Source organism: Bos indicus x Bos taurus, chromosome 9 (genome assembly GCF_003369695.1).
Source record: "Bos indicus x Bos taurus breed Angus x Brahman F1 hybrid chromosome 9, Bos_hybrid_MaternalHap_v2.0, whole genome shotgun sequence".
NCBI classification, from domain to species: Eukaryota; Metazoa; Chordata; class Mammalia; order Artiodactyla; family Bovidae; genus Bos; species Bos indicus x Bos taurus.
Window position 1 is genome coordinate 78708772 of NC_040084.1, and position 72089 is coordinate 78780860.

The following is a 72089-nucleotide window of genomic DNA, read 5'->3' on the forward strand; positions in this document are numbered from 1 at the left end:
AAATTGATTTTAGAAAAGGCAGAGGAACCAGAGATCAAATTGCCAACATCTGTTGGATCATCGAAAAAATAAGAGTGTTCCAGAAAAACATCTACTTTTGCTTTATTGACTATGCCAAATCCTTTGACTGTGTGGGTCACAATAAACTGTGGAAAATTCTTCAAGAGAAAGGAATACCATACACCTCACTTACCTCCTGAAAAATTTGTATGCAGGTTAAGAAGCACTTTCCTGCTGGCTCAGATGGTAAAGCGTCTGCCTACAATGCGAGAGATCTGGGTTCAATCCCTGGGTCGGGAATATCTCCTCGAGAAGGAAATGACAACCCACTCCAGTATTCTTGCCTGGAAAATCCCATGGACAGAGAACGCTGGTAGGCTGCAGTCCATGGGGTCACAAAGAGTTGGACACAGCTGAGCGGCTTCACTCACTAAGAAGCAACAGCTAAAACTGGACATGGAATAACAGAATGCTTTCAAATTGGGAAAGGAGAATGTCAAGGCTGTGTATTATCACCCTGTTTATTTAACTTACATGCAGTGTATATCATATGAAATGCCAGGATGGATGAAGCACATGCTGGAATCAAGATTCCTGGGAAAAATATCAATAACCTCAGATATGTAGATGACACCTCCCTTTGGCAGAAGGCGAAAACTAAAGATCCTCTTGATGAAATTTATAGAGGAGAGTGAAAAGGTCAGCTTAACTCAACATTCAGAAAACTAAGATCACAGCAGCCGGTCCCATCAGTTCATGGCAAATAGATGGGGAAACAATGGAAACAGTGACACACTTTATTTTCTTGGTCTCCAAAATCATTGTAGATGTTGATTGCATCCATGAAATTAAAAGACGCTTGCTCCTTGGAAGAAAAGCTATGACCAACCTAGACAGAATACTAAAAAGCAGAGGCATCACTTTGCCAACAAAGGTTTTTCTAGTCAAAGCTATGGTTTTTACAGTAGTCATGTATGGATGTGAGAGTTGGAGTATAAAGAAAGCTGAGCACCGAAGAATTAATGATTTGAACTGTGGTGTTGGAGAAGACTCATGAGAATCCCTTGGACTGCAAGGAAATCCAAACAGTCAATCCTAAAGAAAATCAATCCTGAATATTCATTGGAAGGACTGATGCTGAAGCTGAAACTCCAGTACATTGGCCATCTGATGTGAAGGACTGACTCATTGGAAAAGATCCTGATATTGAGAAAGATTGAAAGCAGGAAAAGAAGGGGACGACAGAGGATGAGATAGTTGAATGGCATCACCGATTTGATGGACATGAGCTTGAGTAATCTCTGGAAGATGGTAATGGACAGGAAAGCCTGATATCCTGCAGTCCATGGGGTCGCACATGACTGAGTGACTAAACTGAACTGATATAAGATGGTGGTGCACTTCTTTACATACTTTCTTGTTTGTTATTTCAAAAATTTAATCATACATCTAGTCATGCACCTACATAACTCAATATGATAATCTGAAAAAATGTTCAATTAATCTTGTGTGTGGGCTGGAAGAAGCACAAGCTGGAATCAAGATTGCTGGGGGAAATATCAATAACCTCAGATATGCAGATGACACCACCCTTATGGCAGAAAGTGAAGAGGAACTCAAAAGCTTCTTGATGAGAGTGAAAGAGGAGAGTGAAAAAGTTGACTTAAAACTCAACATTCGGAAAATGAAGATCATGGCATCTGGTCCCATCACTTCATGGGAAATAGATGGGAAAACAGTGGAAACAGTGGCAGACTTTATTTTTCTGGGCTCAAAAATCACTGCAGATGGTGATTGCAGTCATGAAATTAAAAGACGCTTACTCCTTGGAAGGAAAGTTATGACCAACCTAGATAGCATATTCAAAAGCAGAGACATTACTTTGCCAACAAAGGTCCATCTGGTCAAGGCTATGGTTTTTCCTGTGGTCATGTATGTGACACATGTGAGATGTGATAGGTGGACTGTGAAGAAGGCTGAGTGCAGAAGAATTGATGATTTGAACTGTGGTGTTGGAGAAGACTCTTGAGAGTCCGTTGGACTGCAAGGAGATCCAACCAGTCCATTCTAAAGGAGATCAGAGTTGTGTGTTATTTGGAAGGACTGATGCTAAAGCTGAAACTCCAGTACTTTGGCCGCCTCACGTGAATAGTTGACTCATTGGAAAAGACTCTGATGCTGGGAAGGACTGAGGGCAGGAGGAGAAGGGGACGCCAGAGGATGAGATGGCTGGATGGCATCACCGACTCGATGGACATGAGTTTGAGTGAACCCCGGGAGTTGGTGATGGACAGGGAGGCCTGGCATGCTGCAATTCATGGGGTCCCAAAGAGTCGGACACGACTGAGTGACTGAACTGAACTGAAATGAATCGTGTGTGTGTTTGTGTGTATATTTGTGTTCAATCATTTCTGACTCTATGAACCCATGGACTGTAGCCTGCCAGACTCCTCCGTCCATGGATTTTCCAGGCAAGAAGACTAGAGTGGGTTGCAGTTTCCTTCTCCAAATTAATCTTATAGTTCTCATTAAATACGTCTTAATCATGAAGTTATATAAAACTTAAATTTTAGTATATTAAGAATGTAATGTAAACTGTGTTAAACTGTGGTATTTATTGGCAAATTTAATTGAAAACAAATGTATCTGTTTCTAAATGATGAATTTCTCAGAACTATGAATAATTTTTAGAACATGATTTCCTTCATCTTGTCCCTTCTTTAATGGTAGAAACATTCCTGTCTTTCATTATGAAATATGATCCATTCATACACACATGGAATAAATTTCAATACACTGCCCTAATGATAAGGGAGAAATATAAGGAGTGTCAAAAAGCAGATCTAAAGCAAACACAATCAGTTAAAGGATTTTTGTAAGCCACCATATTGTCAGTCAATGAGCCACAGACTAATATATGATTCAAATGAGTACACAGATGCAAAAGCTATTTTGGCCTTACTTACATCAGTATGAGATTAAAAATCTTGAATTATTATCCTTGTTTTTTTTTTTTTTTTCCCTTGAAGTCTTTACTGCAGGAATCAAATAAAGTTATAAAACCACTTGATAAATTTCAGGACACTACATTTCACAATCAGTATGTCTACAATTACTGTTAGAACAATGATAAAAAAGAAGCAAACAAAACAAAAAGCAAAGTAGCACACAAGGTCACAGATATTAGCAGAGATACCAGAGATCAAAACAAAAGCAAAACAAAGTCATCATGGATTTAGAGGATATGTTGTTTTTTTGTTTTTTTTTTTTTTCCCCTTGGGAGGTCAGAACATTGTTCTCGGGAAAAAAAAAAAAAACACACACATTTGATTTCTACATAAATATACAACAATGACCTTTGTATAAAAAAATAAAAATCAAAGTTCAGTTAAAAAGGAAGAATAATACTGCCAAAAAAGAGAATGAAAGAGACAGAAAACCCTGCCATTGTTAATAGTTAAATCCCATGCTTAGCACGCTGAATATTACTTTGTATGGTTCTATTTTCAGATTTTCTAAACTCCCTGGGTTAATACACTAATATCTTGAAACAACATAATAACTTACCATACTTTATAATGCTTCTAGCAAAGATCTGTTACCAAAGCACTGGCTTTTATTTTCCTTCGCCATGGTAACATCTCACTGTCTCTATTCAGAAGAAAGGGGAAAAACTTTTGAGTATTGGTTTCCAAATGCAGCCAGGGAAGATCCAGACAGGTTTTTTAGGACTGCATGTTGAATTGTATTCAGCCAAGTTTGGGACAGTTGAAAATATATATCCTGCCACATCTCACTGCTTAACTAATCCCTTTTCTTTGGCTGCCACTGCTCAAAGCTTTCTATGCCAACAAGTCTCAAAACGGCTCAGTCTCTATGGAGGGAAAAAAAGCGTGGCCAGCATACGATAATGATGATCATGGACTAGGTTCTTTACATCCAGATTTCAATGGAATCACCCTTGATTGCCCCTGGAGGAAGATATACTCAGCCCTACTTTAAGCAAAATATGAAATATCATTCCCAAATTTACACAGCTATTAGGTGACTGAGCTAGAACTCAAAGCACAATCAGCCCAACACTAAAGCCAAAACCATGTCACTACACAGATTGCTTTTCCACAGGTGTTGCTATCTCTCTGCTACATAATGACTATTTAAACCAGAAGTTAGCAAACTTCCCTTTTTGTTCCAAAGGACTGGATATTAAGAAGTTTAGGATTTGCAGACTACTTATGACTGTAATATATTCTTATTCTTTTTGTTTTATATAAGTCTTTCAGAATGACTATTATAAAAAAAGATAAAAGAGAACAAGTGTCAGCAAGGATATAGAGAAAAGGGAACTCTTGAACACCATTGGTGTGAATGCAAATTGATAATGGCCATTATGGGAAACAGAATGGAACTTCCTGAAAAAGTAGAACTACTATGATTCAGCAATCCCATGCTCATTGCCACATTATTCCCACTAGCCAAGATACAGAGACAATCTAGACATAAAATATACATAATGAGATACTATTCAGTTCTGAAAAAGAATATCCTGTCACTTTTGACAACATGGATAAACCTGGAGGATCAAATGCTACATGAGATAAGTCATACAGAAAGAAAAATTTTTCAAATTTTGTATTTTATGCTTTATATTTTATAAATTTCACTGATATGTAGAATCTAAAAAAGTCTAACATATAGAAACAGTAAAACAGTGGGTTCCAGGGTGGGAATATTGGTCTAAGTTTCTAAAATTACATTTGTGTAGAATGAATAAGTCTAGAGACTGAATGTAACATATAATGATTATAAACTATACAGTATACTGGAAATTTTCCTGAAAGAGTAGATTTCAGGTGTTCTCACCTGAAACAGGAAAAAAAAAGCTTAAAAACATTCAGTTTTAAGGCCATATAAAAGCAACCTCCCAATCAAACTTGGTGAAACAAATTACAGTTTGCCAACCTAAGATCTAGAACGTGTACACACAAAATGGCTCTCTTGGAACTGCACTCTGCCTAGTACATGCTTAAGAAATATGTATTAAAAATAATTATAGAAGCAGTGCTTCTCACTCTGCATTTTAACTTTAAGCTTTTTAGACACAGTACGTACATGTGCACCCATACATCTCACACAATTTCAAAAATGTTCATTGCTTAATTGTGTCCAGTTCTTTGCAACCCCATGGACTGTAGACTTCCAGGCTCCTCTGTCCATGGAATTCTCTAGACAGGAATACTGGAGTGGGTTGCCACAATCTCAAAAGCCACCTTCAAATAATGTTACTCTATTTTTCGGATTTGCACTTTTCTTCTTTGAATCTATGGATGCATTACGTAATTCATGGGGACCAGTACAAAGTGACTTCGAGACTCTCCAGTTCAAAATTTAAGAATTTCAAGATGACAGCAGAATTTAAGTCAAGTACAAAATTCTTTTGAGTTAGAGCTCTGTCATATGCAACTGCATAGGTCACACGCCCAGGAAGTGGGCCTTGGTGTTGGTAACATATTATATCACAGTCCCAACGTATGAAAGGCCCAGTTGCTCCATAAACTTGTCACCATTTGGTAATGTTGATCTCTTTAATTTTGACCATTGTAGTGGTGGGGTAGCACTGTCTAAATTTGGAATTATTTCCATTTTGCTGATGAATAGAGTTGTCAATAGTCATTTATCAGTTATTTGCATGCACACTCTTACAAAGTAACTGCTCTGATCTCTTACATAGTTTTGAGATTTGTCTCTCTGTATTGTTGCAATAGTTATATTATCTGGACACAGGTCTTGTGAGATGTATTGAAAATAGTCTCAGCAAACGTATCTTTCATTTTCTGTGTGTGATTTCTCAAAAAGAAGAGTTGTTTGCTTGTTTTGTTTTAACAATGAAATCCAACTTATTGCTATTTTTTTTTATGTAGTGAATATTTTTAAGAATTTTTTTGCCTGCTTCAAAATCATGGACATTGTCTTTTATATTTTCTTCCAGAATCTTTATAAATATTAATACACAATTTTTCTATCTTTTATTTAAATCTGCATATTTTCAATTTTTACAACGTGTTATTTTCTGCCATACAATATTGCTAGTCAGCCATAATTATAGATACATCCCCTCCATCCCTATCTTCCCTCCTCTCCCTCTACTCCTCCCTCCAGGTCATCACAGAGCATCAAACTGGACTCCCTGCCCTACACAGCAACTTCTCACCAGCTATCCATTTTACATCTGATAGTGTATACATGTTGATACTTTCTCCATTCTTCCCATTCCCTCCCCCACTGTGTCCACAAGTTGATTCTCTACATCTGTGTCCCCATTCCTTCTCTGCAAATAGGTTGATCAATATAATTTTTAGATTCCATATATGTGTCAATATATTTGTTTTTCTCTTTCAGACTTACTTCGTTCTGTATAACAGGCTCTAGTTTTATCCATCTCACTAGAACTGACTCAAATTTGTTCTTTTTTTATGGCTAATATTCCATTATATATATGTACCACATCTTTATCTATTCATCTGTTGATGGGCTTCTAGGTTATTTCCATGTCCTGCCTATTTTAAACAGTGCTGCTATGAACATTGGGGTACATGTGTCTTTTTCGATTATGGTTTTCTCTGCTATATGCCCAGTAGTGGACTTCCTGTGTAGCTCAGTCAGGAAAACATCTGCCTGCAATGTGGGAGACCTGGGTTTGATTCCTAGGTCGGGAAGATTCCCTGGAGAAGTAAATGGCAGTTGCTGGGTCATATGGTAGACTTACTGTTAGTTTTTTAAGGATTCTCCATGTTTTACTACCTAATAGCTGTATCAGTTTACATTTCCCCAAGTAGTGTAGGAGGATTCCCTTTTTTCCACATCCTCTCCGGCATTTATTGTTTGTAGATTTTTTGATGATGGCCATTTTGACTGATGTGAGATGATACCTCATTGTAGTTTTAATTTGTGTTTCTGTAATAATTAGTGATCTTGAGCATCTTCTCATGTGTTTATTGGACATTTGTATGCCTTCTTTGGAGAAATGTCTGTTTTGGTCCTCTGCTTACTTTTTGATCAAGCCGTTTGTTTTTCTGATATTGAGCTGTATGAATTGTTTATATTTATGAGATTAATCTTTTGTCAGTTGTTTCATTTATAATTATTTTCTCCCATTCAGGGGTTTATCTTTTAATTTTGTTTATTGTTTTCTTTTCTGTACAAAAGATTTTAAGTTTAATTAGGTTCAATTTTTTTATTTTGTTTTTATATCCATTATGCTAGGAGGTGGGTCACAGAGGATCTTGCTGTGATTTATGTCAAGGAGTATACTGCCTATGTTTTCCTCTAGGAGTTTTATAGTTTCTTACCTTACATTTGAATCTTTAATTCATTTCAAGTTTATTTTTGTCTATAGTTTAAGGAAGTGTTCTAGTTTCATACTTTTGCATGTAGATGTCCAGTTTTCCCAGCATCACTTGTTGAAAAGGCTGTCTTTTCTCCATTATATATTCTTGCCTCCTTTGTCAAAGATAAGGTGTCAATTGGTGTGTAAGTTTTTCTATGGGCTTTCTGTCTTGTTCCATTTGTGTGTATTTCTGTTTTTGTGCCAGTACCATACTGTTTTGATGACTGTAGTTTTGTAGTATAAAGTCAGGTGGAAATTTTTAAAAATCAAATTCATTTTTGGTATGGTGTGATATGAGTTGAAACTCATCTTTTTTATGTTTCATATACATAACACAGCCTTTGACTGTGTGGATCACAATAAACTGTGGAAAATTCTGAAAGAAATGGGAATACCAGACCACCTGACCTGCCTCTTGAGAAATCTGTATGCAGGTCAGGAAGCAACAGTTAGAACTGGACATGGAAAAACAGACTGGTTCCAAATAGGAAAAGGAGTACGTCAAGGCTGTATATTGTCACCCTGCTTATTTAACTTCTATGCAGAGTACATCATGAGAAATGCTGGACTGGAAGAAACGCAAGCTGGAATCAAGATTGCCGGGAGAAATATCAATAACCTCAGATATGCAGATGACACCACCCTTATGGCAGAAAGTGAAGAGGAACTAAAAAGCCTCTTGATGAAAGTGAAAGTGGAGAGTGAAAAAGTTGGCTTAAAGCTCAACATTCAGAAAACGAAGATCATGGCATCCAGTCCCACCACTTCATGGGAAATAGATGGGGAAACAGTGGAAACAGTGCCAGACTTTATTTTTCTGGGCTCCAAAATCACTGCAGATGGTGTCTGCAGCCATGAAATTAAAAGATGCTTACTCCTTGGAAGGAAAGTTATGACCAACCTACACAGCACATTCAAAAGCAGAGACATTACCTTGCCAACAAAGGTCTGTCTAGTCAAGGCTATGGTTTTTCCTGTGGTCATGTATGGATGTGAGAGGTGGACTGTGAAGAAGGCTGAGTGCCAAAGAATTGATGCTTTTGAACTGTGATGTTGGAGAAGCCTCTTGAGAGTCCCTTGGACTGCAAGAAGATCCAACCAGTCCATTCTGAAGGTCAGCCCTGGGATTTCTTTGGAAGGAATGATGCTAAAGCTGAAACTCCAGTACTTTGACCACCTCATGTGAAGAGTTGACTCATTGGAAAAGACTCTGTTGCTGGGAGGGATTCAGGGCAGGAGGAGAAACGGACGACAGAGGATGAGATGGCTGGATGGCATCACTGACTTGATGGACGTGAGTATGAGTGAACTCCGGGAGTTGGTGATGGACAGGGAGGCCTGGCGTGCTGTGATTCATGGGGTAGCAAAGAGTCAGAAACGACTGAACGACTGAACTGAACTGATACATAACACATTTTTGCAGAAACACTGAAAAACATGTTCTTTATTTACACATTATCTGGGCACCGATTTTCAAAACAATTGACAATATATGTATAAGCCTATTTTTAGACTCCATTGTTTTCTTTATTCTGTTTATTTTTATAGAATATCACTGTTGAGATTATATATATTTTTTTTAATTTTTCTTTTATTTTGCCAATTGTTTTTAAGCCATTCTCCCCATCACAACTATACTGTCAGTTGAAGATTATTCCTTTTTGCAAATAGCTTTAGAATCAGCTTGCCAATTTCTATAAAATGCCTGACAAAATTCTGAATGGGATCTACTGTTGAATCTATAGCCTGCAAATCATTGGATTTTCCAATACACAAATATTTTATTGCTGAGATTTTTAATATTTTAAGAAAATAATTTATTAATACAAAAATTAAATATGTAATAAGCATGTGTTCCCTAACACGTATAGGGGATTAAAAACTCATTAACAATAGGAATCAGTGACCTGAGTGAGTATCAAACTCACAGGTAAGTGGAGAAACACACAGATATCTGTTTTAAAAGCTATGTGGTTTTTTTTTTAATTAATTAATTTATTTTAATTGGTGGCTAATTACTTTACAATATTGTAGTGGTTTTTGCCATACTTATAGTGCATCTTCTTCAGGCAAAGGATCTACAAGGTTAAATGCAAGATCCTCTATCATGGACCAGTCAGAGACTCAATAGTTCTGAAACTGTATGAGCCTTTGTATCTTCTATATTCCAAACCCTAGTTCAATGTTTCATTTCACTTTAAAGCTTGGGTTAAAATAAAATTAACTAGATAGTGTATCTGTCTTGTTATCCACTCTTCAAACTCCCATCCATAGATTTCCCCATCCTCATGGATCCTTATCTACCAGTAGTAAATCCCATAAATAAATGTCTGAAGAAACTGCAGGAGTGATTTTTCAACCTCCCTGCTGATTAGGCAGAAATCAGCCTATTTCTTAAACTGTTCTTATCAAAATGAGAAAGGTCATGCAAAAACACTCAGCTTAAAAGTCTTGAGTCAGAAACTAGAATGAAGGCTACACTCTCAAAAATGTGTAGTTTCCAAACAGCTGTGTAGATTTAAATAAATTGTGTTGAATATAAATCTGACAAACTACTTAATGGTATTTTTAAATATTTTATTCTCTTCATGAATGGCCCTGGTCATAGAGCTTCTAATCACCAGAAGGCTAATAGTGTACCTTCAAACAGATATCTGTTTCAGCCTTTGAACTGGTCACTCAGGAAATCAACTATCCGTTTCCCTCTCTGCTTTTATTCAGCCAATGAGTTAAAGGGGATCTGAGCCCAACATTCCTTTTTCAAGATGTATTCAGCTGCACTATGCCTGCATTTTGCCTACTCAAATGTATTGCCTTTCACCAAGAAACTGAACTATAATATATAAGCTACAGGTTTGAACCTATGGCCTGCCTGATTATCATTTATTTCAATGCCTTTGTCTTCTCAATATCCCTCACAAGCATAAAAAAATGCACATGTCTAGACTAATGCATTGGGCGTCCCAGCTGGCACTAGTAGAAAAGAACCCTCCTGCCAGTGTAGGAGACATAAGAAACACGAGTTCAATCCTCGAGTCTGGAAGATCTCCTGAAAAAGGGCATGGCAACCCACGCCAGTGTTCTTGCCTGGAGAATCCCATGGACACAGGGCCTAATGGGCTACAGTCCATAGGTCACAAAGAGTTCTACATGAGTGAAACTACTTAGCATGCAGGCAAGCAGCTGCTGCTGCTGCTGCTGCTAAGTTGCTTCAGTCGTGTCCGGCTCTGTGTGACCCCATAGACGGCAGCCCACCAGGCTCCCCCGTCCCTGGGATTCTCCAGGCAAGAACACTGGAGTGGGTTGCCATTTCCTTCTCCAATGCGTGAAAGTGAAAAGTGAAAGTAAAGTCCCTCAGTCGTGTCCGACTCTTCATGACCCCATGGACTGCAGCCTTCCAGGCTCCTCCGTCCATGGGATTTTCCAGGCAAGAGTACTGGAGTGGGGTGCCATTGCCTTCTCCTGCAGGCAAGCAGACTAATGCATAAACGGAGCAGTACTGACCATGTCTGTTTAGGATGTGGTAATTATTTTAATATGTGACTGTTTTGTAGTCATTGGGTTAACACGGCTGCCTTAAATTCTGGTGCAAACTGTGGTGTATCTTTTTCACAGCTATAGAGTGCTCAAGAAAAAGCAAAATGTATGTAGGACTTGAGTTAATGAAAGCAGATCCACAAAATGTTCATAGCAAATTAATTTGTGAGGAGCAGCAGTTCTTTATCTTATTCTAGTCTTTAAATTTCAATAATCTGGGAGAAGAAGGCAGCAGTGAGAAGGTACATAACCACATTGCCAGTAGGACAGAACATAATTTAGGTCTTTCTGAATGCTACTGTGTATATCTCCCATTTCTATTTGTAATGCCAAATTGATTCTCCTTAAGAGAATCCCAACTTGGAACCATATAATTAAATAAGAATAGAACAACTGCCAGTTAACAGTGAATATTATGTGGTAATACAGAAAGGCAAATGCTAAAGTTAAATTTATAATCCCTCAAAATTCCTATGAGTTAAATGGAAAACAGGTAGCTATAGGTGGTATGTGGAATTGTATAAATAGGGATATAATTGTGATGACATAAGAACAATACTGGAGAGAAGAGGAGAGAAGAGAAAAGCGTTAAAATGCCACAGTAATTTATTAACATATGAGGGAGAATTTGTCTGAGCTATTAAGTGCCAATAGCAGTAAATTCCAAGGACAGTGAATCTTCAATTAGTTTTCCTCTTAGAGCCTTTGGAGGGCCTCCAGGCTTATTCAGATCATTAGAATTGCTTTACAGGCCCTAAACAAGAACACTATTTGCTGTTAATCAAAGAGAAAGCTTTCAGCTGGGAGACTATAATGACCACATTCCTGTACAATTTCAGAGGAATTTTTTTTTTTTCCTTAAAATTAGTAACTGTCTCCAAATTTTAAACATTAAAGAAAACATATTCCCTGGTACAGATATTAGACTATTTTTCTTCAAACAAGTCAACAAAATCCACTACTTAATTCAAAATGCCATGTTTTCCTGTTTTATTTACTTTTCATTCAGCAGGAAGGCCAGCAGTAAGTCATAAATGATTACAACAGATTATTTTTTTAAAGTGTTTATAATTTCTCGAGAAGTTGGCATCCAAGCTTCCACAAAATACAATTGAATGGATTTCCCCTCACATCCCTTCTCTCTCCCAGGGTGACCCTATAGGCCTCCTCCTTTTTTCATCTCTGAAGTAAAGCTCCTTTGCCAAGGGCTCGAGGCCCTTCCCAAACTTTTATCCTTGATATGCCTCCTCCTACCTTTTTTTTTTTTTTTTTTTAAGACATTATCAATTTTGTCTTAGTTTGATAACATTTCTCTATGTTAAATATCTCCATTCTTCCTGAAAATATTCTTAGGGCTCACCTCCAAAAAGCAACCCTCCTTTATCTTTACAAAGTCCTTGATACATTCATCCTATTCCCATCATTCTTCTGTCAAAGTCACTGACCAAAAACACTAGACTTGTCTCCTCTAAATCAATATTTTGTTATAATTATCCCTCAACACTTTGAAAGCTGGTTCACATAAACCATCCTGGCTCATCTTCCACTGTATAAAATATAGTTATGATTATCCTACTGAAGTATTCATAAACATGTCTCTTGGAGTTATGTCAAGCCATTGACTAAGTAAAAATGATAATTGTATTAGAGCATTAAATTTATGTAACATATTTTTAGGAGAAAACTGAGTTTAATTAAGCAGTGATAATGGTTTTAATAATATCTAGTATTTTTGCCTGGAGAATTCCATAGATACAGAAACCTGGCAGGTCCATGGGGTTGGAAAGAGTTGGACATAAATGAATGACTAACACTTTTGCTTTTCACTCTTCAATGGGTTTAATAATACCTTTCAAAATCCTTATCTACCTTATTTGGGATTTAAGCCTTTGTAGATACAACATGGGGAAACAATGGAAATAGTGACAGACTTTATTTTCTTAGGCTTCAAAATCACTGAAGATGGTAACTGCAGCCATGAAATTAAAAGACGTTGCTCCTTGGAAGAAAAGCTATGAGCAACCTAAAAAGTATATTAAAAGCAGAGACATTACTTAGCTGACAAAGGTCCATCTAGAGAAAACTATGGTTTTTCAAGTAGTCATGTACTGATGTGAGAGCTGGACCATAAAGAAAGCTGAGCACCAAAGAACTGATGCTTTTGAACTGTGGTGTTGGAGAAGACTCTTGAGAGTCCTTGGACTGCAAGGAGATCCAACCAGTCCATCCTAAAGGAAATCAATCCTGAATATTCATTGGATGGGCTGATGCTGAGGCTGAAACTCCAATATTTGGGCCACCTGATGCAAAGAACTGACTCACTGGAAAAGACCCTGATGCTCGAAAAGATTGAAGGCAGGAGGAGAAGGGACGACAGAGGATGAGCTGGTTGGATGGCATCAATGACTCAATGGACATGAGTTTGAGCAAGCTCCAGAAGTTGGTGATGGACGGTGAAGCTTGGCGTGCTGCAGTCCATGGGGTCACAAGAAGTCAGGAACGACTGAGCAACCGAACTGAACTGAGATACAACTAGGTTAAGATGAGATAAGACTAAATTAGGCTAGACCATAAGTACAAAGACTAATAACCAAGAAGACACAGATAAGTTTCCTTCATTGTGAAGAAGAAAACAAATTGGAGTGACTTACTACAAGTCAAGGATTGCCAGCAATGACCAGAAATTGGAGAGAGGCAGGGGATGTTTTCTTTCTCAGAGCCTTCAGAAGTAACTGATCTTGCCAACACCTTGACTTCCAACTGCTTACCACCAGAATGGGAAAGAACATATTTCTGTCCAGTTGAACTATTTCAAATCCTAAAAGATGATGCTGTGAAAGTGCTGCACTCAATATGCCAGCAAATTTGGAAAACTCAGCAGTGGCCACAGGACTGGAAAAGGTCAGTTTTCATTCCAATCCCAAAGAAAGGCAATGCCAAAGAATGCTCAAACCGCCGCACAGTTGCACTCATCTCACATGCTAGTAAAGTAATGCTCAAAATTCTCCAAGCCAGGCTTCAGCAATATGTAAACCGTGAACTTCCAGATGTTCAAGTTGGTTTTAGAAAAGGCAGAGGACCCAGAGATCTAATTGTCAACATCTGCTGGATCGTGGAAAGAGCAAGAGCATTCCAGAAAAACATCTGTTTCTACTTTATTGACTATGCCAAAGCCTTTGTGTGGATCACAATAAACTGTGGAAAATTCTGAAAGAGATGGGAATACCAGACCACCTGACCTGTCTCTTGAGAAACCTATATGCAGGTCAGAAAGCAACAGTTAGAACTGGACATGGAACAACAGACTGGTTCCAAATAGGAAAAGGAGTACGTCAAGGCTGTATATTGTCACCCTGCTTATTTAACGTACATGCAGAGTACATCATGAGAAATGCTGGGTTGGGAGAAGCACAAGCTGGAATCAAGATTGCTGGGAGAAATATTAATAACCTCAGATGTGCAGATGACACCACCCTTATGGCAGAACGTGAGGAGGAACTAAAAAGCCTCTTGATGAAAGTGAAAGAGGAGAGTGAAAAAGTTGGCTTAAAGCTCAACATTCAGAAAATGAAGATCATGGCATCTGGTCCCATCACTTCATGGCAAATAGATGGGGAAACAGTGGAAACAGTGTCAGACTCTATTTTTCTGGGCTCCAAAATCACTGCAGATGGTAATTACTTCCATGAAATTAAAAGATGCCTACTCCTTGGAAGAAAAGTTATGACCAACCTAGATAGCATATTCAAAAGCAGAGACATTACTTTGCCAACAAAGGTCCGTCTAGTCTAGGCTATGGTTTTTCCAGTGGTCATGTATGGATGTGAAAGTTGGACTGTGAAGAAAGCTGAGCGCTGAAGAATTGATGCTTTTGAACTGTGGTGTTGGAGAAGACTTTTGAGAGTCCCTTGGACTGCAAGGAGATCTAACCAGTCCATCCTAAAGGAGATCAGACCTGGGTGTTCTTTGGAAGGACTGTTCAGACCTGGGTGTTCTTTGGAAGGACTGATGCTAAAGCTGAAACTCCAGTACTTTGGCCACCTCATGCGAAAAGTTGACTCATTGGAAAAGACTCTAATGCTGGGAGGGATTGGGGGCAGGAGGAGAAGGGGACAACAGAGGATGAGATGGCTGGATGGCATCACCGACTCGATGGACATGAGTTTGAGTGAACTCCGGGAGTAAGTGATGGACAGGGAGGCCTGGCGTGCTGAAATTCATGGGGTCACAAAGAGTCAGACACAATTGAGTGACTGATCTGAACTGAACTGAAGTCACCCAGTTTGTGATAATTTGTTATGGGCATCCTAGGAAGCAAAGACAGTTAAAATATATTATCATTTTATAAAACAAAATATATATATTTTCAAATGTGAGATAATCTTATACAGTTAGTAAGAGGATATGATGGAGTAATATCATCATTTACCTACACACCCAAATAGCTTATTTTCCTTTGTTATTTGGGCATTTGGGTAGGAAAATTGAGAAATACTTTTTCAAATGGTTTGAAAACACACAATCATTGCTAACTATTAACGTTCAATGTCCTCTTAGTTCTTGATAGTCTAAAAAGGTTAGCAACGTTCAAAACCATAGACATTTAAAAATAAACAAAACAAAACAACACTTTTGTCATTTGACATTGAACCACCTGCCTTCACTTCCCTCTCTTTCACCCTGTCTGCACATTGGGCTCTTAGCTTCCCTCTAACCATTACAAATATGGCATTACTTTCTGAGCTCCTCTTGGGTTCCTTTTACTATACAGAGTCTCATCTATTATAACTTTGAGCTAATCCAAAATATAAATCTCAACAAATCATTTCTCCAGCCTGTATTTCCAACAGTCTATCAGACATTTTCAGGTATATATTATGTAGACTCCCTGTCTATTAAATTTGTCATCATGTCCCATACTTTACTCATTATCCAAACTTTCTTATATTTCTGACATTTCCCAATTAGGTATTGGACTTAGTATGGTTATGGCACCAGAATTAAAATAACACAGGCCCTTATATCTTTTCTTACTTTTCTCAATCCTTCTCTCTCATAAAAGAAATAAAGCAAATGTAACATTAACTGATTGCTTTTGTGTGTGTGGTAGAAACTAAGCAAGATATTATTCAGTTAATAATCCAAGCAAGAGACACAGGGTAAACTAAAAAAGACTAATTAGGATGAATGAAACAGACAGACATAGCATAGGTGAATAAAACAGGATAAAAAGATCAACAAGAAGCATCCTGAACACAGTTATATGGAGCTGGTTGCTATTATTTCAAAGACTTATGGGGCAAGGATGTTCCCAGGAACCAGAGAGGAGAATGTGTAATGTCACTATGAGGTAGGATTTATATTAATAAAATAGAAGTGTGACCTTTTATAAAAGGTTCTGAAGAAGGAGACTCCAAGGAAGAGATATCTCAGCTTTACTCTCCACACATTCATTCCCATTCTTATCTCTTACTGAACCTCCCATTGGCTGAAGTCAACTAGGAACAAAAATGCAAAGGGACTTCTTAGAGCATCCCAAAGGAGTCAGCTCCTTGGCACACAGAATCAGATGGAAGAAGGTAGAGAATCAATCTTTGGACAATACATTCTATTGCCAAATATCCCTAACATATTTTTTAAATATATGCAGTTTTTACTGTTTTTGAAATATATGTATCATATACTCTATTCTTCTAATATATCGCTTTTCCTTTCTACTGTAACTGCCTTGAATAGTCCTTGTCTACGTTTTAACTATCGTCTTTTGGTTTTCTTGCTTTGTTACCTCTCCCCACTTCAGTCAATTTTATTTATTTTTGCTTTAAGAATTTCTTTTTTAATTATCAAAGGTTATAATTGTACAATATTGAGAAGTATAGAACAAAATACAATTATTGGAGGACAATTGCTTCATAATATTGTATTGGTCTCTGTCACACATCAACATCAATCAGCCATAGGTATACATGTGTCCTCCTCCCTCCTGAACTGCCCTTCCATCTCCCAACCTATCCCACCCCTCTAGATTATCAGAGACCACTGGGTTGAGCTCCCTGTTTCACACAGCAAATTCTCATTTCCTATCTATTTTAACATATGGTAATGTATATGTTTCCATGCTACTCTCAATTTGTGCCACTGTCTTTTCCCCACTGTGTCCATAAGTCTGTTATCTATGTCTGCATCTCCATTGCTACCCTGCAAATAGGTTCATCAGCAGTCTTTCTAGATTCCATATGCATGTGTTAATATACAATATTTGTCTTTCTTTTTCTGACTTACTTCACTTTGTATAATAGGATCTAGATTCATTCATCTTGTTAGGACTAACTTGAATGTGCTCTTTTTTTTATAGCTGAGTAGTATTCTATTGTATATACATACCACACTCATCTGTCTGGTTGCATTTCAGTCCATTTTTAGATGGTGGTTAATAATTGTAAATAATAGCAATGAGAAAAATTTTCCCTTATTCGAAAATATAGAGGATTCTTTACCAGCTGAGCCACAAGGGAAGCCCAAGAATACTGGAGTGGGTAGCCTATCCCTTCTCCAGTGGATCTTCCCAACCCAGGAATCGAACCAGGTTCTCCTGCATTGCAGGTGGATTCTTTATCAACTGAGCTATGAGGGAAGCCCAAATAGTAGCAATGACAAAATTTTTCCCTCATTATAGAGGTTTTCAACTCCACATGTAAAAAACTTGGTAGTCATCCACCTTATCCCTGAAATAAGAAAAGGCTGAAGAAACTGAAAATAAATAACTTTCCTGGATCCATCGGTGAAATAAGTTTGCAGGGTATACCACCCCCACCTATCTGGACAGACATGTATTAGTTATAAGTATTTTGGTGACATTCACATATTTAAATTTCTCTAAAATACTTATTTTGTTATTTAAAGTAGACAATTCCTTACATACTTACACCCATAATAAACTCAAATATAAATGGGATGCCCCATCTGCATTGCTAATATTTCCCATGGAAGTAGAATGGAAGGCAGTTTCTAAAATCCTATTACTTTGAACTAAATGCGAATATCTCTTTAAAGTCAAGATTTAATATAAGCTAACTGTTTTTGAAAAGAGAAGGCTACTTAATTCGCCATGTGCTTTTAGCTCCTCATATTGTACAATGTACATATTGTACAATAAATACCATAAGGATACTAAAATACTATGTTGAAATAAATGACACAGTTTCCATTAAGTGGCCACATTTTTCCAAAGTCTTAAGTATTATCACTGGTATGTCTTAGCAATATAAGTGATAATCAAAGTTAACTCGATATGGTTATGTATACTTAAAGTTATACACATACATTTTCTGTTGTGTCACAAATATCAATGGAGAAGCACCATATCCAATTAAAAATCAAAATTATGATTAGAAGGCAATTAATGTCTTATTAACTTTATTTTAGGGCAAGCCAATACTTCGTTAAATACTGACCATATAAAATACAGATTTTAGATGTTGTAGGTGAAATGTAAAGGGTAACTTTGAAAAACAAGCTATTAGAAAGATGGTAAAGAATCCACCTGCATTGCAGAAGATGCAGGTCAATCCTAATGGGAAAGATCCCATGGAGAAGGAAATGGCAACCCACTCCAGTATTCTTGCCTGGGAAATCCTATGGACAGAGGAGCCTAGTGAGCCCCTGCCCATAGGGTCATAAGAGTTGGACATGACTTAGTCATTAAACCATTACCACCAATGAACATATAGGGACAATCAATGTTTTGTAATGCAAAAAGAAAAGGTATTCCTCTATTTTCTGCATTTGTAAAACTTGTAATATAGAAGGAGGATAGTATTAAAAGATATATTCTTTTTAATATTTATTTTTTTTATTTGCCTATGCTACCTCAGTTTCAACACAAGGAACCTTTGTTGCAAAAGGCAGAATCTAGCTGGGCATGGGGAATCTTTACTTGTGGCATGTGGGATCTAGGTCCCTAACCATGGATCAAACCTGGGCCCCCTGCATTGGGAGCTCAGAATCTACCACTGGATCATCAGGGAAACACTTAAAAGATATCTTACATACCTAAATCCACAAGAGTTTGTTATAAATTGAAAACTGGGTCAAAGAAGAGGAAGAAGTCAAAGATGATTCTCAAGCTTTAGGCAACTAGAAAGATGCTCTTGCTTTCATCTGAGATGGGGAATACTCAAAAACAATGAATGAAAAGAAGGATGGTTAATTAATAGATTGATCTTGACCACCCTGACTGTGGGATGTCTGTAAAGCATCCACATGGGGACATTAACAAGTTCAAAGATCTAGTGATTAAAGATGAGGAAGCTCCAGAGTGGTCCTTTCTACTTTCATTGAAAATAAAAATATTTGCCTTTGGTTTTTAAAACATAGGATGAAGGGGGAATTGGAGGGGAGAAGAGTGCTGAAGTATTTTGAAGCTTACACTTCTACAGAGTGAGAAAGTTCATGAGGAAACAAAGACTGTCAGATTCGAGACTTTGAGGTTGAAGATCATGAATTTTTACTGATCTAGATCTGCCACTTTGCAAAGTTTCTCCAGCCATGTTTGGCAGTTCGAAGGCAGGAGCCCAGGAAACAGCAGGTTTCCTGCCACTGCATGTATAAAGGGAAAAAAAATTAAAGTACAGATATGAGCATTATTGATATCTTGAATAATCAAATTCCAGCTGTATAGAGAAGGAAGTAAATACTTGTGAAGAGTAACAACAAAACAAATACGTCAATAGAGAGAACTGTTGTTCAGTCGCTAAGTCATGTCCAACTCTTTGTGAACCCATGGACTGTAGCAGGAAGTCAGATTTCCCTGTCCTTCACTATCTCCCAGAATTTGCTCCAACTCATGTCCATTGACTCAGTGATGCCATCCAACCACCTCATTTTCTGTCGCCCCCATTCTCCTGCCTTCAGTCTTTCCCAGCATCAGGGTCTTTTCCAATCAGTCAGCTCTTAGCATCAGGCAGCCAAAGTTTACTGGAGCTTCTGCTTCAGCATCAGTCCTTCCAGTGAATATTCAGGGTTGATTTTCTTTAGGATTGACTAGTTTGATCTCCTTGCTGTCCAAGGGACTCTCAAGAGTCTTCTCCAACACCACAATTCAAAAGCATCAATTCTTCAGTGCTTAGCCTTCTTTATGGTCCAACTCTCACAGCCATACACGATTACTGGTAAAACCATAGCTTTGACTATATGGACCTTAGAGAGGATAACTTTCCTAAACTGAAGAATGGCCCTGGTGCAGTGGTTGAACATGAGAATTGGAAGAAGACGAGGTTGTGTTAAGAGATTTGTATACTTGAATTAGTGATTATGGAAACAAACAGGGAATCAGGCAATTCTCCAGGAGATCTGCTATGTAGGAAAGTGACATGCTATTCTTATTGAAAAGAATAAGAATCTGTTAGAATGGTGGGAGGGGGAATTCAGTAAGTATAATCCACAGAGTTGTATTTATGATCCAAAAGACAAACAGGCATTTTGGTTTCTAAGCATACAAATGGTTCAAACTCATTTTAAAGTATAAGCTTGCAAAAACAAAGTTAAAAATCCAACAGCTTTACAACTTATTTTGCTACTAACAATTACAGGAATACATATAGTCATTCAAAATAAAAGGTGTAATATAAGAAGAATAAGTAACGCCTAACACCAAAAGAAGGAAAAAATTAGAATCACTTCTCATACATGTTTATATGAAATAAAACAGAATTTAAATGTTAAGACCATCAAATTGTTGACAGAATACTTCAAAAGGGATGGTTGTAAGAATTAATGTGAATATCCATGTTATAATGCAAATATGTTAGTTTTATAAAAGTTCTGCTGTACTGCCTCTTTGGTAGACTAATAATTCAGAGCCATATCTAAGTTTAACGAACTTACAAAAGAAAAAAAAAATAATGTCTTCTCAGGTACATGGAGGATTTTCGGCAAGGGAAGAATAAGATTATAGCAATTTGGGCTAAATGAATGTAAGTTTAAAAGTTAAAAGAAATAAAATGCAAAGGAAATGAAATTAAATAATTGGGATGAAAAGATGTCATGAATTGTAAATGAGATTTGCTCTGAGTAGCTGACTCACACATGCAAAGCTTTCTATGAAAGCTTGGAATAAAATAGATCATAATTTTACTTGGGAAGAAAAAGTCTTTTTTTTTTCTTTTTCTAATGCCACTTGGATAATTATGAAAAGGACAGAGTAATTTCCACACACTTATTTGAACGGTAAGACTTTGATATTAGAAGAAAAATTTGGTTTGGGAAACAATCATGAATTTTAATTTTCCCTCTTTCATAATAAAGGTAAAGGCAATGGGTTAAGGAGAATATCAGATATAAAGAAGCTGATTTATAATCTACATAGAGAAGCAAGCTCTCATTTTTATCCGATAAAAATATTTCATCCCTAGCAGTTTTACTTTTGATTCTAGAAGAGATATATCAAATTTTATAGATTCTTCAGACACCAGAAACAACCCCTAATCACAGAAAGTAGAAACATTCTTCCTCTGATTTCATGCCATTCTAATTCCCCCAATCCTGTATATATACCTGTTTACTCCTGTGTTGGCCATATACTCACAGGTAATGTACACACATACAGACTCATAAGAGATCAGATCAGAAAAAGCAACCAGGAAAAATAGTAATATTCCTAATGTAAAGTGTAGGTTAAATGCCAACCTAGCTATTGCATGGACATACTATGACTAATGAAATCCCTGGCTGAGTGACCTGCTACTTCTTCAAATGTTAACCCTCAAGTATGTATAATGTGCACACACTCTTTTACTACCATTTACCCACCACCCTATTTAGAAAACACATTCTTTTCTAAGGAAATTTCAACTATTTTCCATTTGTTGTGGGTGCACATGTGTCAGGGGATTGTGTGTTTGCTATAGGAATGATATATGATATAATGTCTTTGTATTTTCTTGAATGGTTGTTATTGGGATTTATGGTGAAACATATTATATGAATGGAGACATTGGCGAGCTTCCAAATAATAATAAAAAAAAATGTCCTAGACATACTTCAGCTCTTGATGTTCCTGAAGCAGCTAACACTTTACAAAATAATTTTTAAATAAACACTTAAAGCTCTATCAAATTGAGTTGATTTCTACTCAAATTTTATTAAATCCTCAGGATCTTTCTTATGTCTACCTTTCATTCTCTTTGAATATAAGAATATAGAATTGAAAATTTCCTGCTGAAATTGAAACACTTTATAAAAAACAACAGTATTTATTCTGTGTTTTCACTTGGATGGTCTTTATAAAATCTATGCCAAGTAGTTTTCTTGTGTCTGCTCAACTTACTTCCTATTAATGACATTTTATGAAACAGCTCTAATAATTAAAGATAAAATATCACTTTTACCAAGGTCTTTTAACAATATCTACTATTTGGTACCAGTCTTACCTTTTAGAGCCATACACAATAGATCAGCCTCTCACCTGCAAAACAAATGTATCTCATCTTATGTGAACAATGATGAAGTCACATCAGCAAAAATAAGGCAACTTTTGAGCTTCTACTTATAAAGCAAAGGATATCACACTCACTCCAATTATCTTGGGGAGTCGTCAGAGTATATGCCATTTGTTTTCTTGTACAAGTTATTCCTGAATGCCCCTGTTTTCCATCAGGTTTATATTGTCAATCTTCCTCTTTTCCTAGATGTCTTCATCTTCCAATTGTAGGTTGCCATATCCAGTACTGTTGCTTCTCTGAAGAATGACTTCCTTCTGCATTCTGAACCAGCAAAATTTCAAAATAGCACCAGGAGCAGTAACAGTAGTTGCAGTAGTAGTAGCAGCAACAGTAAATCATTCTTTTAAATAGTCTCTGGCCACGGGTGTACATGTGTTCCCCATCCTGAACCTCCCTCCCACCTCCCTCCCCTAAATTTATATTAATAAATAAATAAATAGTCTCTGGCCTTTCAACTAATGCTTCTTATTGGTGTGGGATATCGTTTGGGATTATTTTGACAAGACTTCAACTATCCCCTGTATATTCTATCTGTAAAAGGCGCAACTATTACAACTCTTTTGGGAGGAGCAACAGATATTTGTCTACTGTCCCTAAGGGTGGCTAAGATTCAGCATACCATCAAACCTGGATCATTACACATAGCATTTCAATCCTTCTCCCCAAGCAATCATACTTCTTCCTAATCATCTGAAACATATGTATATCACATGCAAATCACTGACTATAAATCAACCAATCCTAATACTACTCCAGGTTCAACTAGCCAAATATGAATTACCAAGATCAGATATGCTATAGAATATTATGATGAGATGGTTAGATAGTATCACTTATTCAATGGACATGAATTTGAGAAAACTCCAGGAGATAGTGAAGGATAGGGAAGCAAGGCATGTTGCAGTCCATGGGGTCACAAAGAGTCGGAAATGACTTAGTGACTGAACAACAACAACAACATTATCTCTTTTACTGTCTAAATATGCTGCTACTTCATATGTCCCTTCATTTCAGTTCAGTCACTCAGTCATGTCCAACTCTTTCTGATCCCATGGACTACAGCATGCCAGGCTTCCCTGTCCATTACCAACTCCCAGAGCTTACTCAAATTCATGTCCATCAAGTCAGTGATGCCATCCAACCATTTCATCCTCTGTCATCCCTTTCTCCTCTGGCCTTCAATCTTTCCCAGCATCAGGGTCTTTTCTAATGAATCAGTTCTTCGCATCAGGTGACCAAAGGATTGGAGTTTCAGCTTCAGCATCAGTCCTTCCAATGAATATTCAGGACTGATTTCCTTTAGGATTAACTGGTTTGATCTCCTTGCTCTCCAAAGGACTCTCAAGAGTCTTCTCCAACATTGTAGTTCAAAAGCATCAATTCTACAGCACTCAGCTTTCTTTATGGTCCAACTCTCACATCCATATATGACTACTGAAAAAAAACATAGGTTTGACTAGGTGAATCCTACTAATTTTTTTCTGGGCATTATGCTTTATTATTTTGTTTGTTTGATATCACTGTTAGATACCTCCAAAATAAACACAAAGTGAGTTCTAGTTTTTTGTGAAAATACTGTAAAATACTGCAGCATACTAGATAAGCATAGACACTCTGGTTTCTAATTCTCTGTGATAAATTCTAGCTCAACAAATTAGAAGAGTTTTTATTTTTGGCATAATAGTATAAATGGCCTATGATTCATAACCTGTCCTACAGTTCTTCCACACTTTGTTTTATCCTCAAAGCAAGAGAGGCCTGAAGGCCATGACTGTTGAAACCCTAGTCCACACATCCAAGCTCTATTTCTTTAGCCGCATCTCCTAAATCAGCCAGCAGTTAGTTACCCTGAGCCATCACACCAGGGCAAAAGTAAGAACTGTATCTCAAATATTGTATGCCAAAAACTAAATCACTACTATCCCCACTAAACTGTGTCTCCTCTAGTAGTATTATAGACAATATATCAGCCATTCAGAATTCACTATTAAATACAAATCCATTTGTTATTGGGTTTTTGTAAACATATACTTCTTGGATATAACACCAAAACTTAATACAAAAATAATGAATCTCTAAATTGGAATTCATAAAATAAATGAGAACTGTTGTCTAAAGATACTGGTAAGGGAGAGAAAAAGATAGTCACCTACAAATTGGAATAAAATATTTATTAATCATATGTTTTATGGTAGACATATCCAGAATATATAATGAATATTCAAAAATATGTAGGCAAATAAATCAACCCAAATAATGCATAGTCAAAGAATTTGAACAGACACTGAAAATATCCAGATCAGTAGTTGATTATAGATTCTTTATGACTTTCTTAAGCAATCATGCAATCTTGGAAGAAAGCTAATTTTACCTCTTTCCAATCCTTATAACCTTTATGTTTTGATTGTCTTACCGCAATGGCTAGAGTCATCAGTGAATTTTTGAATAGAAATGGTACAGTTCTAATTCTTAACCTTAATCTTTTGGCAGAAGAGCATATTACTTTAACCTTTGTAGTTTGTGAGCAACTGGTGAGGAGATATTTTGAGACTATATTTCTCAAATTTTCAATCACTCTTTATAGTTCATTGATGGTTTTAACACTTATTTCTCTCATTTTTTTAATTGGCACCCTGTTGTAAGAAAATTTATTTATATTAGTATGGATTCATAGACTTTATTTTACAATTAATACAAGTGGTATATTTTGGTACAAAATCAAATTCGGATTTGTCTACTCCTGTGTGCATTTTGAGGATCCATCTCACTCTCATCCACTTTGTATGTCTATTTCTGTCTCTATTTTCTTCTCTTTACATATGAAAATATATATGCATATACCTACATTTTATACTTTATAGATATATGTATTTTATATGTAAAATCTGGTTTCAGTATAATAAGCATTCACAATATCTACCATAGGGTTGCAGAGAGTCAGACAGGCCCAAATGACTGAACAACAACAATTATTTAAAACTCTTATCATTAGCTTCACACTTTTTTCTGATATGTTGGCCCTGAATTAATATCACGTATTATTTTTGGAAACTTAGATATTTGATTCCATCATAAACTTTACATATGCACATTTATAATTTTCTTGAGTACTTTTTTGGCATAATTTTGCAAAATCAACCCATGAGAATTGTCAAGTAATTCTTGTAATAGGGAATAGATTGTAAAGTATTCAAAATTTTATGAGTTATAAATTTTCATTCTGAAATTTCTAGCAAAATAATTTACAGGACACAAATTTTCATCTTTTTTAAGAAACTTGACCAGATTAGCTAAGTGTACCAATATCTCAAATGGTTTCAGAAAAAAAAAAATTGTGTCCTTCCAAATTACTGGATCAAATAAAGCAAAAAAGCCATCATTTTTTGTATCTGTTTCTCACAGCAAAATTTTACAAGTGAACATTACTCTTTATTATAATTTTATCTTTTATATTCATTTATGACTCTAGGGAATAACTTTCCATATACAAAACTGCCTGTAACAAGATTGGCATGAATTGCTGGCTGCTCCTTTCAATTCCAAATGACTGAGATTTTCCAACAGAATATTATAAAATGAAAATTAGTTTACAATAAAAATTCAACATAAAGAGACCTGAAAAGTGCTTTTTCATCTTTAGAAAAAAATGTTTCAAGTTAGAAAGTTGAAGTTAAATATATTTAACTGTGGCATTTTTTTCCCTTCCAAATGCTGACATTCTAATAAACATGCTGTGTCAGAAATCATCAAAAGCTAACTACTAGTTTAGAGTTACAAGACAGATGCCTAACACTGTTAGTTGAAATTAGTTTGCAATCTAGTCTCATTTGTTTATTTCTATTTAATATATATGCTTCCTACATTCTTAATCATTTAGTAAGAAGACTTCTTAGTCCTAAAAAATGTGAATAAAAATTTATAAAACATTTTGAAATATGCATCTATTTTACCATGATGATTTTTACTTGCAAGTATTTTTTCTATCACAGTTAATGACATTTTTATCACATTTGGGACAATATGTTAGCATTATAACAAAACATTCACCATGCAATTACATTTCATAAAGTCCTTGAGTTCCACACCTTGAGTTTAATTTCTCATCTTTCCTAATTCTAAGCATTCACTGGTTTACATGCTCATAGCTCAGTTGGTAAAGAATCCTCCTGCAGTGCAGGAGACCCCTGTTCGATTCCTGGGTTGGAAATATCCACTGGAGAAGGGATAAGCTACCCACTCCAGTATTCTTGGGCTTCCCTAGTAGCTCAGCTGGTAAAGAATTCACCTGCAATGTGATCGATCCCTAGGTTGAGAAGATCCCCTGGAGAAGGGAAAGGCTAGCTACTCCAGTATTCTAGCCTGGAGAATTCCATGGACTGTATAGTCCATGGGGTTGCAAAGAGTTGGACACGGCTGAGCATTTTTCACTTTCACTTTTATGTATATATAACTTGAAAATTTAAAAATAGATGTTAAAAATAGGAACGTAAAATGTAACTTGCTCTTTGAAAGCAGAAAATAATGTATTCCACTAAACATCTGGGTAATTTTCATGCTTTATGCAAATTAGTTCAAAAGTAACAAAAGTAGAGAAAATGTGAGTAGATGACTATTTCAAAGTGCAAATGAATGCAGTTTTTTTACACATTAAGGAATGTGTGCATACACTTATTTTAAAAACCTATTACACAATCTTTAACAGAAAACAGGATTTTCATATTTTTTGCTACATAACTATAGGAGATCCAACAATAAAATACTTTCACCTGGAAACAGGATGAAAAATATGACCTAAATCATTTCAAACATACAAAATAAAGAGCAGTATGGGATCAAAGCAGAAACAAAATCCAGATTTAAGAATTCTACATAGTATTTTAATATTGCAGAGAATATAAATACCATTTTATTTTCCATTTTAATATTTGATCCTTTCTTCACCAACCATCTCTCACTCCAAAAGGAAATAACTTTGAGGAGTTCCACTGATCACTATAACTTTACTTTGTAAAATAAGTGTTAAATTCCTTATATCCTACATTAAGTCTTATATATCGTTTTTCTTTTATTCTATAAATGTGAAAACAATGCAGTTATGATGCATTTTGAATGACTTTAAAACTGATATCCCCAAATGATATTCAACATGTACATTCTAAATTATCTACATCTTAACCTTATGTGATACATATGTATCACAACCAGAATAACCGCATACATTAGACTATATCATTATAATCTTAATGTTCATTTTTTATTGATTTAGAACTTAATGTTTCCAATATTGACTTTTCTTGGGGTAAGTTTTCATAAAAAGAGTATTGCCTTGAAAATCAGAGAAGGCAATGGCACCCCACTCCAGTACTCTCGCCTGGAAAATCCCATGGACGGAGGAGCCTGGTAGGCTGCAGTCCATGGGGTCGCTGAGGGTCGAACACGACTGAGCGACTTCTTTTTGCTTTTATGCATTGGAGAAGGAACTGGCAACACACTCCAGTGTTCTTGCCTGGAGAATCCCAGGGACGGGGGAGCCTGGTGGGCTGCCGTCTCTGGGGTCGCACAGAGTCGGACACAATTGAAGAGATTTAGCAGCAGCAGCAGCAGAAGCCTTGAAAATATGTTTAGAAAATATTAATTTAGACTTGAAATAAATCATTTCTACTATCACATATTGAAATTAATGGTAAATAGTGTAGAATTAGATAAGCAAAGCAGAGAGTCTGTATAAAGCAATTTTGTACACATTTAATGACCCAGCAATAGACACTACTATCCCATATATCCATCTTTGCTAAGCTGCTAAGTCACTTCAGTCGTGTCCAACTCTTTGCGACCCCATAGACCACAGCCCACCAGTCTCCTCTGTCCCTGGGATTCTCCTGGCAAGAACACTGGAGTGGGTTGCCATTTCCTTCTCCAATGCATGAAAGTGAAAAGTGAAAGTGTAGTCATTCAGTCCTGCCCAACTTAGCGACCCCATGGACTGCAGCCTACCAGGCTCCTCCATCCATGGGATTTTCCAGGCACGAGTACTGGAGTGGGGTGCCATTGCCTTCTCCATCTTTAAGTCTTACTTAATTTGAAATAAACACTGTTATTAAAAGAAAAAAACAGGAGGAAACAATCTTGTTTTTTCCAATCATTCTTTCTTATTCATAAATAGTACATGTTTCATTTTATATGATCAAATATGCAATCCTTGATTCCAGTAGTTATATTTTTATTGCTCAACTATTTTAAACAAGGGAAGCCTCTGGCTCATATGATAAAGAATCTGCGTGCAATGTTAGAGACCCAGGTTTGATCACTGGGTCCAAACGATCCCCTGGAGAGGGAATGTCAACCCACTCCAGTATTGCCTGGAGAATTCCATGGACAGAGGAGCTTGGCAAGCTACAGTCAGTGGGGTCACAAAGAGTCGGACACAATTGAGCAAACTAACCCTTTAAAATATATGTAGGAATTAGGATACATAAAGCAATACCAAAAAAATGATTACGTACACACCAAAACATTATATCATTTCATCATGGACTATTCATACTTTCATGTTTCTCATCTATGGTAATTTGATACTAGATTTCTGTTTGATTCATACGCAAGTAAAATGGTAGCTCAACTAAATATACATGTTCAAGATAAAATGTCAGTTTGTTTCTGATGCTTTTCCTAGGCCAAGTTTGCCAGTCCATCCTTTGCTTCTAAGGACTATAATGCTTCTACTTTGTTTTGTCTGTGTTACTAGACACAGAGCTCTTCCAGCACTGGTGAAAATGAAAGTGTTAGTTGCTCAGTCATGTTGGACTCTTTGTGACCCCATGGACTGTAGCACACCAGGCTCCTCTGTCCATGGAATTTCCCAGGCAAGAATACTGGAGAGGGTGGTCATTCTCTTCTCTAGTGTATCTTCCCTACCCAGGAACCAAAACCGGGTCTCCTGCATTCCAGTACTTGAGCCAGAAACAAATTGCCTGAGACCAGGATCATGTATAATTTACTTTTATAAGTTAAATATTGCACTGGGATGACCGGGAGAGATGGTACGGGGAGAGAGGTGGGAGGGGGGTTCAGGATGGGGAACACGTGTATGCCCATGGCAGATTCATGTTGATGTGTGGCAGAACCAATACAATATTGTAAAGTAAGTAGCCTTCAATTAAAATAAATAAATTTAAATTTAAAATAAATAAATATTCTCTGCCAAAAAGATATTTCCAAAACACAGATCTAACTATTTTATTAGATTTTTATCCTTCTGCTTCATGTATCTACAGACAGATTAGTATGAATACCCTCACTTATCTGGCTTTAACCTGGTCTCCACATTTTGCCCTTCAGTTCAATTCAGTTGCTCAGTCGTGTCCGACTCTTGCGACCCCATGAATCGCAGCACGCCAGGCCTCCCTGTCCATCACCATCTCCCGGAGTTCACTCAAACTCACATCCATCGAGTTGGTGATGCCATCCAGCCATCTCATCCTCTGTCGTCCCCTTCTCCTCCCGCCATCAATCCCTCCCAGCATTAGAGTCTTCTCCAATTAGTCAACTCTTCGCATGAGGTGGCCAAAGTACTGGAGTTTTAGCTTTAGCATCATTCCTTCCAAAGAAATCCCAGGGCTGATCTCCTTCAGAATGGACTGGTTGGATCTCCTTGCAGTCCAAGGGACACTCAAGAGTCTTCTCCAACACCACAGTTCAAAAGCATCAATTCTTCGGTGCTCAGCCTTCTTCACAGTCCAACTCTCGCATCCGTACATGAACACTGGAAAAATAATAGCCTTGACTAAATGGACCTTTGTTGGCAAAGTAATGTCTCTACTTTTCAATATGCTATCTAGATTGGTCATAACTTTCCTTCCAAGGAGTAAGCGTCTTTTAATTTCATGGCTCCAGTCACCATCTGCAGTGATTTTAGAGCCCAAAAAGGTAAAGTCTGACACTGTTTCCAATGTTTCCTCATCTATATCCCATGAAGTGATGGGACCAGATGCCATGATCTTCGTTTTCTGAATGTTGAGCTTTAAGCCAACTTTTTCACTCTCTACTTTCACTTTCATCAAGAGGCTTTTTAGTTCTTCTTCCCTTTCTGCCATAAGGGTGGTGTCATCTGCATATCTGAGGTTATTGATATTTCTCCTGGCAATCTTGATTCCAGCTTGTGCTTCCTCCAGCCTAGCTTTTCTCATGATGTACTCTGCATAGAAGTTAAATACGCAGGGTGACAATATACAGCCTTGACGTACTCCTTTTCCTATTTGGAACCAGTCTGTTGGTACATGTCCAGTTCTAACTGTTGCTTCCTGACCTGCATACAGGTTTCTCAAGAGGCAGGTCAGGTGGTCTGTTATTCCCATCTCTTTCAGAATTTTCCACAGTTTATTGTGATCCACACAGTCAAAGGCTTTGGCAGAGTCAATAAAGCAGAAATAGATGTTTTTCTGGAACTCTCTTGCTTTTTCCATGATCCAGTGGATGTTGGCAATTTTATCTCTGCTTCCTCTGCCTTTTCTAAAACCAGCTTGGACATCAGGAAGTTCACGTATTGCTGAAGCCTGGCTTTCGTCCTTAATAACTGTTAACTTTAGCTCTATAGAACTAGCTTGAGCACATGAAACTCTCAGGCTCTTTCACATTTTGACACAGGATACCTGAGATCTAATCTTCAAAAGATCTTCAAATTTCACCTCATACAAGTGGCTCTACATTACACAAGGTCAAGTCAAAAGTCAATATGGCAGAAACCCACTGATCTCTTTTCACACCTACCTTTTAACTTTTCTTCTTTTCTTAGAGGCAATCACTGTCAAGAGTTTGATATTTTATGTATTTTATATACTGTAAAATCATTTAAACTTATGGGGAATTTTTTACATTCTTATGAAACCTTATCTGTTGAATACAAGGCAAATATTGCCCATCAATATACTTTTGTATTTAAATTTTCTTGAATGTGTATTTTGCAGTATGTTTTCCCCTAAAGTGGAATTTATAAAAATCTTTTCTTTATTGCTACTTAGAATAGCAAAATTAGAGCATATTTACCTCACAATTTTATTTAATGGTTTACTCTTGCCTGGAAAATTCCATGGACTCAGAGTCTCCTCAGAGCCTGGTAGGCTACAGTCCATGGGGTCGCAAAGAGTCGGACACGACTGAGCAACTTCACTTTACTTTTATATAGTTTTCTGGGTTTCCCTGGTGGCTCAGTAGTAAAGAATTTGCCTGTCAGTGCAAGAGGCACAGGTTTGATCCCTGGGTCAGGAAGATGCCCTGGAGAAGGAAATGGCAACACACTCCAGTATTCTTGCCTGGAGAATTCAGTTGACAGAGGAGGCTGGTGGGCTACAGTCCATGGGGTTGTGAAAGAGTCAGACATGACTTAAAACTAAAACAACAACGTATAGTTTTCTACCACCTTCACAGTTTACTTTTTTACCTGCAAGGAGAGACCATCTCTAGAAATGAAATATACAGAAGAGGAGTACAGCTGAGAGATTGAGAAACCACAGGTACTAAAGACATACCAATCCTATGAACCTAAAACACCTAAAATCAACTCAATTTCAGTATTTTTAAATTATGTGTGATAACATATTCTTTTCTTAAGCCAGTTTGGGTTGAATTTCAATCAAAAGCCCTTTAACAGATTCATGTATTCTTTAATATTTATCTCTATTTGATCTTAGTTTAATCCTCCTATACCTCACTAATACATTTTCTTTTCTCTTCTTGCTTTTGATTAATAATGCATGGTTTATCAAGATATTAGCCTTCTCAAAGTACTTTTATCTTTATTACTTATTTCTGCTTCCTTCCTTAGTTTAATTTAATTACAGTGTTTAGTTTCTTGATATGAATATTTAGTTCAAAAAAGTAAATGAATAGATTAATTTGAAATCAAATGTATAACTGATAAATTTTTAAATCTATTCCAGTTTTGATAAAAAGCTGTATTAATATCATGGCTATTCTTTTCTTTAAGACCCTTCTTTTTTACTCATTAATGATTTAGGAATATATGTAATAAAATATTTACATATCTTTTATTGCACAAAAGTCAGTATAGATAGCTGATTTAAATTTTGTTTTTATTATTTTATAGTTTTCCTTGGATGTGATTAAGTTTACTATTATTTCATGCCCACTTGAAACATACAACATTTACTTATAAGTCATAACATTTGTGTTTTTCAACTAAGTATAATTTTCATTATGTCACATTAATGTCATAGAAACCCACAGTCCACCTTCATGCTTAGTATTACATATACTTATACTATAGCAAATACAAGGTTATTAATAAAGTTTCATTATATCAATGGCAAAGTAAATTTTCCTCAGCTTTAAATTTCTCAACTATGTATTTTCCTTGAATACTGGTTTTCCTAAACCTTATTGGTTTATATAAAACTTACACCAGTGACTTAATTAAATATAAATCTGATTAAAATTTTATAAAGTAACAGTTTCCATAAAATACATAGAGTATGTCATTGGTTTCTTATCAAATGTTTGACACATAAACAAAATCTTAAAGAATAAGTTTCCTTCTAACAAATTTTTACGTATTTCCCATTTCAATTTTGCTTAGCTGATATAGGAAAGTTATCATTTAAATCCTATACTTTTCAGTAGGATTACTATTTATGTATCCATAAATCATTTCCAAGACATTTTTCCATTAAAAAAATGACATAAAAGCTTTACATATAAAAATGTATGTTTGTCAAATATGGCAATCACACAAGTATTACAAGACCATAATTTTGAAAACTGCCTCATTCCCTGAGGCTTAGGTAGCCTCAGCTTTATATTGATCAATTCCAAAGTTGAGAGACCAGTATTGACAAAGGTAAAGAAAATGGAGCAAATAATCTGGCTTAAATGGAGGCACAAAGATAGTACTGTTAAGGGAAAATGAAATTTTGCCAACAATTACAGTAGATAACAAAACAGTCTTAACTGAATGAACACCACACTGTAAATGAAACGCACCTATGGACTATTTCAGTTTTGATTCTATGAAGAATGAGTAATAATGTTCCCAGGAGTTAATGGGGCATTCACTGACTCATGAATGTTTAGCAAGTAGAAATAAACCACTCATTTAGCATCCAAACCACTCTGAAGTGGTAGTTCTGGATAAATAAAGCCATTCATTCCTAGGGCTCAAATAAAATTTAATATTGACATTAGTATACACTATCAAAAACCATCCAGGTGAATCATGGTCTGTTACTTCTTATAAGAAAACTTGAGAAATCTTAACAGAAGGAGCTGGCAAAGCAAACAACTGAATTGTATCTGACACATTTGAAGACATTAAATAATTTATCCTATCCCTACACATTTGAAAAGTACAACTGTGTATCTGGACTATTTGCCTGGGAAGGTGAGCTTATTGAAATTCAGCCTATCTCCCACATTTTTGTGAAATAGACATACATTCTGTCTTCCTTTTCCCATCATGCATTTTAAAAATTTAAAACTAAATGTTTATAAAATGCTAATAAAAATAATTTAATAAATAGAAAATAAGAGAAAAAGTTTTAAAAACACTTGAATTCCATCTAGAGGTAACCATAAAGTTTTGCTTCATTTATTGGCATACATAAGCACACACTTTACGATCGTGTTTCTGACATATTTTGTAAGTCTTGAGTCCAACCCCACTGCATTAATCTTCTCTGGATGTGCTTTTACTAAAAGCAAATTTATCACCACATTGTGAAATCTCATAATTTTCAAAGACATAAAGACATGAGTTTTACAAGAAATGATAAAGAACTGGTTTTTACATGGCTAACAACTATGTAAATTGAGCCTCAATTACTAAATGAACTTTCTTAAATCTTCAGTAACTCTGCTTACCAAGTGTTTCAGCTTTAAAAATACAAGTCACCCATAAAATATTTTTATGTTGCCATAGATGAGACTAGTACCTTGTGTGTGTATACATGTGTGAATATGTATTCATATCTCAGCACAGTTTTTTCTTTTCATCAGTATTTCCTCACTAAGAAAAATGATCAGATTCAAGTTAATTTCTCCCAGCAGCTGAATTGGTATGGCTTGTTCTGAAAGGAGGCCCACTCTACTTCTGGTAAGGGTTTCAGGTTCACTGCACAATTCCAGGCCTCAATCTGCATAAGAATGCTACCTTGGCTGCAAGCCTGAAATATTAGGGGAATAAAGCTCTGACATCAGCTACTCTCCCACTCAGTGTAATTACATGTTAGAAAAATCATGCTTCCTGCTGGGGTCTGGCTCCTCAAAGTCCATACACAAGGCTTCACCAGCCAAGGATGGTCTCTGAATGTCTTTGCTAGTCACAGCTACACCAACACCTACAAATCCCAGGATTCCATTTATCAAATAGCTCTATCTTGGCTATAACTTATTTTTCCTCTACTTCTTTACGAGTCAATCATCATCCAAATCACAGATCAGAAAGCTTGTTCATAACATCTGCCTTTTCTCAGTCATACTCAATAATTCTAGTTCCAAAATGCCTCTCCAATTTAGTTCTTTGTCTCTCTCATTTCTTTAAACACAAATAATAGATGATAATGATCATGTAGTATATGCTTAGTTCCTATACATAAAATAGTTTAAAATGCAGGACTATCCTATAATACATTTATTTCATATACAAATCCAGTATTTTCCTGTCTTATACAGTACAGATCTATATATCATGGATCTCAAGTAAAATCTATGATAGTTCCTGAGAGAGCTGGAGAAAAGAAATAGTCAATTTTACAATATATTTGGAGAGACAAAATGAAAATATAAACAAGCAACACAGTAGCATATCACAGCAGTATATAGGTATGTTCCACTCTGCTGCAGAGTATATGTGGATAAACATGGACAGGTGAAGTCAGAAAAATTTGAGGATGGTGTAAGAATTTTCTGAGCTATGAGAGGTGAGTAAAATTGGGTTTATGGCACAATATAAAATATCAAGGCAAGATGATCTGTAGTTATATTCAGAGACAAGGCCACTAAGAGAACTTCAGAAAAAGGCCATTAGATTATAAATACGGTCTGATGAGGTGGTTTTTTTTTTTTTTTTGACACAAATGTGACTTCAGTAAGTAGATATCTTTTGAAATTTTCCCATTTTAAGATGATACTCGTCTGGATGAAGTGATAGGATGGGGAGATGAAAGAACTAAAGCTAACTTTATGGTTTACAGTACTGTCATTAGGATAATATGATATTAAGAATAAAATAAAGACATTTAGATTAGGTTAGTTTTCTGAGGAAAGATACTGGGAGAAAATGCAATTATTTGCTTAAACACCTTTTTTTTTTTTTTTTTCTATTTTAAGTCTACAAAAGGGAAAAAGAATACAGCATTATCTAACTAATCAGTAGAATACAAAACATTGTGAAGTACAAGTAATCATTCTTGGATTCCTTTGAGTATAAATGGTTGTTAAAGTTACTCCAAATTCTCATTTAAAAACAATACTGAGAGCTGCTAAAATTGCTTGCTTGTTATGGTCCAGGCAATATCATAGACATAATATATTCAATTTATCATGGCATCCCAATAAAGTAAAGCCATCATTTATTACAATGGAACAAATGAGAAAATGGGAGGGGAAGAAGTTTAAAAACCTTTCAAAGGTCATAGAATTTGGGAGAAACAGAGCAAGAGTTTAAATCCAATTAATCTTTAGAGTTATGTATAAAGCCCTATCTAGGAGAAAAGACAATCTCTTTAACAAGTGGTGCTGGGAAAACTGGTCAACCACTTGTAAAAGAATGAAACTAGAACACTTTCTAACACCATACACAAAAATAAACTCAAAATGGATTAAAGATCTAAACATAAGACCAGAAACTATAAAACTCTTAGAGGAGAACATAGGCAAAAACTCTCCGACATACATCACAGCAGGATCCTCTATGACCCACCTCCCAGAATATTGGAAATAAAAGCAAAAATAAACAAATGGGACCTAATAAAAATTAAGAGCTTCTGCACAACAGAAGAAACTATAAGCAAGGTGAAAAGACAGCCTTCAGAATGGGAGAAAATAATAGCAAATGAAGCAACTGACAAACAACTAATCTCAAAAATATACAAGCAACTCCTACAGCTCAATTCCAGAAAAATAAATGACCCAATCAAAAAATGGACCAAAGAACTTAATAGACATTTCTCCAAAGAAGACATACAGATGGCTAACAAACATATGAAAGGATGCTCAACATCACTCATTATCAGAGAAATGCAAATCAAAACCACTATGAGGTGCCATTTCATGCCAGTCAGAATGGCTGTGATCCAAAAGTCTACAAGCAATAAATGCTGGAGAGGGTGTGGAGAAAAGGGAACCCTCCTACACTGTTGGTGGGAATGCAAACTAGTACAGCCACTATGGAGAACAGTGTGGAGATTCCTTAAAAAACTGGAAATAGAACTGGCTTATGACCCAGCAATCCCACTGCTGGGCATACACACCAAGGAAACCAGAACTGAAAGAGACACGTGTACCCCAATGTTCATCGCAGCACTGTTTATAATAGCCAGGACATGGAAGCAACCTAGATGTCCATCAGCGGATGAATGGATAAGAAAGCTGTAGATATGTACATATGTATATGTACATTGTACATATACACAATGGAGTATTACTCAGCCATTAAAAAGAATACATTTGAATCAGTTCTAATGAGGTGGATGAAACTGGAGCCTATTATACAGAATGAAGTAAGCCAGAAAGAAAACACCAATACAGTATACTAACGCATATATATGGAATTTAGAAAGATGGTAATGACAACCCTGTACGCGAGACAGCAAAAGAGACAAAGATGTATAGAACAGCCTTTTGGACTCTATGGGAGAGGAAGAGGGGGATGATTTGGGAGAATGGCATTAAAACATGTATAATATAATATAAGAAACAAATCTCCAGTCCACGTTCGAATCAGGATACAGGAAGCTTGGGGCTGGTGCACTGGGATGACCCAGAGGGATGGTATGGGGAGGGAGGTGGGAGGGGGATTCAGGATGGGGAACACATGTACACCTGTGGCGGATGCATGTTGATGTATGGCAAAACCAATACAATATTGTAAAGTAAAAAAAAATAAATAAAAAAGCCCTATGTATAAATCTGATATTTAAAACAGTCCATTATGTACACTCTGCCATAAGGGTGGTATCACCTGCATATCTGAGGTTATTGATATTTCTCCTGGCAATCTTGATTCCAGCTTGTGCTTCTTCCAGCCCAGAGTTTCTCATGATGTACTATGCATAGAAGTTAAATAAGCAGGGTGACAATATACATCCTTGACATACTCCTTTTCCTATTTGGAACCAGTCTGTTGTTCCATGTCCAGTTCTAATGGTTGCTTCCTGACCTGCATAGAGGTTTCTCAAGAGGCAGGTCAGGTGGTCTTGTATTCCCATCTCTTTCAGAATTTTCCACAGTTTATTGTGATCCACACAGTCAAAGCTTTGGCAGTCAATAAAGCAGAAATAGATGTTTTTCTGGAATTCTCTTGCTTTTTTGATGATCCAGCGGATGTTGGCAATTTCATCTCTGGTTCCTCTGCCTTTTCTAAAAACAGCTTGGACATCTGAAAGTTCATGGTTCACAGTATTGCTAAAGCCTGGCTTGGAGAATTTTGAGCATTATTTTACTAGCATGTGAAATGAGTGCAATTGTGTGGTAGTTTGAACATTCTTTGGCACTGCCTTTCTTTGGGATTGGAATGAAAACTGACCTTTTCCAGTCCTGTGGCCACTGCTCAGTTTTCCAAATTTGCTGGCATATTGAGTGCAGCACTTTCACAGCATCATCTTTCAGGATTTGAAATAGCTCAACTGGAATTCCATCACCTCCACTAGCTTTGTTCATAGTGATGCTTCCTAAGGCCCACTTGACTTCACATTCCAGGATGTCTGGCTCTAGGTGAGTGATCACACCATCGTGATTATCTGGGTTGTGAAGATCTTTTTTGTACAGTTCTTCTGTGTATTCTTGCCATCTCTTCTTAATATCTTCTGCTTCTGTTAGGTCCATAGCATTTCTGACTTTATCGAGCCCATCTTTGCATGAAATGTTCCCTTGGTATCTCTAATTTTCTTGAAGCGATCTCTAGTCTTTCCTATTCTGTTGTTTTCCTCTGTTTCTTTGCATTGATCTCTGAGGAAGGCTTTCTTATTTTTCCTTGCTCTTCTTTGGAATTTTGCATTCAGATGCTTATATCTTTCCTTTTCTCCTTTGCTTTTTGCTTCTCTTCTTTTCACAGCTATTTGTAAGGCCTTCCCAGACAGCCATTTTGCTTTTTTGCATGTCTTTTCCATGGGGATGGTCTTGATCCCTGTCTCCTGTACAATGTCACAAACCTCCGTCCATAGTTCTTCAGGCACTCTATCTATCAGATCTAGTCCCTTAAATCTATTTCTCACTTCCACTGTATAATCATAAGGGATTTGATTTAGTTCATACCTGAATGGTCTAGTGGTTTTCCCTACTTTCTTCAATTTAAGTCTGAATTTGGCAATATGGAAGAAAGTGAAGAGGAACTAAAAAGCCTCTTAATGAAAGCAAAAGAGGAGAGTGAAAAAGTTGGCTTAAAGCTCAACATTCAGAAAACGAAGATCATGGCATCTGGTCCCATCACTTCATGGGAAATGGGGAAACAGTGTCAGACTTTATTTTTTGGGGCTCCAAAATCACTGCAGATGGTGACTGCAGCCATGAAATTAAAAGACGCTTGTTCCTTGGAAGAAAAGTTATGACCAACCTAGATAGCATATTCAAAAGCAGACACATTACTTTGCCGACAAAGGTCCATCTAGGCAAGGCTATGGTTTTTCCAGTGGTCATGTATGAATGTGAGAGCTGGACTGTGAAGAAAGCTGAGCGCCGAACAATTGATGCTTTTGAACTGTGGTGTTGGAGAAGACTCTTGAGAGTCCCTTGGACTGCAAGGAGATCCAACCAGTCCATTCTGAAGGAGATCAGCCCTGGGATTTCTTTGGAAGGAATGATGCTAACGCTAAAACTCCAGTACTTTGGCCACCTCATGTGAAGAGTTGATTCATTGGAAAAGACTCTGATGCTGGGAGGGATTGAGGGCAGGAGGAGAAGGGGATGACAGAGGATGAGATGGCTGGATGGTATCACTGACTTGATGGACATGAGTCTGAGTGAACTCTGGGAGATGGTGATGGACAGGGAGGCCTGGTGTGCTGCAGTTCATGGGGTTATAAAGAGTCGGACACGACTGAGCGACTGAACTGAACTGAATGTAGAATCTAATGATCCAGTTCTAATGGCTGTAGAAGTATCCTTTACTTTTTGAATCAAATTGGACAAAAGGAGAATTCACCCACAATATATGTCTATTTTCTATTTTTAATTAAATCCTTCTGACCCAAATTTTGAGATGATCTTAAAACAATTGAGCTTGATATACCAGATAATGTTATTTATTATTAAGCCTAGAACATAGGAAGACTTATATAGTGTTACTGCTATTATGTATAATTTCATTGATTTTTTTCTGTAAAGAAATTCATTTGACCAGAATAATGTAGCATAATTTTTCTTCTACAATAACCAACAGGATATTTTTGACTTCTATTAAATTAGATTTATAAGTGAGAATATTTGAACTTAGAAATTTGGCAGACTATATAATTGGAATATTTATCATAATATGTACAAATATAAATGACAAAGTAGTTGGCAAAACATTTGTTATTGTATTGCAAATTGGTGCAGGCTGGAACATAAGTTAGCAATAATTTTTACTCTATGATCGCATTCAACTAAGAGTATGAGAGGGGAAAAGATAAATTCTAAGCTTAACACACAAAGATTCTTCTTTATGAATATAATTAATTATTTTTCTCTTTGGTACTTTTTCATATTTGGCTGTGAAGTGAAGTGGAAATTGCTCAGTTGTGTCCAAATCTTTGAGACCCCATGGACTACACAGTCCATGGAATTATCTAGGTCAGAATGCTGGAGTGGGTATCCTTTCCCTTCTCCAGAGGATCTTCCAAACCCAGCAATTGAACTCAGGTTTCCCACATTGCAGATGGATTCTTTACCAGCTGAGCCACAAGGGAAGCGTTGGCTGTAGTCCTACATAAAATTATATATTTTTAAATAACTTCTTCAACTGAAGTTTCTTCCACATATCCCCCAAAATAAATGTTTTCCAATTCTTTCTTTGAACATGCTTTTCATTTTCTCTATATATGTGTTTGGAAATATCACTAATAATCATTTAAGACTATCAGCAGACCAATGTCATATACCTATATCAAGTTCTACAGATCCAGGCTCTACAAGTTTTACCACATTTCTAAATGCACTATTATAGCTTATCTTAGTCTCCTTGCTCTAAGAATACTGAAATGGCCCCAACTGATTTTCCACTGTCTTCCTTCATATTTTTTCAAAATTCACACGCTGAACCACAGCTCTAATCTTTGTTTCTTTGCCCAGCATACGCCCAGCAAAAAATTAACAAATGATTCTAAATTTGTCTCAAAATAAAACTCAAAGAAGAATTCAGGCTCTCACATAATCTGATTCTCTGCACCATTCCTATCTTAGTCTTCATTATACTTTTCATACATATTATATTTTTTCTAACTGGAACACTTCCAAATAGGTCTTTCCTCGTGTGACTTTTTTCTTGTGCTATTCTTAAAGTCAGAAGTGTCTTTTCGCATGTGTGGGAATTTCCAGAAGGTACCAATCTTTAATTCTTGAGATCCAGTTCATATTATACCATCAACAGAAAGGCACTTTGTCTAGCTTTCTAAACTGAAAATAATTATTCCCCTCTAACACATTTTCATATATAATCTCTTCTGTTTGTAGAGTTAGGAGAATATGTAAAACTCATTCTGTATTTAAACATTTGAATATGATCAGATACTCAAAATATCATTCCTTACATAGGATAAGTAATACATTTATTAATAAAATTATATTTGTTTTATATTTAACTTGATAAGCCCAAAATTGATTTTCTGAGAAGTACAAGAATAAATGTTTAGACATATATTTTTATTTCAATGACTTATCAAATGAAAACTGTTTAAAAGCCATGGCTTGTGGATCATGCTTTTAAATCTCTTAAACTGTTTGTGTGATCAAAATCATCCCTAAGAAAAAGAAATCCAAAAAGGTAAAATGGTTGTGTGAGGAGGCCTTACAAATAACCGAGAAGAGACGTGAAAGGTAAAGGAGAAAAGGAAACATAGACCCTTCTGAATGTGGAGTTCCAAAGAATATCAAGGAACCCCTTTTAAGTGAACAATGCAAAGAAAAAGAGGAAAATAACAGAATGGGAAAAAATAGGGATATCTTCAAGAAAATTAGAGACACCAAGGGAACATTTCATGCAAAGATGGGCACAATAAGGAACAGAAATGCTATGGACTGAAAAGAAGCAGATAATATTAAGAAGAGGTGGCAAGAGTACACAGAAGCGCTGAACAAAAAAAGGGCTTAATCACCTGAATAACCATGACGGTGTGATCACTCACCTAGAGTCAGATATCCTGAAGTCAAGTGGACCATAGGAAGAGTTACTATGAACAAAGCTACTGGAGGTGATGGAGTTCGAGCTGAACTATTTCAAACCCTTAAAGATGATGCAGTTAAAGTGCTGCACTCAATATGCCGACAAATTTGGAAAATTTAGCAGTGGCCACAAGACTGGAAAAGGTCAGTTTTCAGTCCAATCCCAAAGAAGGGCAATGGCAAAGAATGTTTCAAGTACCAAAAAATTGCCCTCATTTCACATGCTAGCAAGGTGATGCTCAAAATTCTACAAGCTAGACTTCAACAGTATATGAACCAAGAACTTCAAGATGTACAAGCTGGATTTAGAAAAAGCAGAGGAGCCAGAGATCAAATTGCCAACATCCATTGGATCATAGAAAAAGCAAGAGAATTCCAGAAAAAAAATCATCTATTCCTACTTCATTGACTATACTAAAGCCTTTTATTCTGTGGATCACAACAAACTGTGGAAAACTTTAAAGCGATGGGAATATCAGACCACCTTATCTGCTTCCTGAAAAATCTGTATGCAGGTCAAGAAGCAACAGTTAGAACAAAGCATAGAACGATAGACTGGTTTAAAAATGGGAAAAAAGAATGCCAAGGCTGTATATTGACACCCTGCTCATTTAACATATATGCAGAGTACAAATCATGTGAAATGTCAGGCTGGATGAAGCACAAGCTGGAATCAAGATGCCAGGAGAAATATCAATAAGCTCAGATATGCAGATGACACCACACTTATGGCAGAAAGCAAAGAGGAACTAAAGAGTATCTTGATGAATGTGAAAGAGGAGAGTGAAAAAACTGGCTTAAAACTCAACATTCAAAAAACTAAGATCATGGCATCCAGTCCCATCACTTCATGGCAAATAGATAGGGAAACAAACACTGACAGATTGTTTTGGGGGGCTCTAAAATCACTGCAGATGGTAACTGCACCCATGAAATTGAAAGACGCTTGCTCCTTAGAAGAAAAGCTATGACGAACCTAGACATCATATTAAGGAGCAGAGACATTACTTTGCCGACAAAGGTCCGTCTAGTCAAAGCTAAGTAATCATGCATGGATTTGAAAGCTGGACCATAAATAAAGCTGAGCACCTAAGAATTGATGCTTTTGAACTCTAGTGTTGTAGAAGACTCTTAAGAGTCCCTTGGACTTCAAGGAGATCCAACCAGTCAATCTTCGAGGAAACCAGTCCTGAATATTCATTGGAAGGACTGATGCTGAAGCAGAAGTTTCAATGCTTTGGCCACCATATGGAAAGAACTGACTCATTGAAAAAGACCCTGATGCTAGGAAAGATTGAAATCAGATGATGAAGGGGAAGGCTGAGGATGTGATGGCTGGATGGCCCTCACCAGCTCAATGTACATGAGTTTGAGTCTGGGAGATTATGAAGGACAGGAAAGCCTGGCATGCTGCAGTTCGTGGGATCACAAAGAGTCAGACATGACTGAGCAACTGAAAACAACACAAAAACTTTTTAAGATAAAATCATGTTTACCAAAACAAATGTTTTCATCTTTTCAATATACTTAATACTTTTGAGTATTAAGTAATAATGCATAATTCTAAACTCTAATTTGGACATTTGTAAAGTTCAATCTGAAAATATTCAAAACACTTTCCTAATGTCTTATGTCATAATTTGAGTATATCATACATTCTAGGTTACGTGGTCATCTAAATGTGATAGTTATAAAGTTGTTTAAATTCTAATTATCTGCGAAGATCTGACTCAGATATTTCTACGTATTTCCCTTCATTTTGGAGTCTTGGATACAGAAAAACTGTTAGAAAGACATTTTCCTCCATTTCTGAAGAAGTTATAAGGAAAAGTATAAGATAAAACCACAGTAAACTATAAGAAAATGAGAGATCCTAAAGTAAGCTCATAAACAAGCAGATGTTTTTCTGGTAGAGGTATAAACCTGGGAGAAATAATGCAATGGGGTCACTGGAGAAATAAATCCAGGAAGCTGAATCTGCCTGAGAAAATATGTAGGTCATAGACGACAGATATATGTAGCATAAATCAAGGGAGTCGGCATTCTGGTAGTCTGAAATTTTGCCTGATAAAGGAAAATGGTGAAGTACAAGGTTCTGGAGTATTTCCTAACTTCTTTTACCCTGTTCTTTCTCACTTTTTAAAAACTTTAGTCAAAGGAGAAATACTAAAAGCTTAAGTGTGCAACATTCATGAGTGACAAAGCTCAACCATAATATTTTTTTCCCATTTTTTCCTCAAATCTAACAATGTTTAAAAATCTGTATTCTACCTACCATTAAAAAAAACCCTACTGTGAATTATTTCTAAAAGATGAAAATAGTACATTATATTTCTCATTTTAAAGAAAAATTTCCACCTTCTATGCATGGACTGCAGCCCACCAGGCTCCTCCATCCATGGGATTTTCCAGGCAAGAGTACTGGAGTGGGGTGTCATTGCCTTCTCCAGTATATATATATATATATATATATATATATATATACATATATACCTTACAGAGCGTAAGGTATTTGCTTTCACTTTCAGAAATTTCTTGGGACTTTTGTCATACATTTCTAATCTAGGAATTCTTCATAGAATTATGTTTTGTGGTATGCACTATTAAAATGACTAATTTCCAATGCTTATTTCACCTTCATTTACAGGAAAAACTTTTCTCCCTAAAGTTATAGAACAATTGAACTTTTATGCTAAGTAATGTGTGTATTTTCCATAAGCAAGAGAAAAATTGACTTAGCTCATTCATTTCTAAACATTGCTGCCATGCATGCTTGCAAAAGGCGATCTGTAGCAGGCCCAGAGTGTCTGGCTGTGCAACTTGGTCATGAGAATGCCCTCTGAGTCTTGAGGATCTCTCACAACTCTCAGTCCATTCACAGTTGAGGAGCTATGTAAAGAATAAGAATGGATACAAATGTTATTTTTTTTAATGGACCTTAACTTATAAACCCATTTGATAAAATATGTTGCATGCCTATATATAAACAATTTAATAGATATTTCTCTATGGAGTAAAGAAACCCCTGGGGAAATCTACCCAAGATGAGTGTGTCTGTACTTCAACAATGGAGTCATTTCTACAGCAAGTGACAATGATGATATGCTTATATAGCAAAACTATAGTGGACAAAGGGATCATGTTGCAGTAAACTAAGAATTAAGGATACTACTTTTTCACAGTCTAAGTAATTTTTTCCTGTAGAGAAAGTATTTTTATAGTAAATAATTAAACTGATTCTTTCTCTAAAAATTTTATTTGCAGGACAAGAAAATGGATCAATATTTTCTCCAAAAGGGATTAATTTCCCATTGATTTCATTTTTTAAATTTATTTACTAGTTGATCTTTAAATTTCAAGGCTATGGAGAATTCATTTTCCTTCAAATAAATGTAACAATTGGTGCTTTATATCTTTGAAATAGCAAGTTTATTGCCAATAAAAATAAAGGCAACAACAACCCATAGAAAGCAGAAGTATGAAAAGACAGGAAATTTGATAAGGCTGATCTGGGAAATTCCAATCTTCATTAGAAAGTGCTCCAAATACTACCATATCAGACTATTATGTGGTTACAATGAAAAGAAATAAATATTTTCAAGTGAAAACAAAATGAAAAAATAATCCTCAGTATTTTTTTGTGAGGAGGAGAACAATTTTGTCAAATATATTGCTTTTTCACCACATCTAAGTGATAGAGTTCATTTTAAATGGCTATTTATATAATTCTTTCATTGTGAATTTTATAATTCAAACTTTTTCAGGCCAACAAAAGCAAAATATTCTCATAAGGAATACCATTCCTCTTTTTCCTTCCTTTTATTTTCCTTTCTTGCTGGAATTTAACAAAATTGATCCAAATGTTACAAACCTTTTGCTAATTTCTTTTATTTGGTTCTTTGCTATGTCTCTACATTTCTTCTGAGGGCATATAAAAGCTAAATTAGTCTCTAATGAAATTTGTTGGCTCATTCTTTAAGTGAACATTGTATGTTTGATAAACATTATGTTAAGAAAATTTCCAGAAAGATTTTTAATCTTTGATAATATTTGATGAATACTGAAGAAGCTAATTAAAATGTTACTGTTTCCTGAATTGAATTCATCTTCCAAGAAACTGGAGATAGGTTTCACCTCATTCTTTTTTCTACTTTTCATATTTTACAACTAACCATGAATTTTCATAAATAATGAAATTAAGAAAATTGGAAAGCATCTTAAAACTCATGTTACTAGACTCCTACATGATGACTTCTTTTTAAAGCATATGTAATACTTGGTTATAATTTACTCATCTGCTTCTAGTTTCAAATTATTTTTTGAATGAAGCTAATTTCATGATTAAGTTTTTCCTATGTTGGTCTAAAATGTGATGTTTTACAACTTCATCCATTTTTAAATAGCTATTGCTGTTTTCTTTACATCTTTCAAGAGTCAATCATTCCTCTAATTTTGGGAAGTCCTAGGAAATTTTGGTTCTAATAAAGACATTTCATTTCTATTACATCATATACTCCTCCCTAGTAATACATTCTACTTTAGTCAGTGGGGAATAAAAAAGAAATCATAAAGATCTGAGGCTTTAAGCCAAAACTTTCCAATTTATAAGGATACAGGGCCATTGAATCAAGGAGTACCCTACTCCAGAATGATCTCAACTTAATTATATCTGCAAAAGCTTTTTTTTTAAAACCCAGCCACATCCTGAGGTAAAGGGGGTTAGGTCTTCAACATGAATTTGTGGGGGATCCAAATCAACCCATAACACTTTCCACTATCTCATTTCTTTCCTAAAATCTACAGTTGTTAGTACTTTTCAACATTCCCATTAAATTTCCATTTTCCCATCATATTCCTGAATCAAAACCTTATCATTCCAAATTCCCATTTTACAAAATTTGTAAAAATTCACAATTCAAGGCACATGCTTCCATATACTTTAAATCATCTCTAGATTACTCATAATATTTAGTATAAAGTAAATGCTATGTAAATAGTTATAAATACAATGTAAATACTATTAAATAGTTGCCAGTGCACATCAAATTCAATTTTTACTTTTCGGAACATTCTGTAAGTTTTCAAATATTTTTGATACAACCAGTTGAATCTGTTGATGGGAAGCCCACAAATATGGAGGGCTGACATGATTGATTGCTAGTTCGTTGTCTCTGTTTTAAGAGATTTTTAAATCAAATTTGTTGACTCATTCTCTAAGTGAATATTATATGTTTGATAAGCATTTTGCTAAAGAAAAATTCCAGAAAGATTTTAATCTTTGAAACTATTTGACAAATACTGGAGGAGCTAAAGTTTTACTGTTTCCTAAATGGAAACAGTTTCTCCATCTTCCAAGAAACTGGAGATAGATTCCACCTCTTTTTTTTTGTTTGTTGTTCACTTCTCAAGCTGAAACTCCAGTACTTTGGCCACCTCATGCGAAGAGTTGACTCACTGGAAAAGACTCTGACACTGGAAGGGATTGGGGGCAGGAGGAGAAGGGGACGACAGAGGATGAGATGGCTGGATGGCATCACTGACTCAATGGACATGAGTCTGAGTGAACTCCTGGAGTTGCTGATGGACAGGGAGGCCTGGAGTGCTGCGATTCATGGGGTCGCAAAGTGTCGGACATGACTGAGCAACTGAACTGAACTGAACTGATCAATTTGTTTCGTAGACTTTTTTCTAATATCCTGCTGCTGCTGCTGCTGCTGCTAAGTCGCTTCAGTCGTGTCCAACTCTGTGCAATCCCATAGACGGCAGCCCACCAGGCTCCCCCGTCCCTGGGATTCTTCAGGCAAGAACACTGGAGTGGGTTGCCATTTCCTTCTCCAATGCATGAAAGTGAAGTCGCTCAGTCGTGTCCGACTCTAGCGACCCTATGGACTGAAGCCTACCAGGCTCCTCCGTCCATGGGATTTTCCAGACAAGAGTACTAATATCCTAGAAGGAACTAGTTTATGTTTTGAATTATTCAATATAGGATACTTGTAAGATATGAGTTGAAGGGTGTAGCTACAATGTAAGTAATGTGTGTTTTGAAAGAAGTGAGTTCTTGCATATCCAAGTCTGTATATCTTTTATAAAACTGACCAAAGAGGCTTGTAAAAGGCTTGTACAAGGTGAGCTCAAATTATATGAAAAGGCACTGAATAGTATCACACTTTATAAATGCAATATATTATAATTATGATTGCTTAGCACTATTTGGTATCATCTATGACTATTGTTAGTTTTCATTTAAATATAATATTATAACAATTTAAAAAACAACTTTGATGGCTTGTGTGTGTGCATGCGTACACACACATGAATGCCCTTGGGTAACTTCAGAATGGCCCCTAAAGCTCTGACCTCAATTTACTTTAATATGCCTTTAAGTTTGTCAAATTCTTAGTAAGATTTATTTTTCAGAAACCCATAGTGGCGTTATTTTGCCTTTAAGATACACAGAAGTTTGACTCTTGAAATGATTTTAGGTTTTATCCTGGGATTGCAGTCAGACTTTCTTTTTCCAGCTTTCTGCTTCCCCTCTATTAACCTCTCCTAATAATCAGCAAAACAGAGCAAAGCTTCAATAACTTCCTGCTGGCTTTTGTCTTGTGCTCTGTAATTGTGAGCCTTTAAAATGTTTTAATCAATACTGAGATTTATTTGAAATGTTAGCTATGAGTTATTATTATTGAGGAAATTAACCAGAGTCCCATTACTAGTACCCTGGATCTAAAGGTATGTGAAGAAATGGAGTGAGACTGAAGACAGTCACTGAAGGAGATGCAGCTCATTAAAATTAAATATCACTGGGGACAAGGATTGGCATGAAGCAAAGAGGATGGATTTAATCAGCTTATGTAATCATAATACTTTTTTAATATTAAATATAATGGGTTTTATACCAGTGTTAACATATAGGAATTTAATTTAAAAAATATTCTGGTATTTATAAATAGTGCTATGTGTGTTCAGTCACTCAGTCATCTGACTGTGACCCCATGGACTGTAACTTGCAAGGTTCCTGTATCCATGGAATTTTTGAGGCAAGAATATTGAAGTGGGTTGCCACTTCCTCCTCCAGGGGATCTTCCCAACCCAGGTATTTAACCCAAGTCTCTTACACTCTCCTGCATTGGCATGTGGATTCTTTACCACTGTGCCACCTGGGAAGCCTATAAATAGCACTACAGTACTTTAAACAACTAAGTTAAAATACTGTTTGACACACATTTGACTTTCCTTTTATTGGCCCACTTTATCTCGTTTCTGTTGGACACTGTTGTCCTCTGTTTCAAAGAGGACAACATTTTCCATTACCAGGTAAATAGTAACGATCAGAATATGTCATGAAACCAACTCTTCCAGTAAGGACAACTAGAAAAGTACACAAAATATTAAATTCTGCATAAAGGCATCAAAGAGATTCTAAGGCAATTAAATTGGAATTAAGGAATGCCTATTTGTCAAAGAAACAAAAAAGTGAAAAATCAAGAAGTTGAAAATAAGCACAATTCTAAAATTGAAACGGTATCCAGAGTACACTAAGGAGTCCTACAAATAATTAATATAGTCAAATTTAAAAGGGCTACAGCCTCAACCAGATACTTCAAAAATGACAAAAGCAGTTCAACCTCCTTAGTCTCAAAGTAATACAAAATAACACCAAAGACAGATATGACTGCAATCAACATACATGGCTACAACTCAAAAGTCTTAATACCAAAAGCTCCTAAGGATGTGAAAAACCTGATACGGATAACCTGGTACTTTCTAACTGTTCTGTTGAGTATGAACTGATACTATCACTTTGGAAAGCTGCTTGGTATTTTCTACTAAATTGGAATAAATGCATACTTCATGACCTAGAAATTTCATGTATATTATGCACTGTACATTTGCAAAAAAAAAGATATATATATTTTTGAAGAACCATTTTCTGTGTAACACATGAAACAAGCTAAAAATCTATCAACACTGGAATAACTGCAAATTGAAAAACAAATTTCAGTATATCCACAATACAGAATGCTCTAAAAACTAAAATAATATTTTAATACCATGCATAACTCTTATAGGCAATATTGAGGGAAAACACTAGATACAAAAGAATATGTACACTATAATAACATATACAGATTTAAAATCTGCTAAACTCATCAAGGCTGTATATTGTCACCCTGCTTATTTAATTTATATGCAGAGTACATCATGAGAAACGCTGGGCTGGAAGAAGCACAATCTGGAATCAAGATTGCCGGGAGAAATATCAATAACCTCAGATATGCAGATGACACCACCCTTATGGCAGAAAGTGAAGAGGAACTAAAAAGCCTCTTGATGAAAGTGAAAGCGGAGAGTGAAAAAGTTGGCTTAAAGCTCAAAATTCAGAAAACTAAGATCATGGCATCTGGTCCCATCACTTCATGGGAAATAGATGTAGAAACAGTGGAAACAGTGTCAGACTTCATTTTTTTGGGCTCCAAAATCACTGTAGATGATGCAGCCATGAAATTAAAAGACGCTTACTCCTTAGAAGGAAAGTTATGACCAACCTAGATAGCATATTCAAAAGCAGAGACATTACTTTGCCAAGAAAGGTCCGTCTAGTCAAGGCTATGATTTTTCCAGTGATCATGTATGGATGTGAGAGTTGGACTGTGAAGAAAGCTGAGCGTCGAAGAATTGATGCTTTTGAACTGTGGTGTTGGAGAAGATTCTTGAGAGTCCCTTGGCCTGCAAGGAGATCCAATCAGTCCATTCTAAAGGAGATCAGTCCTGGGTATTCTTTGGAAGGACTGATACTAAAGCTGACACTCCAGTACTTTGGCCACCTCATGCAAAGAGTTGATGCAACTCGTTTCTTACATGATATTTTACATGTTTCAACGCCATTCTCCAGTCCAGGTTCGATGCACGATACTGGATGCTTGGGGCTAGTGCACTGGGACGATCCAGAGGGATGGTATGGGGAGGGAGGAGGGAGGAGGGTTCAGGATGGGGAACACATGTATACCTGTGGCAGATTCATTTTGATATTTGGCAAAACTAATACAATTATGTAAAGTTTAAAAATAAAATAAAATTAGGGAAAAAAAAAAGAGTTGACGCATTGGAAAAGACTCTGATGCTGGGAGGGATTGGGGGCAGGAGAAGGGGACGACAGAGGATGAGATGGCTGGATGGCATCACTGACTCGATGGACATGAGTTTGAGTGAACTCCATGAGTTGGTGATGGACAGGGAGGCCTGGCGTGCTGCAATTCATGGAGTCACAAAGAGTCGGACCTGACTGAGCAACTGAACTGAACTCAACTGAAAGTTAATCTATATTGCCAGCAGTCAGGGTTATCTCTAGGGAGGAGGAAGTATAGTTGTGTGGGTCATAAGCATTTCTGATATGTTAGTAAAACTATTTTTCTTGACTCAGATAGTAGATATATGGGTGGATTCACTTTGTGATCATGTTTTAGTTGTACATTTTCATGTATGGACTTTTCTATACCTATATTGTTTCAATTAAAAAACTACATTTTCCAATAATGTTGTCTTGTGAAATTTTTTACTTTTCTAATAATTTTTCATTTAACTACCCAAGAGTCAACTAAAGAACTTTCCATTAACTTTTAAGATTTATAAAAATATTTCAAAGGAATATTTATAATTTTAAGGCAAGTTGTTTAAATATAATAAACTGAATACAACTTTGGCTAATTGGAAAATTTCTTTGATACTATTTTTATTCATATAATAGCACTTCTTTACTTCATTGAGAATCTAAGATAGCACATTATGAATGAGCCCTGAATTGACATATGCTTAGTATTATATAACTTTATGAATTTTCATTAGAAAATTGGCACCAAGGCCAAATAAGTTAACTAAGCCAACTGTTTAAACATACATACATTTTTAGTAAAAGTTTCAACTGGCTAAATGCAGGTACATATAACCTTGCATATAAACATTCACAAATCACACCAAGCAGTTTATCATTTCATTAAGTTTATCCTAATTTATTTGGTTTTAAGTAGAAATACAAAGCCTAAAAATAAAACAACTGTAAGAGAAACATAATTTACACAATTTGGGAAGTACAAAAAAGTAAGCAATAGAATTATCACCTACATCTATGTGTGATCATAGATTAAAAAGTTTTCTTTTAGTTTCCAGATATTTGCTATTCAGATATATGTGTATTTACCACAGCTTGGACATACTAAAGTGAAAGTGCTAATTGCTCAGTCTTGCCAGACTCTATGCGACCGCATGACCTGAAGGCCCACCGGGCTCCTTTGTCCATGAAAATCTTCAGGCAAGAATACTGGAGTGGATAACCATTCCCTTCTCCAGGGATCTTCCTGACCCAGGGATCGAACCTGGGTCTCTTCTATTGCAAGCAGATTCTTTACCACTGAGTCACCTGGGACACCCTTAGACATGTTAACTCTTCTCTTTAGTACTCTTAATTGTCCAGCAAGACTTACCATGTCATTAAAAATGTATTTCAAACAAACTTTGAAGGCTGTCTGTTTCACTGCCTAAATAAAACATTTACTACAATCATTCTACCGATGTTGGGCACTTACAGTTTCTGCTCATTTTGAAAAGTATTTTTTAAATGCTTTTATGAAAATAATTGAATTGTAATATTTTGTTAGAATACCTAATTTCAAATAAAAATACTGTGCCAAAGTGTACAGTTTATAGGTCTTGATGGATAATATTAACTCACTTTTATATTTTGGAGGACCAGTTTTAATTATAATTTGGTACCTTATGTATATAATGTCTTCATTTTCATCTAAATCTGATTCTTTTAATACTTTATTTATCTTATTAATCTTTTTTATTTTCTCAATATTTAAATAGATCAGTTATTAAAACAAGTTTCACCATTTTGCTGCAATATCACCAGAGGAAAATGTACATCATTGATTTCCCACTTTAGAATGATAGCAAGGAAGCTGCCGGATAGATAGGCCAGGGAAAAGATACTTGTAAAATAATTAAACTACTATCTCCACTCTAGATCTGTCTTTAGTTCTGATTCCACATGAGGCTCACAGATATAATAATGGGACAGGTGATTTTATGAGAAAGAAATTTTAATCCAAAATAAAGCAATTTGTGGTTTTACTAATTTTTAACAATAAAGATCATTTGTTTATTTGTACTTTGTTTCTCTACCTGAAGACTTAAAGGATCTAACATACAGTATAAATCACTTACAAAGATATTCCCAATAAATATGACTTATGAAAACATTAATTGAAAAATTTTTAAATAAATATAATTAGTGTAGATATTTAGAAAAAAGGCTGTCAGATAACTATTAGATACATGAATATATATTTGCCTTGATTTAAATAGCAGAATATTCTGGGTAAAGAAACAAACTTTGAAAAAATGAAATAAAATGTTATTTATAAGTTTTTCTATATGCTGGCCTGCTGTTTTTTTTTTTTTTTAATCCAAGTACAAACATGCATCTGTCTAGTACAAAAACCTTAAAGTTCGCATGTTTTCACCTTTCCCTAATACACCTTACATCTGAGTCATTATCTCTCATTGTTTCAATACTTTTCTTTCTTTACTAAAAGTGTCAGGGTTATTATTTTACCAGATTAAGTTTCAGAAAGGTAGAGTATTTTAAAAGATTAGGCTTAGGTGAAAAAGTAGGACTTCCACCCAGGTGGAAACTATGCTGCAACACAGGATTTTCTCCATATTTGGCAGGATGTCACTCTTCTTTCCTAAGTGAGTTGACTTTTATAAAACACTAATTTGGATCCATGCCATACACTTCTTTTTTTAATCAAATATTTAGAAATCACATTGTTTATTATAATTCTATTCTTCAAAGATGAGAAAATATTTTTTGGCAGGATGAGTAATCTCTAGGAATTAATTTTTTAGAAGAGCTGCCAAGGATTTGAAATGTAAGAAATGTATCCAAGTAGGGCAGTCAAGATAGGTAGTGTTTTGTTTTTTTCTTTTTAATAAGAGAGAGGTAAGTTTGTTCATTTAAATCATTTTTAGGAGTTAATAACAATAATTAGTATTATTACTAGATTAAGTATTATTGTCAAATTAAATATCCCTAAAATGGACTGGTGCAACACTTTGTACCTTAACTGTGGACATAATATGACTTTTAACTTTGCTGATTGTTCTGTTTTTGCTGTTTGCTCCCTGTATCTGTAACTGTGTGACTGAATTTGTTTCTAGCTGCATGAAGGCTTTTAAGTTACAAATGGTTGCTCCAACTCCTACCACTGGGCAGCTCCCTCCAACTACTACTTGGGGCCACCGGATCAGAGGTGGCCTAACCCTCTTAGGAGAATATCTTGCCTCACCAATTTAAGGATGATGTCTCTTATCAGCTTGGAAGTAGTTGAGGAACGAAAACGATGCCCCTTTCCCTAGGCAACATAATTCTCCTAAAAGAAAAGGAGGGAACGAGAGGGTAATGGTCAGGAAGGCTAGGGATCTCCAGATGGAGGAAATAGGCTGCCAGTGTCAGACATTTTTATCTCTCTCTTAAGCAGTAGGAGGAAACAAACTACAAGTGTGAGGTTTTTGGCTTCCCTGATAGCTCAGTTGGTAAAGAATCCCCCTGTAAGGCAGGAGACCCCAATTCAATTCCTGGGTTGGGAAGATCCCCTGGAGAAGGGAAAGGCTACCCACTCCAGTATTCTGGCCTGGAGAAGTCCATGGACTGTATGGTCCATGGGGTTGCAAAGAGTCAGACATGACTGAGCAGCTTTAAATATAATGGGAAATTCAAGTTAAGTCTCCAGTAGAAATTATGATTTGGCAAACTTACATAATTCGGGGACTGAATAGAAACCAGTTGCTATGAAATAGCAATATTTTAATGCATGTTTCATAAAGTCACTATTAAGGTATCTCTCAAGTGTAACTCAGGAAATACTAACATTATCTGCAAAAACATGATTTTGTTTCTGTTTAGGCTTTTAAATATTTTATTTTATGATATTACTATATAATACACTGTTTACTTTCATTGCTCCACAAATTAGATTAGAAAAATGTAATAAAGCATATAAAATTCTAAATATTTTAAACAGAATTATTGATTAATATAATGTGAAACTCCTCTAAGAATATATAACCAAACAAAAAGCAATACATTATTGTCAATTTATCTAAATATACTTTTTGTTTTTCAGTCATTCCGTTATGTCCAACACTTTGTGACCCCATGGAGTGCAGCATGCCAGGGTTCCTGTCCTTCACCATTTCCCAGAGCTTGACCAAACTCATGTCCATTGAGTCAGTGATGACATGCATCTTTATAAATAGGTACTTACTACAACCCCAAATGTTGGCATTACTATACAAAAAGGTACAATGCATGAAAAAATCAGGAAAAAGTCACTGCCTTCAACATGTTTATAAACAAGTTGGATTAAAATTTAAACAGATGTAAACATACAACTTGTTAAAGTTTTAGTGTGGTATATCCATGAAACTACTGAAACAGTAGATGTCACATATTAAGAAATAAATGGGCTTTACTATGAACTATAAAGAGAAAAATGGAACTCGTATATATTGACTGCACGCTCTTTGGAATAATTATTTAAACTTGAAGATGAGTTAAATTATACAGCAAGATGAGGAAAATGCATTATAGGAAGACTCCATGGAAGAATTATGAGCAGAGCCTTGAAGTTTAAAATGGTTGCTAGTAAATAGCACCCAAGTGAAAAGAAGTGGAAAACTTTACTGTGGAATCAAAAAATAAACTTGCTTAAGTTGAATGGTTTACTTAAAGGAAATATAGAAGGTAATGTGTGAAAAACCCCTAAGATGCTGTCTGGCAGTTCTTCTGAGAGACAGGTGAGAGCATAATGGGGATCTCTGTCCCCAGAAACTCTTGTTTCTGTCAGTCACTACATCTCCTAAAACAATAAGAGCTACCACTTATTGAGAAGGTAACTGAGTACCAGGCACAATTCAAGGCATAATGCATATACTCACGTAGTTATCTCTCACAAAAACCTCATTAAATATGTGTAATTGTCATCCATTCTATTACAAATAAGGAAACTGATAGAAGGAAATTAAACCACCAAAATCTGTTATGAGATACTATGTACACTGTCTGTCTAGACACTATTTTCATCAATTTCCCTGGATTTTTGTGATAAATATGCAATAATTGCTTTCAAATGTTAACTGTTATATTAAACAATTACTAGATGACTCAAAACTAATTTGGGCTTTGACTACTGCATGCTAAACAGGAAGTATGGACACTATCCTTTAGTCAATGGGTATACATTGAATAATGTGTCTTAAACATACATTTGGAGTTTTGGGAGACCCCTATATCTGGAAGTTATCAAAACAAAAGCTTGTTTTACCTTCGCAGTAATAGGGTTCACATCAGTTCAGTTCAGTCACTCAGTCGTGTCCAACTCTTTCCGATCCCATGAATTGCAGCATGCCAGGCCTCCCTGTCTATCATCAACTCCTGGAGTTCACTCAGACTCATGTTCATTGAGTCAGTGATGCCATCCAGCCATCTCATCCTCTGTTGTCTCCTTCTCCTTCCCCCAATCCCTCCCAGCATCAGAGTCTTTTCCAATGAGTCAACTCTTTGCATGAGGTGGCCAAAGTACTGGAGTTTCAGCTTTAGCATCATTCCTTCCAAAGAAATCCCAGGGCTGATCTTCAGAATGGACTGGTTGGATTTCCTTGCAGTCCAAGAGACTCTCAAGAGTCTTCTCCAACACCACAGTTCAAAAGCATCAATTCTTCAACACTCAGCCTTCTTCACAGTCCAACTCTCACATCCATACATGACCACTGGAAAAACCATAGCCTTGACTAGACGAACCTTTGTTGGCAAAGTAATGTCTCTGCTTTTGAATACGCTATCTAGGTTGGTCATAACTTTTCTTCCAAGGAGTAAGAGTCTTTTAATTTCATGGCTGCAATCACCAACTGCAGTGATTCTGGAGCCCAGAAAAATAAAGTCTGACACTGTTTCCCCAACTATTTACCATAAAGTGATGGGTAGTAGGAGCTAAAAAGAATGCTAACAGGAAAAATAAGAGTTGATGTAAAATATGGGTCTAACTGGCATGAAGGATGAGAAGGTATCAAATAAAGAAATGAAATTCACTTGACACAAGCCATATAAATACAGTATTAGTATATACAAGTCAAGCAGTAGTAAAAAGTATTGTTTTGCATTGGGGATTTGAGTACAGTTTTACTGTTGAAAAGGCTGAATTTAAAATGGACAGACATTTGCTAGGAAATAAATGGTAAATAATCTGAATCAGGTATTTATAGAGGAGAAACTGGTGTAAGTAAAAAGATAGCTATAAATAAATAAAAAGAAGATCCCTGGAGAAGAGAATGGCTACCCACTCCAGTATTCTTGCCTAGAAAACCCCATGGGCAGAGGAGCCTGGTGGACTTGTCTGCTGCTACTGCTACTAAGTCAATTCAGTTCTGTCTGACTCTGTGTGACCCCATAGACAGCAGCCCACCAGGTGCCCCCGTCCCTGGGATTCTCCAGGCAAGAACACTGGAGTGGGTTGCCATTTCCTTCTCTGATGCACGAAAGTGGAAAGTGAGAGTGAAGTCACTCAGTCGTGTCCAACTGTTCGCAATCCCATGGACTGCAGCCAACCAGTCTCCTCCAGCCATGGGATTTTCCAGGCAAGGGTACTGGAGTGAGGTGCCATCACCTTCTCCGTGGTGGACTTGTCTATGAGGTTGCAAAGAGTCAGGCAGATGGAGCAATTAACACTTTCAACTTCCATTTCTTTTAGCTTTTAGCAGATATTCTATTTTCTTATAAAATGTTGCTGGTAATGATTTTATTATAAATGATTAGACATTATAGCTCCACTTTTTGAGCATCAATCCCCACATAGTCACTAAGAAAGGCACTTGATATCTTATGCAAGTTTTTAAGCTTTATGTCTAAATTATTTATCTATCAGATCAGTTCTTTCACGATGGTGTGATCACTGACCTAGAGCCAGACATCCTGGAATGTGAAGTCAAGTGGGCCTTAGAAAGCATCACTATGAACAAAGCTAGTGGAGGTGATTGCATTCCAGGTGAGCTATTTCAAATCCTGAAAGATGATGCTGTGAAAGTGCTGCACTCAATATGCCAGCAAATTTGGAAAACTCAGCAGTGGCCACAGGACTGGAAAAGGTCAGTTTTCATTCCAATCCCAAAGAAAGGCAGTGCCAAAGAATGCTCAAACTACCACACAACTGCACTCATCTCACACGCTAGTAAAGGAATGCTCAAAATTCTCCAAGCCAGGCTTCAGCAATATGTAAACCGTGAACTTCCTGATGTTCAAGCTGTTTTTAGAAAAGGCAGAGGAACCAGAAATCAAATTGCCAACATCCACTGGATCATGGAAAAAGCAAGAGAGTTCCAGAAAGACATCTATTTCTGCTTTATTGACTATGCCAACACCTTTGACTGTGTGGATCACAATAAACTGTGGAAAATTTTGAAAGAGATGGAAATACCAGACCACCTGATCTGCCTCTTGAGAAATTTGTATGCAGGTCAGGAAGCAACAGTTAGAACTGGATACGGAAGCAAAGACTGGTTCAAATAGAAAAGGAGTATGTCAAGGCTGTATATTGTCACCCTGTTTATTTAACTTCTATGCAGAGTACATCATGAGAAACACTGGACTGGAAGAAGCACAAGCTGGAATCAAGATTGCCGGGAGAAATATCAATAACATCAGATATGCAGATGACATCACCCTTATGGCAGAAAGTGAAGAGGAACTCAAAAGCCTCTTGAAGAAAGTGAAAGTGAAGAGTGAAAAAGTTGGCTTAAAGCTCAACATTCAGAAAACGAAGATCATGGCATCCAGTCCCATCACTTCATGGGAAATAGATGGGGAAACGGTGGAAACAGGGTCAGACTTTATTTTTCTGGGCTTCAAAATCACTGCAGATGGTGACTGCAGCCATGAAATTAAAAGACGCTTACTCCTTGGAAGAAAAGTTATGACCAACCTAGATAGCATATTCAAAAGCAGAGACATTACTTTGCCAACAAAGGTTCGTCTAGTCAAGGCTATGGTTTTTCCTGTGGTCATATATGGATGTGAGAGGTGGACTGTGAAGAAGGCTGAGTGTTGAAGAATTGATGCTTTTGAACTGTGGTGTTGGAGAAGCCTCTTGAGAGTCCCTTGGACTGCAAGGAAATCCAACCAGTCCATTCTGAAGATCAGCCCTGAGATATCTTTGGAAGGAATGATGCTAAAGCTGAAACTCCAGTACTTTGGCCACCTCATGCAAAGAGTTGACTCATTGGAAAAGACTCTGATGCTGGGAGGGATTGGGGACAAGAGGAGAAGGAGACGACAGAGGATGAGATGGCTGGATGGCATCACTGACTCGATGGACGTGAGTCTGAGTGAACGCCGGGAGTTGGTGATGGACAGGGAGGCCTGGCATGCTGCAATTCATGGGGTCGCAAAGAGTCAGACATGACTGAGCGACTGATCTTATCTGATCTGATCTGATCAGTTCATTTGCTCAGTCATGTCTGACTCTGCGACCCCATGAACTGCAACGTGCCAGGCCTCTCATCCATCATCAACTCCCAGAGTCTACCCTAACCCATGTCCATTGAGTCAGTGATGCCATCCAAGCATCTCATCCTCTGTCGTCCCCTTCTCCTCCTCCCCTCAATCTTTCCCAGTATCAGGGTCTTTTCAAATGAGTCAGCTCTTCACATCAAGTTGCCAAAGTATTGGAGTTTCAGCTTCAACATCAGTCCTTCAAATGAACACCCAAGACTGATCTCCTTTAGGATGGACTGGTTGGATTTCCTTGCAGTCCAAGGGACTCTCAAGAGTCTTTCCCAACACCACAGTTCAAAAGCACCCATTCTTCAGCGCTGAGCTTTCCTCACAGTCCAACTCTCACATCCATATATGACCACTGGAAAAACCATAGCCTTGACTAGATGGACAGGGTTAAACAGAATTCCTACTTTGTAGGAAAATGAGGATTTAACAGAAAAATTTATGCAAAATCACTGAATAGTGCTTGACACAGAAATACACATGAATTATACATTATTTTAAAATGTTGTTACTCACCCTCAGAAGCCCTAGAGTAGCTATTCCCTTCTCCAAGGGATCTTCCCAACCCATGCAGCCACAGTGTCCCTTTTTTGGGGCTTTCCTGGTAGCTCAGTTGGTAAAGAATCTGCCTGCAATGCAGGAAACCCAGTTTTGATTCCTAGGTTTGCTAAGACCCCCTGGAGAAAGAAATGGCAACCCACTCCAGTATTCTTGTCTGGAGAATTCCATAAACAGAGGAGCCTGGTAGGCTAAAGTCCATGGGGTTGCAAGAGTCAGACACAGCAACTAAACCACCACCACCATACTTGATTAACATAATCCATCCCTGATTAACATTACTGGAAAAATCCAACAAAATATTATCAAACTGAATTCATTCATAAAAAGGATCATAGACCATAATCAAGGGAGATTTGTTTCAGGAATGGAAAGATGGACCAACATGCACAAGTCAGACATTAAGACACCACATGAACAAGACGAAGGATAAAGAGTCATATGATCTTTTCAATCGATACAGAAAAAATTAAAAAATCAACACTTATTTTTTATTTAAAAATAAACAAAGTGGATATATAGGAAATGTACCTCAGCATTATAAAGGCTGTATGTGACAAGCTCACCACTAACTTCATACTCAGAGAGAAAATGAAAGCTTTTCCTCTAACATCAGAAACAAACTAAGGATGCCTATTCTCACTTTTATTCAACATAGTAGTGGAAAATAATTAGGCAAGAAAAATAAAAAGGCATCTAAATTTGAAAGAAAGTAAAACTGTCACTATTTGCAGATGACATAATATATATAGATACATAATCAGTAAAATCCTTAAAGATGTGTTAATAATAAAGTTAGAACTAATAGATTCATTTGCATTTCTATACACTAATTATGAACTACAAGAAACAGAAATTAAGAAAACAATCCCATTTAAAATCATGACAAAAACAAAAAAAAATACCTAGGAATAAATTTAGCAAAGGAATTAAAAAACCTGTACATTGAAAACTGTAAGACTTGGTGAAAGAAATTAAAGACACAAATACATGGAAAGATAATCCATGCTCATGAACTGGACTAATATTAGTATAATGTCACATTATACAAAACAATCTATAGATTTAAAGCAATCCGTAGAAAAATTCAAATGTCATTATCCAGATAAACAGAACAAGCATCCCTAAAGTTTTATGGAAACACAAAGTAAATAGCCAAAGTAATCTTAGGAAGAAAGGTAGAGTCATCATACCCTCTGTATGTATTTGACACACACACACACACACAGATTAATGTAACAGAGAACCAAACACATGCATATGAGGTCAATTTATGACAAAGCAGCCAAGAATATTAAATTAGATGAAAAACATCCTTCAGTAAATGGTATTGAGAATATTGGTTAGTTACACAGAAAAGAATGAAAATGGATCACTATCTTACCCCAAACAGAATAAATTAAAAACAAATGGATTAAAGACTTGGACATAAGACCTGAAACCACAAAACTCCTAGAAGAAAACATGGACAGTAAGCGCCTTTACATAGTGACTTTTTGTGTTTTTTTTTTTTTTTCCACAGGTGCGCTAATTTTATAGGCTATACATTATCATTTATACCAAACAGTCACACAAACATCGTACACATGCTTTTAGAGTAGAGTTAAAAGCAAGGGGTGATAAATGTCATGAGTACTCAACTTGACAAGAGAATTTTCTGTCTTGAACATTGGAGTCAGAAGTACGATTAGAAGTAAAACTTTCTGTTTTGAGAGGGAGACCGTTGGTGAACAGTTCAGTTGAATTACGGTGGATCATACAGACCTGGCTCAGATTCCTGGCTCAGCTGTCTACACTGGGTTCTCTTTCTCATCCTGGGGTCAGCGTTGTTGGAGGTCAGCAGTCCTTTCTATAGACCAGTCCAGTGCAGAAGCCCTCAAGTGGGAAATAGTTCATTCAAGAGTCAGTTTCTTTCCATTTCCACTGTGCATGAGCTACTAGATACCTGACAGATCTTTCATTTAGGTTGGAGAGAGTCTGAATCAACTGAATCAAGTTCCTGTTGTTAAATTTGACACCCAAACAATAGCAATAAAAGCAAAGGTAAATATGTGGGACTACATCAAACTAAAGAGCTTCTACATAGCAAAGGAAAACATCAATAAAAAAACAACCTGTCATTTTTGAATGACAGAAAGTATTTGTGAATCATATCTGATAAGGGACTAATATCCAACATATATAAAGAACTCATACAACTCAATAGCCAAAAAAACAAAAAACAAAAAATCCAACCTAAATATCTGAATATCTGAATAAACATTTCTCCAATAAAGGACACAGATGGCCAGAAAGAAAATGAAAAGATGCTGTACATCGTCAATCTTCAAGGGAATGTAAATCACCTCATACCTATTAGATTGGCTGTTATCCAAAAGACTAGAAACAGGTATTAATGAGGATGTAAGGAAAAGGGGACCGTCCTACACTGTGGGAATGTAAACTGGAGCAGCCACTGTGGAAAACAATGTGGAGGTGCATGGAATTTTCCAGGCAAGAATACTGGGTTGGGTAGCCATTTTGTTCTCCAGGGAATCTTCCCAACCGAAGTCTCCTGCATTGCAGGTAGACCCTTTTCTGTCTGAGCCACCAGAGAAGCCTGGAAAACAATATGGAGGTTCCTCAAAAAAATTAAAAATAGAACTACCATATGATTCAGCAATTCCACTTCTGGGTATTTATATGAAGAGAACAAAAACATTAAGTCAAAAAGATATATGAGCCCTATGTTTATTGAAGTATTGTTTACAGTAATCAAGATATGGGAACTACTTAAGTGTAAAATGACAGATAAATGAAAAAAGAAACACACACACATATACACCCAATGGATTATTATTCAACCATAATGAATGAAATCTTGCCATTTGGGACAAAACTGATGAATCTCAAGAGTTTTATCATCAGTGGAATATGTTAGAGAAAGTCAAGTACTGCAAGATCTCCTGTCTATGAATTCTAACGATGGCTGATCTTTCTCAAGCACAAGAAGCCAAAGGAATTTTGCATGATAAAAACTTCAAATTCTATAACAATCATGAATATCTTATAAAAATCAAATCAAATAAAGACACATTTTAGATAAAAGTTGAAAGCATTTATCTTTAATAAATATATACCACTGGATTTTGAAATAAAATTTTAGGCTGAAAGGAAATAAATTGCAAACTAAAATCACATGGATTTAGAAATATTTTATAATAGAGCTTATTGCATATGAATGTGCATAACATTTATCATCAATAGCAAAAGAACAATGTGAGCTAAAATGAGATTTTACTCTTTTAAGTTTCTCACATTTTTAAATATTCTGTGTAGTGTTATTCCCAAGTAGTTTCAAATAAGTTAATATACAAGAACACTAAAAACATACAAATATATATAACTATAATGGCAAATGAGGATGGAAGATGGAATACAGAAAATATTCCAAAATCCAAAATAAACAGGAATAAAGAAAGAGTAGGGGGAAAACACAGATGCATAAACTAGATTATAAATAGAAAGATTGTAGAATTAAACACAATCATATGAATAATTACATTATATGTGAACAGACTAAAGACTCCAATTAAAGGATAGAGGTAATACAAGATAATAAAAAAGTAATATACAACTGTATGCTGCCTACCAGAAATATAGCTTAAATTCTAAGAACAAAGACATTGAAAGCAAGAAGACAGAAGTTATAGTATGTAAACATTAAGCACGAGGAAGACACTGCAGCTGGGTAATTTTCTGACAAAATAGACTTTGAGAGTAGGACTATTGCCAGAGAGAAATGGAGACATTTTATAATGATGAAAGGGTCAATTAATCAGTAAGACATAACAGTATTTTCACACTTGATGATAGAGTGTCAAAACACATGAAGCAAAACTCATATTAATAAAAGAGACTTACACAAATCTATATATGTAGCTGGGTATTTCAACAACCTTATTTTGTAAATGACAGAGTAACTAGACCAAATTTATTAAGGATATAGAAGATCTGAAAAATAACAGCATACAAATTCATTTCAAGTTCATGTGGGAAATGATCAAGCTAGATCATATGCTAAAACATAAAATATATAAATATATATTTCAAAAGATAATATCATACATTATCTGACCAATGTGGAATTTTATTATAATATCCAGATGTTTGGAAACTTAATCACTGATTATTACATAACTAATGGGTCAAAGAAATATCACAACAGATTTTAGAAAATAATTTGAAGGGAGTGATAATGGGAATAAAAAAATTGTGGATTACTACTAAAGTGTTGCACATATGGAAATACATTGCTTAAATAATCATATTAGGAACAAAAGGCTCATTAATAAATGTTTAGATGGGAATACCAGACCATCTGACCTGCTTCCTGAGAAAACTGTATTTAGGTCAAAAAGCAACAGTTAAAAGTGGATATGGAACTACTGACCGGTTCCAAATCAGGAAAGGAGTACGTCAAGGCTATATATTGTCACCCTGCTTATTTAACTTATATGCAGAGTACGTCATGAGAAATGCTGGACTGGATAAATCATAAGCTGGAATCAAGAATGAAGGAGAAATATCAACCTCAGATATGCAGATGACAGTGCAAGAGGAGAGTGAAAAAGTTGGCTTGAAACTCAACATTCAGAAAACGAAGATCATGGCATCTGGTCCCATCACTTCATGGCAAATAGATGGGGAAACAGTGGAAACAGTGTCAGACTTTATTTTTGGGGGGCTCCAAAATCACTACAGATGGTGACTGCAGCCATGAAATTAACAGACGCTTGTTCCTTGGAAGAAAAGTTACCTAGGCAGCAATTAAAAAGCAGAGACATTACTTTGCCAACAAAGGTCCTTCTAGTCAAAGCTACGGTTTTTCCAGTAGTAATGTATAGATGTGAGAGTTGGAAAGCTGAATGCTGAAGAATTGATGCTTTTGAACTGTGGTGTTGGAGAAGATTCTTGAGAGTCCCTTGGGCTGCAAGAAGATCCAACCAGTCCATCCTTAAACGAAATCAGTCCTGAGTATTCATTGGAATGACTGATGTTGAAGCTGAAACTCCAATACTTTGGCCACCTGATGCGAAGAACTGACTCATTGGAAAAGACCCTGATGCTGGGAAAGACTGAAGATGGAAGGAGAAGGGGATGAGTGAGGATGAGATGGTTGGATGGCATCACCAACTTGATGGGTATGAGTTTTAGTAAGCTCTGGGAGTTGGCGATGGACAGGGAAGGCTGGCGTGATACAGCCCATGGGGTCACAAAGTCAGACAAAACTGAGTGACTGAACTGAATTGATCCAACTCAAGACTAGAAAGTGAGAAAATTAAGCCAAAAGTAAATAGAAAGAAGCATATAAAAGCTAAAATTAATTAGCAGGTCAGGAAGCAACAGTTAGAACTGGACATGGAACAACAGGCTGATTCCAAATAGGAAAAGGAGTACGTCAAGGCTGTAAATTGTCACCCTGCTTATTTAACTTACATGCAGAGTACATCATGAGAAACGCTGGTCTGGAAGAAGCACAAGCTGGAATCAAGATTGCTGGGAGAAATATCAATAACCTCAGATATGCAGATGACACCACCCTTATGGTAGAATGTGAAGAGGAACTAAAAAGCCTCTTGATGAAAGTGAAAGTGAAGAGTGAAAAAGTTGGCTTAAAGCTCAACATTCAGAAAACAAAGATCATGGCATCCGGTCCCATCACTTCATGGGAAATAGATGGAGAAACAGTGGAAACAGTGGCTGACTTTATTTTTCTGGGCTCCAAAATCACTGCAGATGGTGACTGCAGCCATGAAATTAAAAGACGCTTATTCCTTGAAAGGAAAGTTATGACCAACCTAGATAGCATATTCAAAAGCAGAGACATTACTTTGCCAACAAAGGTTCGTCTAGTCAAGGCTATGGTTTTTCCAGTGGTCATGTATGGATGTGAGAGTTGGACTGTGAAGAAGGCTGAGTGCCAAAGAATTAATGCTTTTTTTCCTTAATTTTTTAGATTATTTTATTTTATTTTTTAACTTTACAATATTGTATTGGTTTTGCCATATATCATGTATAATATCATATATGAAACGAGTTGCCAGTCCAGGTTCAATGCACAATACTGGATGCCTGGGGCTGGTGCACTGGGATGACCCAGAATTGATGCTTTTGAAATGTGGTATTGGAGAAAACTCTTGAGAGTCCCTTGGACTGCAAGGAGATCCAACCAGTCCATTCTGAAAGAGATCAGCCCTGGGATTTCTTTGGAAGGAATGATGCTCAAGCTGAAACTCCAGTACTTTGGCCACCTCATGCGAAGAGTTGACTCATTGGAAAAGACTGTGATGCTGGGAGGGATTGGGGGCAGGAGGAAAAGGGGACGACAGAGGATGAGATGGCTGGATGGCATCACTGACTCGATGGACGTGAGTCTGAGTGAACTCCGGGAGTTGGTGATGGACAGGGAGGCCTGGTGTGCTGCGATTCATGGGGTCGCCAAGAGTCGGACACGACTGAGTGACTGAACTGAACTGAATTAGAATGAACATGGAATAAAGTTGGAATTAAAATTGTTTTTATGAAAAGAGTATGTAACTAAGAAATCTTTAGAATACTGTTGTAGAGAAAAAAGAAAAACCTCAAAATACAATATAAGAAGAAGAAATATACAAATTTTATAGACCTTAAAAGGATGAAAATGATTGCTATGAACATCTTTATGCCAATAAATTTAATAACATAGATTAAATGGATAGATTCTTTAGAAAACACACTTGTCAAAACTGCGAAAAATAGAAAATCCAAATAACACTTTATATTTAAAAGTAAATTTAATTGAGAAGACGTGGGGGTGGTATATAGAAGAAAATGGAATATTACTCAACCATAGAAAAGTATGAAATATTACCATTTCAGCAACATGAATGGACCTAGAGAATAAAATACTAAGTGAAGTAAGTCAAATAGAGAAAGACTAATACATGACATCACATACGTAGAATCTAAAACATACAAATTAATCTATATACAAAAGAGACACAGACTCACAGACATAGAAAACAAACCATGGTTGCCAAAGGGGAAAGAGAGGGAGGTAGGAAGGGATAAATTAGGAATATGGAATTAACAGATACAACCTTTTAAGAGGTACAACAGATACTCTATGTAAAATAGGAAGGCAAGGATTTCCGATATACCACATAGAACTACACTCACTAGCTTATAATAAACTATAATGGGAAGCAATCTGAAATGCACATATAATTGAATCACTTTCCTGTATATCTGAAACTAAAAAAATATAAATCAACTATAGGTCAATAAAAAAGCAGAACTTTCTCACAAAGATAACTTCAAGCTGCATTGTTACACAGCCGAATTCTATAAAACATTTAAGAAATGACATGTTATATAGTCTTTCAGAAAATAAAGAAGGAAATAAAATTTGTAACCCATATTATGAGTTCAGCTATAGCTTCAAGTCAAAACCTGACAGCAGGTCCTCAAAAAAGAAAATTATAGATGACTCCCTGATATATATATTGACACAAAATTAAATTCATTAATAAAATATTAGCAATTGAACACATAAATATGTTAAGAGATAGTATCTCATGACCATGTGGAATCTAGTCTAGGAATGCAAGGTAATTTCCAAGTGTCCAAGTCAGTCTAATTCATTATTATTGACTGGTAATGCACATTGATACTACAGTTAGATACTGTTAATATTTCAAACATACTAACATAGTTAAAATGAGACAAAACATGAACACCACATGTTGGTGCTGGCAAGAATGTGGAGCATCCTGAACTCTCATTAGTCTCTGATTAGAATGTAAAATTATGCAACCACCTGGGAAAACAATCTGGCTTTTAAATATTTATTAAAGTTTAATGTATACTTCATCATGTAGCAATTCTTCTAGCTATTTAATCAAGAGAATTAGAAACATACATCCAGAGAAAAATAATTATAGTAATAAAAAGCTTTATGATAAAGTAAAACAAAAACTGAGGCCCAGCTTATCAGCTTATCTTTTTATTCACTGGAAAGTGAATAAACATGGTGCATTCTTACTATGTATTATTACTAAGCAGCAAAATGGAATAAGCTACTGACACATGCAATGACATGCATGGAAATTAAGAGAAAGTATGTGGACCTAATTCATTGTTCACCTCATTGGAAAAGACCCTGGTGCTGGGAAAGATTGAAGACAAAAGGAGGAGGGGGTAGCAGAGGATGAGATGGTTACATAGCATCACTGATTCAGTGGACATGAATTTGAGCAAACTTCAGGAGATAGTGCAGGACAGAGGAGCCAGGCGTGCTGCAGTACATGGGTTGCAAGGAGTCAGACACTGCTTAGTGACTGAACAACAAGTTTTAAGTGAAAGAAGCCCCAGTCATGTGTTCATAAGATGTTATTCCATTTATATGAAGTTAACAGACAGAACTAATCTACCACAGATTTTTTAAAAAAAAAAATCAGGATAGTGGTTGCCAATGCTATATTGGGAATAATAGTAAGGAGAACTGTAAGCAAAGTTTCTGAGGTGATGTAAATATTCTAGCATGATTGGAATGGGTGGGGGTTACATGAGGTTACATGCACATCACATTCACTGAAGTTTTCACATACGGTCTATATTTCATTGTATGTAACGGGGAACTTAAACAAAAGGAGCTTATTTCTATAATATAGTAACAGAGTGGTTTCAAATTTTAGTCATATGGACAGAAAACATCTTAAAGGCAGTGGAACTAAAATACATTGCCAATTTTCATCCTGTTAGTAATAGACACTTTAAAATATACATGAAAGTTCTGAGAAATCTTTGCTCTTTCTAAGAAATTTTTTAAAGGTTATTTTAACATTTAAAAATGTATGATGGAATTATCTCTGTCACATATTTTAGAGAGTAAAAGTCTAGGTATTATCTGTAAACATTCATTTTCTGCTACTATTTTATATAACTCTTTCCTCCCTGGTTTGTCTAAGAAAGTGAGAGAAAGTGAAAATGCTAGTCCCTCAGTTGCATACAACTCTTTTTGACCCCATGGACTGAAGCCCACTAAGCTCTTCCCTCCATGGAATTCTCCAGGCAAGAATACTGGAGTGGGTAGCCATTCCCTTCTCCAAGGGGTCTTGCCCACCCAAGGATCAAATGCAGGTCTCGGCATTGCAGGTAGATTCTTTACTGTCTGAGCCACCAGGAAGCCCTAGATATATTTTATAATTAAAATATGTGCTATTGCCAATAATTTCAACATGCCTTTTCCTGCTATATACCAGACCCTACCTAAGGGAGTTCGTCCTATTCCAACGCACTCAAAATATCTTTGCATTAGCATGCATTCTCCCATTTTTGGATTTTAGTTTCTTTTTGAAATTCAAAGGCCAAAGATGCTTTCTTTAATTCTGAGTTTCATCTGTCAGTCTTTGTGGCAGTGAGAATTCCATCTTACTGGATTGAAAAAAGAACCGTGTGTGCAATAAACCAGTGTAGATATAACAAAAATTCCCAACTATCAATAACTTGAAACACTGTATCACAATATATATCCTATATATTCTTCAAATAAAGCCTGATCTAGTCAGAGTAGATGAATACCTTCGTGGTGGGACTTCCATGTACCCCTCCAACCACATCTATTTCTCAAGTATTCAACTCCAGCTCCACTGACATTTTTAAGTCCTTAAATATTCCAAGTCATTTTCTGTTTTCAGAACCTTCATATATCAGTCCTTTTCCAGGAATGCCTTCCACTTTTCAAGCATACTAGCCAATCTCACACCCTTCTTTATACTGAAAAGAAATAACTGAATTAATCTATACCATGTTTGACTCTTAATCCCTTTATCTTTTTCCCTTAACCAGGGACTTATTCACAAAGAAGTCTCATTTAAGCAAACAAAACTCCTTTTTCTGTGAATTTAAAAGTGAATTTGAAGGAATTTAAGGTCATGAGAGCAATTTATTTTTTTGTTAAGAAAGGGGTCCCATTTAAAATAAATAGTTTTGGTGTTTCTTAGGTTACTGGGCACTTAAGGGGTTTCCCAGATAGCTGAGTCAGTAAAGAATCCACCAACAATGCAGGAGACACAGGAGAAGGGGGTTCGATCCCTTGGTGGGGAAGATCCCCTGGAGGAGGAAATGGCAATCCACTCCAGTATTCTTGCCTGGAGAATTCCATGGACAGAGGAGCCTGGCAAGCTACAGTCTACGGGGTTGCAAAGAGTCAGACATGACTGAGGCAACAGAGCATACATAGAGCACTTAAGGGTCTTCAAAAAGACTTCAAGCAAACAAATTACCTATTCCTCCAGCTAACTACAATGAAAAAGTCTGCTGAATCTTCCATGGAACCAATCAATACTTAATATCTGCCTATACAGGTTCCTTTCCTTTTTTGCGGAAGTTCTTTCACACTGCAGGCCAGAGATCCAAGATACCTGTACTCTGGCTTCTTGCCAAGATCTTCCCTCTCCTGTTGAAGGAGAAGACCTATCTGGAGATCAAACCAGAGCTGTGTCCCTAGGAATTTGGGATGACTCTTCTTTCAAGCCATTTCTAAAACAGCATTTATACAATATCCTTTTTTCATAGAAACTGATCCATATGTTGGTTTCTGTACATCCTTGAAGTAAACATATGTTCACATTTAATGAACAAATTAGTGGCATCACTTGACTTCAAAGGAAATCAGACATGCGTGACATATCAAAAGTACTGTTGTCAAGCTAATTTTTTAATTACAAATATATACTTGTTGCTACATTTGCAAAATTCAAACAGCAGAGGCACTAAATTGCCAATGATAAATTGCATTTAAAAACACACATTTTTTTCAATTTTTAAAATTTATTTTCAGCATGTGATGGAAAAATAGAAAATATCAAAAAGAACACAAATACTTAATCTTACTAGAATACATTTTTTTCTGATGAAAGTATCCTGGATTTTAGTTAAGAATGTAGACCAAGTTTAAGATCTTTCCTATGATTAAGAGTTTGATAGTCTTTGAAACGAAATGCTGAGAAACACTTTTGATTTATAGTGAAATAAACAGAGCAGTAACAGATATTTTTCCAGGTTAGAAATTCTCTACTCAACGACATGGCTCCATAAAAAAAGAGCCTCATAAATTATTGGGATAATTTCATTCTCAGTTCAGGTTTATTGCACTGAGGCCAACTTACTGGATATAATCCTTAGGAAAACAATAACAATCTGGACTGTCTTATGAATAGATGAGAAAGCAGGTCAGAAGCAATTTAGCAATTCACTCAGCAGTAAAGATAATTACTGTTTTTAATGATAATGTACTACAGGCCAATCTAATTGGTCCATGCCTCATGTTTAAACTGTTCTAGCTTAATAAGTGCAAGAACATTATATTTACTTTGCTTGGTCTAAAAGCATATGATATTGAAAATTGACCTTTAAGTGATCCCCAGTGCAGCCCTGTACTCTTTGTTTTGGATTATTGGAAGTCTCGAGTATTTTTAGCTAAAATGTGTGCTTGTATTCTGTATTTTCATAGATCCTCATTTCCTCTCTGTTGTGCCCATTAGGACACACAGAATACATTAAGAGAAGCATGGTTTTGAAAAGCACACACCAGAAAATTAAAAGGAGAGGATTGTTTATGTGAATTAGAGAAATAGGGTCAGAAAGAACTTGAAGCTTCTCCAGTTAGATCTTTTTCTGCAGAACAAATGGATTCCATTTATTTTTTTCCTCAGTCATCTGAAATGTGTGCTGTGTGGCATAAACTATTGTATTTATGGTAGCAAAAGTGTCATGTGTGGAACGAGTTTATTCTCAATTTAAAACAGATAATCTTTTAAGTTTCTTCATTGTCCTTGTTGAACAACTGATTTTCTTTTTTTACAGCAATAATTTTGTGTTG